We start from the raw sequence: 72,089 nt of genomic DNA, 5'->3' as shown, positions 1-72,089 counted from the left end.
AAAAATTTTAAAACAGTATTTATTCTGAAGATCTTTTAAAATAATAGTTCAAAAAGATGAAAACATCTATCATTTCATCAGAAAGCGAACTACGAAACTTTGTGACAAATCTGGAAGACGAGGAGAAAACTCTTTCTGCTTCCGAGAAAGTTGCTTGAATTCTGTGGATGGCTTGTTCAAATTTCAAAACTGCTTCTAATTTCACACCATTTATTTTGTATTCTTTTAACTGATCGGTGAAGGTCTTGACTTTTTTTGGCTTTTTAGCTGTTGATTGATTTTGATATAAAATTTCTTGAATTTCGGTGATGATTATGATGGTTCTTCTTGTTTGCTTTTAGCGCAATCATCTGATTTTGTTTGGAGACTATTTTCTTTTGCTGCAAATAGTTGATCAAATAATTTTGCAGCATAAACTTGAATATCTTTTTTAAAAGCGTAAAAAAATGTGTGGTTTTTATTTTAAAAAAAATCGGGATTGTGCAAATAACGACTCAATGATACCAACATACTGTTTTTACGATTTTCGTATCTGGAGATTAACGCCTCAGCAAAACTAGAACTGATATTTTTGATAGAATTGTTGAATTTTGTTTTTCCAAGCGAACTGCAGCGTCAGCAATGACTTCCAATAAGTCAAACAGCAATTTTAAGAGATCCAAGTCAATTTCATCTAACATGTATAAGCAGTTTAGTTCTTCGATTGTTTTTTTTACAGCTTCTAAGCAATCCAAAAATCTTTTAATCATTTGAAAAACACTGCTCCATCTAGTGCGGTTGTCGAGCAACAGTCCTTTGTCATGCGAAGATCCGTAAATTTTGTGTATTATTCTTTTAAGAACTTCATATCGAAACAACGAATATTTTAAAAACTTAATTTGTATTCGAAGTTTCTGTAGATTTTTTTCGATATTTTCTTCATATTCAATCTCATTCTCTAAATATTCAATAAAAAGCTCTCCTTCAGTCTCTCCATCAGTTTCCGTTTCTGTTTCAATATCCGATTCAGTTTCTTTGTTCACAGTTTCGCGACAATCTTTTTTACCGTATTTAAAATCACAAACACGCAAATGAATTGAATGATTCTGGTAGATTTGATGTGGAAACTTAAATATGGTACCCAATTTCACCATCCAGCTACAGCCAACCGTAGTTTTACCTGCAACATCTTCATCATCTATACAGAATTCTTTTAATTTTTGCATTATCAAAATGTTTAATGTTCCGGCAGAAGAAGGAGTTGGCAATCTTACCATTCCTAAACAATATGTTCGCTCGTGATGAACATTTAAACTGTAGTATCTTCTACCTCTATTGCTACACCATTCGTTACCTGTTAGTCCAAATTTTTCTCCTTTTGGTTTCAATGTAGCCAATTCAGCTACCATTAAACATTTGGCTTCAGCATGAAACATCTTAACTTTTTCTGAAATTGTGAACGCTGACTTGGCAAATTATGCCCATAATTTTCAAAAGGCATTCTAAGTGTTTCAGATTAAGTTATGAACCTAATCGAATATCCATCAAGAACTGTCAACTTGGGAAGAAGATAGTTTAACGACATCTTAGTCAAAACTGGTTTGGAACTGGATGGTTTTAAATCTATTTTCTCGCAACTTTTGACGTGACCAATTAGGCCGTTTGTGCTGCTTCCTGGACAAGCAGCTCTTTTATGACATTTTTTGCAATCATAGTATTTCCACGCTTCCGAAACCATTTTTCTCTATAAAAGAAAAATTATCAATTTGACTTTGATAGATATTTGTTCTTAGTTTTATTTTAATTGTGATAAGTTATCACATTTTAAGTTATTAATTAAGTTATTTATTCTAATAGGTAAGTATAATGAAACATTAATTATTATTATTTGTTATCAGTGATAACATTTTATTACATAGTTTCGCCACAATGCACAGTGGGCCGAATATTAGACTTATGGGGGACAAAGTTATTTTGATCATGCGATATACGACATTATTGTAAAAAAAAAATGTATTATATGTTTAAAACTTACCACGTTGTTACCTCGACCAGTTTTTGTATATATTATAAATAATGATCTTGAATTAAAATTTTCTTTTTGTTAAGGTAAACTATTAAATAGTTAAAATACATTAACTAATATCACACACGCATAATATTTTAAAAGTTACTGTTTACAATCTTTGCTTAAAAATTAAAAAATTCTTGCTTTTTTGATAAAAAAAGATATTTTATTATGCATTACATTTTATTATACCCAGAGTTGTTAGTGGGTTGGGTTAACCCATGGGTTGGGTTGGGTTGGGTTCGGTTGAGGAAGTATAACCCACTGATAACCCACGCCTTAGCTGCATTTTCATTGTATTTTCGCCGTTTCACCGTTATGTTTATTTCATTATTTGCGCTTAAGAGTCATTTTTTGTAAGAATCAGGCAGTCAATGGAAGTGACCTTCTCCAAGTTGCTTGAATTTTTTATATATTGATCAGAATATAGAAAAAACCTGTTGGGGAAAAAAAAAAATTTCGAAAATGTTTCGTTCACTCGGAATCTGGGCTTAAATTTTTGAGATTTTTTTAAAAATTTTTTGAAATTTAGTTTTTGCCACCTTTGAACCCATTTTTTTGGCAAGGCAAAAAGTTGCACATAGCTTTTGTAGTTAATATCAGACGTAACCCAAAAGCTCTCTCCAAAAAATATAAAAAAGTTGCGTGACACTGTGCGGTTGGCTAATTATCATAGTTCAAAAGTACAAAATCAATCACTTTTGTCAATTTTTAATCGGAGTTAATTCTAGCGGCGAAGTGTTGCACACAATTTTTCTTTTAGGATTTGAAATTATCAAAAGTATTGAGTCTAAAAATGCAAAGAAAGTTATGTGATACCTAAGGCCTATTAATATATTAAGGCTTGAAATTGGAAAAAAATGTTTTAGTATACTTACAAAATGAACCATTACGGCAGAGGCGCTTAGTTTTGTAAAAATGTAAACATATCCAACTGTCAATACAAAAAGGTCCTAACATAATAATAAAAAAAATTCGTGTGATCTTTAGATATTAAGTTAAAAATAAAGGTACAAATTGTTAAAAATGATTAAGTACGAAGAGATATTTTTTTGGACACACAGATGAGGTTTTCGCTCACAATAAAATTTCTATCATCCAAAATTAGCATTTAGCATTACACAAAACATTGCACGTAATGTTAAGAAAAAATTTAAGCGTTTCTGACTATGATATAGAAATCATAACAATTGAAATAAATAATAATAAAAAACAAGACATGATCAGAAGTGAATTATTTAAATTTACGTCATAACCAAATAACTTGTGGTGATCGAATGGAAGAAGAATCGCTGATATCACGATTGTGGAGAAACAAGTTAGTGGGCGGTTGTTTACTTTACCATAAAAATGTCTTAACTTTATTTTAACGATCTTTAAAATTTGCATAAATAGAGTAGATATTTTATCATTGCTATTGAGAAATAGGTACTGCATAAATAGAACTTGTTTTTAGTTGAGTATGAAACAAAACAAATATTTTTATGAAAACTGTTGTTGCTTTTCAAAAGGAAATTGTGGATCATTCAAAAAACATAAAATTATAAACAAAATGTTCTACATTCATCAGCTGGGAGATGTTGATGTTAAGAAACACCTCATCAACTTAAAGGTAATTATGTATTTTAAATTTACGCAGACTGTAATATAATTTTTATAATTACATACTTTATAACTTCTCTGCAATAAGATTTTGAGACAAAGTTCTTTAAACAAAAAAAAATAGCTCTTTTAATTAATTCCTCACTCTTTTAATAAATAATCACTAAATTAATCACACTCTTGCAATATTGTATTTTAATAATAACAACAATGTATTTCAAACTTGTAAACATTTTTCGTGAAGAGTCAGATTATAAACAATGCTTTAAATGACACACTTAATAATTGTTTAAAAAATTGTTTTTAGGTCATGCGATTAAACGATAATAATATTTGGGAAGAAAATGGACTTATTGCAAATAGACTTAAAAGAAATCTTGAAAAGGATGAACAAATATGTGCTTTTCACCGGTACACGTTTGGTATTGCATGGAGTCCTCCAAAAACATGCTTTCATCCTCACCATCTAAATATAAAAGGAAAAAAATCTCCCGCTTTAAGGGCGTCACCAATACATGTCGTCATATCAATGTCAAAGCGATACAATGAAGTATTTTCAGTTGGTGCAATGCTGTGTTTTACCCATTTAAAGCAAGAAACTGCTTTATCTAGAGTTAACGAAAACACCAATTTATGTACAGAAACACAAACACAACAAGAACAAACATATATGACACCTGCTACTCCAGATGAAGAATTTGATCCCGGTGAAATTAATGTTTCACAAGAGATTTTGGACGAATCTCTAAGAAGCCGTGAGAGTGTAACTGAGGTTCTTAATGCAAGTCCAATAAAATTCAGATTAAAAAGGAAGTTCGAATATCTGGAAGATACTACTAAAGATAAGTTAAAACGCAAGTATGTTCGCCTAGAAAACTTATTAAAGAAAAAATTTGCGGAAGCTGTTGCTCCTGGACAAGAGGAAATACTTATAGATTTTCTTAACAGTAAAAATGTTGATGAAATAAATAGCCCTCTCTCAATTGAAATTATTCGTGCTCAGAAAGTATATAAGCAAAGTGATTCCATGGGAAAGTTAGTTATCCTCTCATTATTAGACCATACCAAGTATACCAAAAAGTTTATAATGAACACATTTGAGTGTACCAAACATCGTATAGAAACAGCAAGAAAATGGCATGCATCTCATAAAGGGTTGGCATTTCCAGAGAAGAAAGTATTCGTCCGATCTAGTCTTGATCAAACAAAGTGTGAACATTTCTTAGACTTTATATTTACAAGCGGTATTTTGCATGATGTTGCTTATGGAATAACCAAATTAAAATACGACAGCGGTGAAGAACAAAAGATAGTGCATGCAATACTGACGACAAAATATAGCCACGCTATCATGTTCTATCGAAAAAGTTGTAGTGAAAACAATTATATACCATTATCTGATTCAAGTTTGTGGAAAGTATTGCATGCAATAAAACCTTCAAGTCGAAAAAGCTTAGCTGGATTAGATGATGTTACTGCTTCAGGCATGAATGGTTTTCAAACATTACAAAAATTGGCACAAAGATTTAGTTCTAAATCTCTCGAAGCTGCCTTTGAAAAAGGAAAAAGGTATTTGAAAACAAGTTATCAAACCAATTGTAGTGTCAATGACTCAAACATTTCTTCTCATAGCTCAAAACATGCCTTATCAGATCCATCTGAAAAAAATCTTCAATCCAACACAGAGATATCAGAAGTGGTATGTGCCGATTGCTATGATTTGTGCAAAGCTATCGAGATGATCAAAGAACTAACAATTCAAAATTCTGACGATGCTGATTCTATTTATGATTTGGAAATTGCTGTAAAGGATGTATTCAACTACATAAAACACCTGATGAGAGATTCTCAACAGAAAAAGGCAAAAATTTAATTGCTTTTAAGCAATTAAACGATGAAACTGCTTTCTGGCTTAAAGATTTTTGTCAAAAAATTCTTCCGGTTCGATACAGAGAGGGCCAAAGAGAGTATTTTGGCAAGAAAGGAATGAGTTTACATGTGGATATATTCTTCATAAAAATAGCAGGAAAGTTATTCAAACGTGTTTACTTTACTTCAATGTATAGGTGTGATCAGGGAATAGGTGATGTTGTTTCGTTAGCCACTGCAGTTTTAGACCAATTCAGAATTGATCAACCGCATATCAAGAAAATGTTTACCAAATCTGATAATGCCGGCTGCTATCAGGGAAATCTTTCAGCTGAAGCAATCTACAATGTATGCAAAGAGAGAGATATAAAGTTGCTGAGATATGATTATAATGAACCCTGTTGTGGAAAAGATCAATGTGACAGGGAGAGTGCAGTTGTAAAGACAATTTTAAGGAGTTACGTTGACTCTGGTAATAATCTTTTGACTGCTGAAGATATACACAAGGCTATGCATTATAGTTTTGGCGCTAAAGATGCAAAAGTAGCAGTTGCTCAAATTAGCAATGATAAAACTGTAGTTACTGGACCAAAGATTAAGAACATTAGCAACTATCACTCATTTGAGTTTGGTGAGAAAAGTATGAAGATGTGGCGTTATTTCAATATCGGTGAGGGAATTGAACAAGAGTATGGAAATCTTAAAATTCAACCCTCGATTAAGTTGTTGTTGCCATATAGCAAAACAGATAATTCAATTAAGCCTAACAAGTCACTTAAGGAAAAACAGAAAAGAAGTGACAGGCAATTATATTCATTAAGATTTTGCACTGAAATGAATTGTACTTTATCATTTGAAAGCGATGCTGAGTTAGAAGAACACATGCTATCCGGTCTTCATACAGTTCCGAAAGCATTAACATCATTGGATAAAGTTCGCAACTCGTTTGTTCATAAGATGAAAATTACTTCTCAACTAAATATGCCAATTTCTTCATCCTCTAACAGTGCTTCCGTAAAAGACAAACCACATTGCATGAACATTTTTCTATTGCAAGGTTGGGCATTACCAGTTCGAAGTTCTTTTAGATTTTCAAATCAGCAGAAAGAACTGTTGTATAAATACTTTATTCGTGGAGAAGAATCAGGTAATAAAATGAGCCCTGAGCAGGTTCACATGCAGCTGAGGAGAGAACTTCCGCCTGATCAATATGTAACTAGCCAACAGATGAGATCTTTATTTTCAAGGTAGGCATTGTTGCTATCAAAACTTTTGCAAATTAGATTATGTTTCTGACTGTTAAATAGTTCTTTTACAAATATGAAATTAAAATTTAGGTGAAAGTTATAATTTTGTGTGTTTGTTTACATATGTTTAAAAATATGTACAATTGATATTGTTATAGATTTAGTAACCTGAAAAGAAAAGGTAAGCTGGTAGAACCGACAACAGAAAATAATGAAAATAGTCAGGTTAACGATAACAAAGAAGTTTATGGCGAAAATGATGACTTTAATCTGGCAGGAGACAATGAAGATGATAATAAATATGAGGAAGATATCGCCAATCTTGCAAAAGAAATTTGTCTTGTATGGAAAGTGAATGATTGGGTTGCTGTTGCATATGAAAAACAATGGAATATTGGATATATTGTGGAGGTAATATTATTCAAAGTATATATTAGTTTCAAGTTTTTATTTTGTTTTACAAAACGGTGCTCTAAAATAAAAGGAATATAAATAAAATGTAAAAATAATTTCAGAATGACATTATATAAGACAAGTTTTATTGAATGTAAGCAAAATTAAACAAATCATAAACTCTTTATTATATTATTTTAAATGTTGCGCTAATACTTTTAGGTATCTATAACTGGGATCAGAGTTAATTGTATGATTAACGGGCAAGAGAAGAATACTTTTCGCTGGCCAGTTACTACCGAGGAGATAAATAACCAAACTGATAAAATTATCTGTTTAGTAAATGCTCCTTTTCTAATCAGTGGTTGTGGCGATTATTCATTATCCGAAGAAGACTATAATACAGTCATATCATTATTCTTAGAGAAACTTACTGCAGCAGAGTAGAAATTATGTGTGATGTGGTGGATAATGTGTGTAAATGACTCTATTAATAAATGAAAAACTAATTTTTAAATGGAAAAACATTTAAATGTTTGATTTATGTTTTATTTAATTAGCAATATAGTTATCTTGATGTTAGATTTTTGTTCAGTTTTTAATTCATGTTATATCATGCGTGTGACAAAATCACACGAATTTTTTTTATTATTATGTTAGGACCTTTTTGTATTGACAGTTGGATATGTTTACATTTTTACAAAACTAAGCGCCTCTGCCGTAATGGTTCATTTTGTAAGTATACTAAAACATTTTTTTCCAATTTCAAGCCTTAATATATTAATAGGCCTTAGGTATCACATAACTTTCTTTGCATTTTTAGACTCAATACTTTTGATAATTTCAAATCCTAAAAGAAAAATTGTGTGCAACACTTCGCCGCTAGAATTAACTCCGATTAAAAATTGACAAAAGTGATTGATTTTGTACTTTTGAACTATGATAATTAGCCAACCGCACAGTGTCACGCAACTTTTTTATATTTTTTGGAGAGAGCTTTTGGGTTACGTCTGATATTAACTACAAAAGCTATGTGCAACTTTTTGCCTTGCCAAAAAAATGGGTTCAAAGGTGGCAAAAACTAAATTTCTAAAAATTTTTAAAAAAATCTCAAAAATTTAAGCCCAGATTCCGAGTGAACGAAACATTTTTGAAAATTTTTTTTTTCCCCAACAGGTTTTCTCTATACTCTGATCAATATATAAAAAGTTCAAGCAATTTGGAGGAGGTCACTTCCACAGTATTGTTGACTTTTTCGCATTGTTCAATTTTCTTAACCCACTAACAACTCTGATTATACCACAACTGATTTTTGTGGATTTAAAAACTTCTATTATTAAAAAGACACTATTATACTCAAAAGAGTTTTGGAAATAGTACAATGGAAAAGTACGAGAATGTTTTATTATATGGTTTTGAAAAGAATAAGCTTTTTTTTTGAGGTTTTTTCAACCACCACCACTAGACCCACTGTGCATTACTAATTGCTTTGTGATGTAAACTAGTGTTGGTAGTGAACAAAGAGAACACTTATATTTTGAAAACAACATGAACTATTGTAAAAGCAGCATAGAAATAAAATAAGAACTTAATTATTTTACAAGTAAAAATTGATATTTTTTAAAAACCTCGTCGAAGTTCCGTCGAGGTTTCTCGATTTCTCTCGAACTCCGAAGCTCCGAAAAACTGAGAAAAATCCGACGAGACGGAGTTACGAATGGATCCTTTATGTACTTTATTGTAAACATACAATGTGTTCTTATGTACTAATTCTGTAAATTTTTTCTTGAATATTGTTATATATAGTTTAGTGAAATATACTTTGTAAAGTATATTGAGTGTGAGTGTGTATATTTATGTGTATATATGTATGTATGTATGTATGTATGTATGTAAGTATGTATGTATGTATGTATGTATGTATGTATGTATGTATGTATGTATGTATGTATGTATGTAAGTATGTATGTATGTATGTATGTATGTATGTATGTATGTATGTATGTATGTATGTATGTATGTATGTATGTATGTATGTATGTATCTATGTATGTATGTATGTATGTATGTATGTATGTATGTATGTATGTATGTATGGATGTATGTATGTATGTATGTCTGTATGTATGTATGTATGTATGTATGTATGTATGTATGTATGTATGTATGTATGTATGCACTTGTATGTGCGTATACGTGTATATGTATATATATATGTGTGTGTGTGTGTGTGTGTGTGTGTGTGTGTGTGTGTGTGTGTGTGTGTGTGTGTGTGTGTGTGTACGTGTGTATGTCTTTGTGTATACGTATGTGCGTATATGTATGTATGTATGTATGTATGTATGTATGTATGTATGTATGTATGTATGTATGTATGTATGTATGTATGTATGTATGTATGTATGTATGTATGTATGTATGTATGTATGTATGTATGTATGTATGTATGTATGTATGTATGTATGTATGTATGTATGTATGTATGTATGTATGTGTAAATATGAATGTGTGTATGTATGTGTGTGTGCATGTATTTATTTATGTATGTATTTATGTATGTATGTGTGTATATATGTAATATGTATCTATGTGTTTTATTTGTATATGTCTATGTGTTTACTTGTGTTTATACAAATGTTCTATATGCACATGATGTTATGTATGTACATATACGTAAGTGACTAGTATGACCTTCAAAACTAACCTATTTGCCTAAAACGGCTGAAATTGTTTAAAGTTGCTGCACGTAGGTCAAAGAACAACTTTTACAAATCACCAAGTGGAAAATATTCATCGTATGACAATAAAAATCTTGTAACTAAAAATTCAATCAGACAATCGTGGTATTCTAAATAAAACTCGACAAAGACAATCATGACATACTTAAAAAAAAAAAAAAGAAAAAAAAAGGTAGACTTAATCTATTCAATAATGTATTTGCAGAGGTGTTTTACAACGGTTGAAGAAAATAATAATTTTGAAGAAAAATGAAAATTCGTCAAGAAAATTGTGCTATACTGAAAAGAAGATGCAGAAAAAAATAAAATAAAAAAATAAAAATATCCGAAGAATAACGATCCGAGTAAAGCCTACCATATTTCAAGTTAATTTAAGGAAAACTTCTAATATTATATTTATTACCAATAAATTGTGATAGTCTCATTGTATGAGTTTACATCAACTTTTATTGACGCGTCAAACTTAAGCAGGTTCTCATGACAAGACCTCTAAGTCTTCTTTGAGTTCCCGCGTTCTTTATTTCTTTATTTAGTTTCTATCATTATTTTAACATAATCTTCAATTGTAAACTTTTTAACTTTATATATTTGTATAAAAATGTTCATGTTATAAAGAACACTCAAAAAAAAATTTAAATAATGCATTTAATTTCAAGATATTAAAAAGTAAAATAAATTTTACTTTTTAATATATTAAAATTAAATGTATTGTTTAAAATATTAAAAATATTTCATCAAGCAGTAATAACTCAATAATTTAACGTTCCAAAAAATAGTATTTTAAAAATATTAATGCATTTAATATATCAAAAATCATTTGGCTTCGAAGCTTAGTTGAAAAGCTACTTGCAACAAAGAAGTTTTTTGCATGGATGTTGACGTGGGCTGATTTGTATTGAGAGCAACATCAATCTTATTTAAATTCGATGTTCGAACTCCTTTTGCTTCAAACAGCTAAAACTCCCATAATATCTCTGAAAGTGAATCAGAACAAACGTTCTATTGGTTAGAACTGCCGCTATTGGTTACAATGTAAAATTCAAGTCGAACTTGACTCAAGTTCGCATCTTGCATTTGGCCCTAAATCTTTGTTGCGTCACTTATTGTATCTTTTTTTGAAGGAATCTTGCATCACTAAACTTAAATTAGACGTTCAGAAAGATTTTGGATCAAAATTATGTGAACACCTTTACTGCACAGTGGGCCAGAATTCACATTTACTGGACACAATTCAGAACTAATTTAATATTAGGGCTATATTGACTAAAATTAGGATGAGCAATAATATGATGTCTGCGCTTCTAATGAAGGTATTATGTTTTATTTGTGCTATGTTTACTATTTATCATTTGTTTTATCATAAAATCCTCGCTCGCGGAAAGCAAAACTTTTTTCAGTTTAATATGATTAGCTAGTGTTGTTACACGTACTATTACACGTTGCTAGATAAACTTTTTTCCTGAAAAAAAATTATATTCTAGCTTACTTAATTAGTTTTTATAATTAGCAGATTTTACAAGTGTCTACAGAATTTTTCAAATTTGTATGGGTTTTATTGTATTTATTTGTCTTTGTCTGCATCTGACCTTGGTTCCCATTTATTCACTTCAGCTTTGTAGCTGACTTTTAATAAACACTCCATGCTTCGAATCCATGCATGAAGTGTTGACAAGTCATACTTCAATTCGGTTGGAGTTAATGGCAATAGCAAACAATATTAAGTTGGTTCATTTAACTTAGTGTTAAACCACAAACTGAGCAGCACTGACTTGAATTATTAACTGTAAATAATGCAGTGGCTACTTTTCCATCTATCATAGTAACATCAACTATGTGAAGAACAGTTAAGTTTTCATACTTAGGCACAGCAGTTGTAGTCAAGTTTCCAATAGCATTTTCAAGAAATTAATGCTCTGCATTTGTTACATCAGTTGTCTCCTTTACAAACCTTAACCCAGTACAACTTGGCAGTACAATGTTGATGACGGATGTGGATTTCTCCAAACAATCTTCTCCACTCGACCAGAGAATCCTGTCAATTCAAGTGGTACAAAGCAGGTCAGTAACAAACTTACTTCTTGGACAAAGTTTTTTATTTTCTAGCTCATCAGTAACTTGTGTATAAATGTTTTGTTCAGTTGACCCATCAAAACCTTTAAGCGCAGAATTAGCTTATCAAAAATAAAAGAATTGATAACACCATGTTGTACTTCCAACAGCCGCAGCACAGTATGATCTACCAATGCTTGGAAATTAATGCCTGCAGAGTAATCTGTTGCTGTCCATAATTTACGACTAGGCAAACACCTCTTTTTTGCCTCATGTACATCATTGTATGGTGGATATAAATTACTTTTTTGCTTTTCGCATTGTTAACATCAATATCAGCGCTAAGCGCTGATATTGATGTTAACAATGCGAAAAAGCAAAAAAAGACAAATTTTTCTTTTCTTTGTTTTTGAAGACGAATCTTGAAATGGTAATGAAGGTCTGCCGAGTTGTTTATTTTACTCTCCTTCATAAATGTGGTATTAAAATCATTTTCAAGCCAAGCTGAATTATTCCTAATAAACTTTGCATCGGATTCATTACTTTGAGTCCGTCTTTTACCATAATCAGAAATAGATAAATGAAATTGACTCTCAAACTTTTCGCCTTGAAACTTCAAATCATGTTCTTTAATAAAGTTGTATAAAAGAATATTGTCTTCTTTTTTATGTATTGACAGACTGTTGAGTCTTATAAACTGGTGAATTTCGTTTCTTGTGATACTCATTAAGCCTAAATAAAAAAAGCAGTTCATTATCTAAAATGAATAACCCCAACCAAATCAATTAAAATAGCTTATTAAATCCATTTGGTTTGACAAGCGCTAAATTAATAAAAACAAAATTTGATTTAAGATATATATACAGTATATATATATATATATATATATATATATATATATATATATATATATATATATATATATATATATATATATATATATATATATATATACTGTATATATATCTAGATATATATATATCTATATATATATATGTATATATATATATATATATATATATATATATATATATATATATATATATATATATATATATATATATCTATATATATATATATCTATATATATATATATCTATATATATATATATATATATATATATATATATATATATATATATATATATATATATATATATATATATATATATATATATATATATATATATATATATATGTTGTTTATATATATATATATAAACAACAAAGGATTTGCCATAATCAAGTACTAGATGATTTGAAGAGAGGAATTCCATCTATATTAATAGATAAACGTATAATCTTAGTATTTTTGGTTTCAGGTGTTCCGTTGAATACTTTCAAAATACCACCAAGCAATCCAAAGTAAACATACTCACCACCACACTTTTTGTAGGTAGAGACTTTCCAAGGTGTTTTAATCAGTGTGCGGACGTCCTTCGGCACATTCAACCCTGACTTTTGTAAGATTGTTAATAATTCATTAACAGAAGAATGAGGCCATTGGTTTTTAACCGCACAAGACGCTAATTCTTTGCACAAATCAAACTCTTCAACAGTCTCTTCAATATCCTCTATATCTGAATAACTTTCTCTGGTATCATCAGAATTACAAGAAAAAGCTTCAACTTCAAAGTTATCGGTATCATTTAATACCGTATCAAATATTATTATTTCAATGTGTGGGTCTTCAAAGTTAGTATGATCTTCATTATTTTTAACTTCATCAAGTTGATTATTAATTAAACTTATTTACAAAAGAAACTAAACAGAATTTTTATTTCTATTAGATTATCAAATTAAATTAAAAACTCAACCTACTTTTAATGAAGGTATTAATCAATTTTTTTTACTTTAAAAAAAACGTTTTAAAAACGTTTAAATGCTTACTAGGAAGTTCGGTAAATAATAATAATTTAAAAAATGCTTAAAAAACGTCTAAAAAACGTTTGAAAAAAAAAAGTTTGTATTGGTTCTTTAAACGTCCGACCGAAAATTGAACGGAATTAAAACGTTTTAAAAACGTCCTGTGCTTACTGGGTTACACTTTGATGGCAAGCACATCAACAGAATCGATTATCAAGTGGTCGTCCTTAAAAATGAAAGAAGAGAAATCAAATCGAATGTTCTGGGCTTGGTAGATTGCAGGGGAAAAACTACTGCTCAAGGAATTTCTAAAGTCCTCAATGAATTTCACCTTTGAAATTCAACACAGATGATTGTTACAGATACCGCCAGCGTTAATACTGGAAAAAAGAATGATGTTGCTGTAATATTGGAATGAATGTTTACAGAGAAACGCATCAAAAAACCTTAGTTTAGCAGTTTTCAACATCATGTATTAGATAGAATCCTCCGTTTGGCGATGGATGAAGAACTTGGGAGTAAAGCACAATCGCCGAACATCGAATATCCTTTGTATCTCAACTGTTGAAGGAGTACGAACAATTGAAAACACCGGAATCGAAGTAATTCTCGAAACATCAGGCTGGTAAGATGATATGAAATTTTTATTTCATCTCAATTGAGTATTCCAATTTTTTTATTAAAAGGGACATTTTCTATTGATCAAATTTCAGAACTTATATAACATCAGCAATGCATTTTAACTTTCAACAAGGACAGTTCTGCAGAAAGTATGTTAATTTGTATCGTAGGGTTGGGCAGACAATTGGTTTATAGACCAACTGTACAAAAAAACGACTTTAATAATTTTACTGAAGTACTGAACCCATACAAAAAGGCTTTAAGCTCTTTGAAAAATCATTGAAAGCGAGAGCCATCAATACTACAGATCCCCAGAAGTAATCAATGCGCAGAGCGCGCAATCAAAGTAAAGAAGGAAATGTATCGTCATGCAAAAATAAAGACAAATTGCACCTTCTATTCCTTCTATTCAACAAGCAAGAGCAAGGTCAACGGTGTGAGTCATTGTTGGATGGAAAATATATTGTATTACATGACTATGACATTCTAAATACATTTGAATACATAGCACTACTTATGTCAAAATCGATTTTTCTATGGCGGGGTGAACTTTTTTGGTATGCAAATAAGGGGTCATCCATAAATGATGTCAATGTTTTTTCTCAATTTTTCAACTCCCCCTCCCCCCTTTGTTAAACTGTCAATTTTTGGCCAACCCCCCGTTATACATGATGTCAGTTTTTGTGTACTCCCCCCCCCTCCCTATAAAACATTAAAATACTTAAAAACGATGGATTTTTTTTCTGACTAAATTATACATTTATATAATAGTGGATCTCATCAAATTATATTATATAATAGTCGATATCTCATTAAATTATCAACTAAGAAAATAGTATTATATATCTTTAATATAACCTTCCCATAAGTTATTGAAGTGATCATAGATTGCAACAATAGGTAGTGAATGCTCTCCGCACTTTAAAAGGATATTGTATTTTTGAGTTACAATCAAATTCGTTGCGTCAACTTCATTTTTATCTAACCATTCAGCAGTTTCCGAACTCTTCTGCAAGGCGATGACTGCCAAAACTTCTGTCTGACGATTGGCAGCGATACGAACAGATTGGACCCGAAAAAATGCGAAGTTTAAATGCAAATGAATTGTTGAATGATTGTAAAAATTTAGAAATATCACTGAGAAATCCTAGTACAGATGAATCGGACGTGAACCATGAAGAGTTATACTCGGAAATAAATACATTTTTAAGAATGGAAGCTTCGGCGGAATCGAAAGATGCACTGGAAATTTTGAAGTATATTACGGAAAATTCTTTAATCGAAATTTTTCTAAATTTATTTATTGCCCTACGAATTTTACTAACTTCCCCTATTTCAGTGGCAAGCGCAGAGAGGTCATTTTCCAAATGAAAACTCATAAAAAACTATTTACGTTCCACTATCAAGACCGCTTATCTGCATTAGCTTTAATTTCCATTGAAAATAAAATAAGTCGGTCCTTGGACTGTTCTGATTTAATTAATGAGTTTGCGTCTTTGAAAGTCAGAAAGGTTAAGTTTTAGGTCAATGTAATCGATCCTCTTAAAATCTGCGAAAAAAATAAATGGTATCGCATTTTGAGTAGTCTTATTAGTGCATCTTCATCCAAAATAAAAAAAATACTTAATGTACATTAAAAACCTATGTGCGTTTTTTGCTTCGTTACGTTCTAATAAATATCCAAAACGCAATAGAACACAAGAATTAAAAACTCAACTAATATAATAGAAAACTTGCCTATGGCCTCGCATATGGTAAATCCGCCACTGGTCGTAATATAATATTTTAAAAAACCCAATATTTTATGTAAATGTTATTTATTTCAATCGATTTTTTAAACAACATTTTTCTCTTTATAATTTTTTTTTTCTAATTTAGATTCGCGTCTACTTCAACCGCATCATTAGTAGGGGAGATGGGGGCGCATTGATCGCCGTAACAGTGTTTTGAAAATTGCGCAGAACCTGAAAGAGATGTAAAAACTTATTAACTACGAAACACATGTAGAACTATCTGGCTTTTGGAATATATAAATATTTTGATTTAAAAAAATGATAAACATGAATAATTTTAACTTTTAAACAACCCTCTCAAAAGATCAATGTACCCCAAACTATGGGGTACTATGATCTCCGACTTGGGTCACATTGATCTTATATGCGTAATATTATCTAAACGTTTAACACTTCTATAACTAAATCTTGTAAATAATTTAGTCAAAGGGTAATATTGTATAACATATAATACATCTAAATTTTTCAATTATTTTTTAAATATAGCAGTTAAACCCACTAGTCTAATTTTTAATTAAAAAATGTATAAATCACAGCAGCTATAAGCTACCCGCTTTATATACGTTTAAAACTTTACAACAACTTGAAATTTATAAGAACTGAAATATAAAGACTGAAATAAGAATACAACTTTTAAGTTTACAAAACTTGTTAAAAGTACAATATTTTGATTAAGAATATTTCATCATTTGTGAAAGTCAAGTTGTGAAGCAGCTTTTGGTTTACATTGTTTTTTATTCCTAAGCAAGTAATTCTTAGTTTCTTTCTTATCTTTTGTGGAGACTTTTTGTTGATTTTTGGTTTGCTTCAAAATTTTCTTTTCTTTTGACAAACGAATTTCATTTCTGACAGGAGAATCAGTCAAGATCCTTGTTTTTAACTGCCTACTTTTAACATTTTTTTCTCTGGCAGATGCTTTTGGTTAAGGTTTTTAGATGCAGATGCTTAAGGTTTTAAAACCTCAGGTGAGATTATAGAAGCAACACTTGTTGACACTTTGTTTAAAATACTTGTTTCAATATTTACTATAGTTATTTCAGACTCTATGTGATTAACATGTGCTGGTATCATTTCAGATTCCATGTTGTTGACAGGAGTGATAGTAACTGTATCTGGAGCAGCTCTATCTGTAACTGATGATGGTAAATATTCGTCATCTTTGAAAATTTCAGAATTGAATGGCTCAATGCCAGCTACTCTAAATCCTGTCTGTATATCAGATGGTGAGAAAGCTTTTGTATACTGTTCTCGAATTATTGAAACAATATCATAAATGGTCATTGGTCTTGGGTTTGAAACCATCCAATTATCACATGCAGAATTGTAAAACCTTTTTAATGGTCCAAAAACAGTTCTATCTAATGGCTGCAATTTATGGCTGCAATGGGGAGGAAAACTTATCATTGTAATTCCGTGTTGAATTGCAAGCTCCAAGCCTTTAACAGAAATATGACTTTCATGACTGTCGAGAAGTAACAAAACTGGAGATTCCTGAGAACAGTTTGAATATTTAACAAAATGTTTAATCCATTCTATGAAAATTTCTGAGTTCATCCAACCAGAAGGACTTGCAAATCCCACACATCCAGGAGGTCCTTCCTTAATCATGTAATCATGAAACTTTACCCTAGGAAAAATAAATAATGGAGGAATGGAATTTCCAATAGCATTAGAGGCACAACATGCAGTTACCAATGTTCCTCGTTCTGCAGATGTGATTCTTCCAACTTGTTTGCTTCCTCTACCAGCTAAAACCTTTACCGGCTTTTGAACGGTTGTTAAACCAGTTTCATCAACATTATATATACAGTTAGGATTATATTTATATCGATTTCTTACCGTTTTAAGATTTTGAAAAAACTCTCTTACAGTGTGTTTGTTAAAAACTGTTGATCGAGCGAAGCTCGTTGCTTCAGGTGTTCGTAGAGACAACTCTGGTTGTCTTTTCATAAAACCTTGCAACCAATCAATGCCTGTAATTTTATTTTTGATCCATGATGATGGGCATATCTTATTGTTTTTTAAAGCAAATTCATATGCCAATAATCGCGTTAACCTAGTTGAAAGGCCATAGTTCATTTTTGATGCAATTAGTAAATAACTTGATAAACTTTTTTCATCTTCTGCTGTAAAAACTTGTCTATTGTTGTAGTTAGGCTTGAAAGCTTCATTTGGATTAAGCCTCTTTTTACAACAATATCTTTTTAAAGTCATTCTATCTATGTTAAACTGACGTGCTACAACATTCAGTTGTGTTCCTTCTAAAACTTTATTAACAGCTACTTTCATTGTTTCACTTGGTATAGCAACTTTATTTGTTTTTTTAATTCTATTTCTAACCATTTTAAGATCTGTAAAAAAATATATCAATAAAAACATATGTTTTTAATAAATGCTAATATTTAACATAATAATATTATGTTAAATATTTTTTAATTATTATGTTAAATATTATTCTTTTGATATTATAAAATAATAGTATTATTATTACTAGCTTATAACATAAGTAGATTTAAAAAATGAAATGCTAAAAGCTATTGTTTGTTTATATATAGTTTTTTTTTAAATTATAAATACAATTCCATTCGTTTAACTGTATTGCTTATAAACAAAAACATGGGGCACTTCGTCTTCTATGGGGCACTTTGATCCTCCGATCAATGGGCCCCGCATAGTCAAAGATCAATGTACCCCAATAGGTATAGGTAACATATTGATAGCAATATCTACTGTATAAATTGCAGCCAAATAAAAATTATATATTATATTATACACCTAACACTTACAAATTTAAAATAAAATTGTTGTTAACCCATACAGACATCTAAATAAAAATATATTTGAATTATAGTATGATTTTAAAAAATCACTTTTTATGACGAAAAACAATATTTTCTTTATTTTTTTTTGACGCTGATAACCTTATGAAAAAATATTACGAATAATCAATTAGGGAAGCATAATGGTTAATTAAATTGCAACCTCACTTCTAGTAAGGCAAAAATGAACGAGTAAAAGCCAAAAGATCATACTGCCCCGGCGATCAATGCGCCCCCATCTCCCCTATATTCATTAAAATTTCAAGTGCATAAAAACGGTTTTAAATTGTTTTATAATATCTGTATAATGGTTTAAAACCATTATGACATTAAAATTCTGACTTTGGTTTTATACTTTTTTTTCCAGTGACTGGCCCACAGTGCACTGGTCAGAATAGTTGAAATATTATTACTTAGCTCCTTAACAACCAATTCAATAGGTTTTAACACTTTTAGCATCACAGGAACCATCAGTTTCAACAAAACCCAATATATAAGCAACTTTATTGTGAGGAATATAATGGAGATATTAGTTCATTTATCAACTGTTATGCTGAACTTTTAAGCACATTTTTTCAAAGCAAAAATTTCATCACACAACACTTATTTTTTTATCTCGTAAAACGGCATTTTTAGTTTTGCGATTGTGGTTTGACTTGGCATTTGGAAACCACTTTTTTTTAATAAACTCACGTATTGCATCGGATTTCGTAATTGTTTTTAAAGACGTGCCATCCTTTGCGGCACATTTTGCGAGCAGTTTAGCCAAGGTTTCACGTTTAAAGAATCCGTCTACGTTTATTTATTTTTACGGAACTTCTGCAACAGATGTTTTATCTAACTTCTTGTTTTTTAATATTATACTATAGATAATTCTCATGTGGGTAATCAGACCAGATGTGCTCGAACCTTTGCATTCTATGAAAGAATTGCACAGGGTACATTTTCCTTTACTAGCTGAATCTATGATCTTGAGGAATACTTTCAGGCAGAGCTTTGTTTTGGCATGTTTTTGTCTTTGCACTTGTCTTTTATTGGTTATATATATAAAGTAAAGTAAAATAAATAAAATAAAATAAATAAAGTAAAATAAATATAACCCAAATAAAATTACTTTACTTATATGTATATTATTTATTAATATAAGTAGATATATTAAATTATGATAAAAAGTATAATTTTTATAATACTAAACAATTTATCATTTTTAATAAATTATTATTAATAAAAACTTAGGTTAGCGCTTCAGCTATTATATACTGTAATTCATGAACTTCTTTATGCGGAAATAATGTCCAATACATCATTAAAAAAAAAAAAAATGCAAGATAGAATTCCTGAGCAATACTGGCTTTTTTGACCTTTATTCCTATGCCCAAGAGAAAAAAATCACTACTCGACATTTGTTAATTCATCTCTTATAGATGGGTGGACCATTGGTTTGCTGAGGAAATGTACAATGCAGATGATTATCGGAAGCAACATAGCAACTTGAACGGTTACGAAAAAGCGTTAAACTTAGTTAAAAAGTTTTGGAATCAGTAACAAATCATTGTGCAGATCAAGCAATCAAATGAAGACCTCAGTGGAAAAACCGGCGTTGTCACATTTAAAAAGTATTGAGAAAGTATTTATTGATCATTAATAAAAGTCTTTATTTAAAGCAAATGAAACTAAGCAATTTAAAAAAATTTATATTATAATTATTTTATTTAAAATTTATTCAAAAACAAAACATTTTGTAATTTTTTATACAAAATTTTTTTTTCTTTGCTTTAAATAAAGACATTTATTAATGATCAACAAATACTTTCTTAATACTTTTTAAATGTGACAACGCCGGTTTTTCCACTGAGGTCTTCAAATGTTAATAAAATGAACAAAGAAGGTTTGGCGATCTTAGTTTGTTTAAAAAACATTGTTCAAATCTACTATAGAAACTCCAAAAGTTCAAGAAATTAACAATGGTGCATTATTGTTTGTAACTTCAGATGGTCTTTTTAGAACACTGCAGGCTAGCTAAAACCGTGTCTGAATTACTTTCTCTACGAGAGTAACTGACGAGCATAACCATAAAGATTACGTCAGAAAATCCTTTAATTGAGATCAAAGGAACAATAAAAATGTTTTTACTAAAAATATTGATGTTGTTGATGGAAAAAATTACGCACAACCTGCAATAGATGTTACAGTGAACGCCAACAGTACCAACACTTCAGTTCCAACTGATAACTCACTCACAGATACTTTTACTTTAGTGAAACCTGTTAATAATTTGCAAGTAAGCTACCCAACAGACCCTAAATTATTTTGTAATGAAAGCATAATATTACAATTATTAGAGACTTACTATAATCTGGACTCTGGTTCTATATTTGGGATGAAATTCTTGGCAATCTTATCCATGCCAGATGTGATAACTTTTTCAAAAGAGTTTATAATGGTATCAAACAAAAAGAAGAAAGATTCGATATCAATTTAATTTATGTGTTAAATATTAATCTAACTTTGAGAAAAGTATAATTTTTTCAAAATCAAAATAGTGCTCTAGTCTTGCGGACACAAAAACAATGAGACATTTGTAAATCCACCCAGCATTTCTCTTTTGTAAAGTCACCAGTGTTGAGTTTTGCAACACATCCGATATCTCAGCTTCGACATATGAGTAGAATTGTGGTTCAATAGATACTGATGCTGCATCACTTTCTGATTCCAGAATGACCTCTGATATAGGTTTTTAAGTATAAACAAAATGTTTATACTCAGAATTTTAGGATTAAAATTAACATACATTTTCAATATTGTATTATATTTCAAAAATGATTTTATATGCACTTGCCATCAGTGCACGAAGTGAGCGCCTTTTTGTTGACGCATTACACAACTTGTACTATTAGCAATACAGCATGACAGCAGCATGTTATCATATCAGTGCCGTGACTAGTGGGTTGAAACACCAACCCCCCTCCCACCATTTAAAAACCTTTTATTAGGGCCCCAAAATTTCAAAACATTTTCCGCAAGATATTACTAGAAAAAAAAGTCCTCAAATTTGTAAAAGGAAAATTTGAAAACCACTACACTTGCTAAACTAAAGCTTTATTCAAAAAATTTTTAATTTTTTTAAAATTAAAACAATTTATTGAAGTACTGAAGTATATATTAGAAGTTATTGTTTTTTTGTTCTTAAATGAAAATTGTCAAAATAAACTTTAGCATTTCTTTTGCTTCAATTGATCTAATATTAGTTTCTTTAGAATTATTAAATGAGTAGAATATGGTTTAATGCAACTTTAAGGCAGCTCTTATGTAATTTTAGATAGATCTTTGGTATGAACTTAGATACGCATTTTTAAAAGGGGAAGCACTTTTGTTTAAATTGTATATCATCGCTAGCCATTATGCAGCATTAATCTCAAAATATGCACGCAAATAATCAAAAAGCTCTAAAATATTTTAGTAAGAAACTCTTGATGCAGCTTAATTTACTGCTTCTGGAAAAGCATCTCTGCATAATTTTTGAATGTTGTTTTTGGTTCCGGTTGATGTTGCAATTTTGACCAGCGCACAATGGGTCAGGTTGTTTGCACAAAAGATTATTAAATTATTTGTGAAAAACGTGAAAAATCTGGAAACATTAAGAATAAAACTGTGACAATTGGCAATATTTTATCCTTTAGGAACTTAAAAATATTTCTTTATACTTAATTATATAAAATACTTATAATTATTAATTATACTATAATTTTATAATTATTTCAATGATTTTTTATTTTTTAGTACGTTTCTTACACATTTAAAAGATTTTTCGTGTAAAACTTTATGGCACTGGATTTAAGTGTTTGTAATACGAAGGAAGAGTGAAATTAAATTAAAAGTATAATATTTTAACTATCATCTAATAAAAAGATTGTCTGCCCCATATTTTTATTCATTTTTTATTTTTTATTTTTTTTATTTGCCGTATAATGTTATTTACACTAAGATTTATACTATTATATGGGCAGGACTTCAAGAAGATCGTAATGACCTTATCACGAAGCCCTTTACAAAACTCTATTTTCTTCTACAATAAAAACATTTATATAATATATAAGATAAATATATACCGAGAATATATAATCACTAAATATATCATAAATTTAATACTGTACATACTTCAGAAGTGAAACTCAAAATAAAACATATCAATATGCAGTATAGCAACTGAATATATTTTTTAAAAAATTAAAAAAAATCAAGAATAATTTTTGGTAAAAAAATAATTTTTTTAATAGATTGTTTTAAAAAGGAATAGGTCAATTTAGATAAAAAAAACAAAATTAGGCCATACTATTTCACTCCAGAGAAAAGTTCCACTTAAGATATGCAAAACTGTGCTTGTTTATTATTGCAAAAAGGTTTTTCTAAAATGCTATAATTACGTAGGTTATATTTGTTTTGGGGTTTAATTTTGTAAAGGTTTTCAAAAACATCGGGGGACATAAATTCTTTATGTTTGTACATAAAACACAAAACATTAAATACATTTAGTTGATAAACATTTAAGGCGTCCATTCCTTTAAAAAGCGGTTTAGAGTTCGAAAAACGATTTTTAAAATTTATTATGCGAGCTAAGTATTTCTGATGCCGATAAAGAGATTTAAGTTTAGTTTTATGTGTACTTCCCCATATAATATTTGCATAATTAATATGACAGTGAATAAAAGAGTAACATAATTGTGTTAAGTGCTTTTTGTTTAAAATACCTCTGGATTTGTATAGAATTCCAATGTTTTTAGCAACTTTATTTAAAAAATTATTGATGTGTGATTTCCAAGACAGATTTTCTTCAATAAAAACTCGTAAAAATTTTGTCACTTTTTCTCTTTTTAGGATGACATTGTCTATAAAAAGATCAGGCATATATACAGGCAGTATCTGTTTTATATAGTTTGGATGAAAAAGTATCCATTTTGTTTTTTCAATATTTAAAGATAGCCTATTTTTTTTGAACCATAATGAAATTTTTTTAAATTCTCTGTTCATATTATTAAAAAGTTTATATTTTCATATGACTGAAACAAGTTTGTGTCATCTGCAAAAATTGTAGTCTTTAAATTGGATGCTTTATAAAGATCATTTATATATATAATGACTTTTGGTCCATGTATGGATCCTTGTGGGATCCATACATGGACCAAAAGTTATGTTATTATGTTCATTAATGTTTGAGGTTAGGAATCTTTGTTAGAAACAAATTGTTTTCGGTTGGAGAGAAAACTTTTGAACCAACTTAGAGTTTTTCCTGCTATGCCATAACATTCAAGTTTTTAAGCAAAATTTATGACCGACCGTGTCAAAAGCTTTTGACAAGTCAATGAAAACACCAAGTGTAAATTTTCGATTTTTAAAAGATTTGTTAATATAACGTGTTAATTGAAGAATAGCGCTTTCAGTTAAGCTTTTTTTTTTAAACCGAACTGATTTTCATTAAGGAGTTTATTGGTTATTAGGTATGTGTACACTCTGTTATTCATTATACTTTCTAATATTTTTGAAAAAACTTGAAGAACAGAAATAGGTCGATAATTTGTTATATTGGTCGGGTCTCCTGTCTTAATAATAGGAATTACTTTTGCTATTTTTAGAGAGTCTAGGAAAGAATCTTATTTAATGGATGATTTAAAGATTTTGTAAAGAATATCTTTCATGACGTCATAAGAGTCTATCACAATATGCCTCCTCCACACTCAAAGGTTGACCATAATTACAAAATTTACAAAAAATTTAACAAAAAATTGATTTTATAAAACTATATATGTGCTTAGTCAAATATTTCACATTCCATACTTTTTGGGCAAAAAAGTTAAATCTTCAACAAGTTAAAAAGTGTTCAAACCATTGATTTTTTTACAAGTTGTAAAGAGTTCAAACCATTGCGGGTACTTTTGTTTCCTGGCAACATCCGCCGCAATTTTTTGTTGTCTAGAAACAAAAATACCCTCAAAAGTTAGCAACCTTACCTCTAACGTGAGGGAAATAAATTATTTTACTATAAAAAAAATCAAATCGTCAACTCTTTTTCCTCACCTTTGGGGTGAGGGGGCAAACATTTGGTTCTTAACCCCATTTTCAGTATGTTTGTTTCCTGGCCTAAATTACAGTAATTTTTTTGCAAAACGATATCATTTGACACAAACATAAAAATACTTAAGTTTAGAAATTGCGCAACGTCTGAAAGTGTCAAATCTGTAACACCAAAAAATGCGGTTGTTGCCATTGTAATAGCGTTTGTTCGTGGCGCGCTATGCAAAGGCGAACTATGGACTTTATAGTGTTGCAAGTTTTACACATTCAGGTATTGTGCCAATATGAAACTTTATTACATTTTTGTATATGTCAAATGATAACGTTTTGCGAAAAAATATTGGAACAAAATACCCCCAAAATTTGTCAAAGGTTAAACAATCAGTGAATAAATTTACTTTTTACTCTTTTATACTAAGTTAAACATCATTGATCATTAAGTTAAACATCATTGATCATTAAGTTAAACATCAATGATCATTAAGTTAAACATCATTGGTCATTAAGTTAAACATCATTGATCATTAAGTTAAACATCATTGATCATTAAGCTAAACATCATTGATCATTAAGTTAAACATCATTGATCATTAAGTTAAACATCATTGATCATTAAGTTAAACATCATTGATCATTAAGTTAAACATCAATGATCATTAAGTTAAACATCATTGGTCATTAAGTTAAACATCATTGATCATTAAGTTAAACATCATTGATCATTAAGCTAAACATCATTGATCATTAAGTTAAACATCATTGATCATTAAGTTAAACATCATTGATCATTAAGTTAAACATCATTGATCATTAAGTTAAACATCATTGATCATTAAGTTAAACATCATTGATCATTAAGTTAAACATCATTGAGGCGTTTTAAATTTTATGGAATAATCTTTTTAGAGAGTGAAAACTTCATCTCGGAATCTAAAAGATATTAGATGAAATTTAAAATTTCTCCATAATCTTAAATTTAGAGTGAGATAGTAAAATTCATTTCAGTTCTGATTGCCCTCACATTTGGGGTATGGGAACTTTTTAGGGTATTTTTGTTTCCAGGCTCTAATTGCTACATTTATTTTGCCAAATATTATCATTTGAAACAACCGTAAAGTTTAGAGTTTACACAACGCCTAAAAGTTTCAAAATTAGAAATCCCTGTCCTTAAAAACATGAAATTAGATGTATAATATCTATGTGTTTTCTATTTTAGCAAACTTTTGGTTCTTACTATTTTACTTCAGCATTTTGTTTCTAATTTAGAAGACTTTCTCTTCACCCAGCGTTAAAACTGGTAATTTTCCGTAATTTTTTACTTTAGAATTTTTAGATCTGTTTAAGATTGGGGTTCTCGTAATTTTATAATAGTTTTGCAACTTTGCGTGGATACAATAACTTATTTTTAACATCAGTGACAGCATCAAGAAAGTTTTTTTCGCTGTATTTTGCAGCTTTATGTGCACTCAATAACAACAAAATTTTAACATAAGTGACTACTTTGAGTAAGTTTTTCTCGCTGTATTTTTCAGCGAGAAAAACTTACAGTCTTACAGTCCATGTCCAACTAAACTACAGTCTTACAGTCCATGTCCAGCCTGGAGAGGCAAGTCTGGAGAGGCCAGCCTGGAGAGGCCAGCCTGGAGAGGGCAGCCTGGAAAGGCCAGCCTGCAAGAAATATTCTTTTTTTTAAATTAGTTAAAAAAAAACTATTCAATTTTTAAACCTTTAATCTATTTAAAAAAAAACAAGTAATTTTCTTCAACAAAGGTTGGAGAAAGAAAATTTGTCAGCTGCATAATTTACACCAGACGAAACTTTAACAATAAGTATGTAAATTTTGTTGCATTGCGTATAAAAATGTTTGCTTAAAAGGTTACTGTCAGCATTAAAATAAATATAAGCTTTTCTTGATAATTTTTTTTTAAAGAAAAGTGATTCAAATAATTATTCAACCAAATTGGTGAAAATATTAGTGAAAAATCATTCAAACGTTCAGAATACAAAAAATAAGTTAGAAGTGATCAAGTAGAAATTTAAAGTGATCAATTTACAACATGGATGAGCCTGGCAAGAGAAAGTCTGGTGACAAAATAAAGAAAGAGGCAAATTTAAAATAAATTGCACACTTAAATGTTGTTGCGCCCTTGCCAAAGTTGATAAAATTTTTTGCAAAAAACAAACTGATGCATTATCACAAGAGGCGGTGGATTCTTGCACATGTAGCAGCAATCCTCTGGATTCGTAGATTTGTAATGAAGGTCTTAATAAAGAGAAAACTACCTTGAACTCCATTAGTGTGCGCAGTAAAAAAATAGTCTATAACGTCGAAGTATTTTCAACCGACCCTGGTGACTGGGTACGTCAAAGTAATAGCCTGATTGAGTCCATTGCAACAAATCAGCAAAATAGAGACGTCAACGCTGCTGATTTTTCAAGGTCTGAAACCCGTTACAACGCTGGAACTTAGCAAAGCGCCTCAAAAGAGTTACTTTTTTAAAAACTTGTAAATGGAGAAAAAAAAAGAACGCAATTGGCTGGTATATTCTGCTAGGAGTGGTAGTGCTTATTGCAAACCTTGCTTCTTTTTCGGGAAAACTAGGAGTTCTTTAGCGAGCAAAGGTGAATTTTGCAACTGGAAAGTTGCTCATAAGGCAATCAGTGAGCATGAGCAATCTGCTGAACATAATAATTTAATCCCTTTAATTGTAAATCAAAATGAACAAAGTTTCATGATTAGTTGTTAAACAGTTTCAGAGGGAATAGGATTATTTGAGAAACGTGTTGCGTTGGGTCGTGTCTGTCATCAAATTTCTTTCTTCGGTGGGAAGGGGGGGGGTGATGGGGGTTGGAGAGGCCACAACCGGTGTTTTGCAGGGGGGCCAGGATGACCTAAAGACGGGCCTGTATTTTACCATATTTGAAACTTTTTTTGATTTAAAGATGAAGAAAGTTATAGGAAACTTCGGATGAAATTAAGTGTGTTTATAGACAAAATAAAGCGATACGCTTATATCTTTTTGAACTAATCACGTAAAAAATTTAATTTAAATTTTTATTATAGTACATTTAAAAATTTATAGCCTTTCTCACACGCGTTAACACATTATTGTTAGAATAATTATAATTGGTAAAAATGATTTCTTTTAGCTTGTATTTTTTACGATAAATCCGTAATAAAAGTTATAATTTTGAAAACATTTTATAAGTTATGCGCAAATATTTAATAATAAAACCAATTAAAAAAGTACATAATCTATTTTTTAAATGTCAATTATAACATTTTTAACGAGATATTAAATTATATATAGAGTCATTACTTTGCAAAAAAAACAAAAGTGTTGTACAAAATAAAGTTGCCTTACATTAATGCTTTTTAGAATAATGCTAACAATAAGAAACTGTGAGTAATAACGCACAAAATATCTATTAATCATTCCAATTGGAAAATCTGAATATATTATTTGATTATATTGATTTCCGAAGAAATCTGTTTGGATGGATGTAAGTTTTCTTTTAATTATTAAAGAACTTTTTATTTATCGTTTTCAGAATCATGCAAGCTTTGTTACTTCAAAGTATAATCAATTAAATGACATGGATTGCAGTTTTTGTTCAAGTTACTCCGGTAAGTATTCTTTAATCATTTATTACATTAAGTCTGCATTTTTAAAAGCTAAAATTGCGTCAAAGTTAGGATTGCAATGAAAAATTTCTGGTAGTAAATATTTTTGAATCACGTTTAAACTCGTAGAAAAAGTTCTGGGTGTACCCAGATATAACGGCATGTGTGCATAGATGTCATGGATTTTTACATATATCTGACCAGACATTTCATTATAATATTGCTTTAAAAAAAATTCTAAAAAAGATGTAAATCCTACACTGTGGAGCTAAACTAACTTTAGGTTGAAAACAATGGTACAGAAAAACTGTTAACATATATTTTTTGCTTTATTTTTGGCAATTTCAAAAATTTGTCCCAAAAAGTTTATAAATTCCGTACTGATAAAATATGGTACAAATAAATTCTTTCTTTATTGTGTGACAACATCTATAATTTTTACTTATACAAGTCAAGATAACAGTCTTTGGGTAACCATTTCCTTGAAACCCCTGAAAGTTTTGAATAACTCACCAGTGATTCGTAATGCATCACTTTTCTCCATGCTATGGCGGATTAAAACTCGAATTTAACAACCTATTTATTATACAACTATATATCTGACTTCTAAATATGATATACAAGAATTTTTTCATGTTGTAAACAAAAAATATATTAGCTGCGAAAATTGAAGACTTTCAATATTTACTATAGCGTAAGACGTCCGATGAACGTCCCCCAGACGACGCATGCCCACTAGGAAAGAGATTTGGTCTTTTTATAAAAAAGAAAATATATGATAGCGCGCTTTTTCTTTCTTTTTTTTGGAATTTATTTAAACTTTTTTATTTTCAATAACCTAAACATGTTTCATACTGATGTAAAACTGCATCAAGCATATATCTGCATAACACATATTTTGTTGACCGATTGAAATAACGAACTATTTCGTTTTGTTATGTATATTTACTATGTTAATTCTCAGGAGCGTATGAAATTTTTATCAGTCAAATAAACTGTTTCCAGACACAGAACAGCAACTACAACTTACAAAGTTTTAATAGCAATGTCAAATTGGTCTTAAAAATTTTTTTTTGATTTTTAGGGATAACCTGCTTTCGACACATTAATTGTTCCTACTTAATAAACATTTGAGCGCAATAAATTTGAAATTCCGTAATTTAATTGGAAAACATCATTTGAAAAATGTATATGCTAAAGTAACAACCATTTAGTAGCAATCTATAATAAGCTAAGAACGACTAATTCTTATACTAAGACAAAGTATTTAAATCATTACCAATAATAAGTAGATTTTAACAACATTTTTATTGTTAGTATTCAAAATGATAAAAGTTACATGACTGTTTCTATATTAGTAGGCAAGTTAAAAGTTTTTCTATCATGAGCTGTTTTTGTAAAATGTGACGCTGATTTCTAATCTAAAATATTTGTCTGAAATAAAGATTTCGGTGTTTCTAGTCACGTGGACGTAATTTAAAAAAATTACGTCCACGTGAACAGAAACACGTTCAGTTTGTTAATAAAAACCCATTGTTTTAGCGCTGATTTTTGATTTGAGATGTTAACGTACAAATGAAAAATCGTACAAATGAAAATAGTGAGACAAACACAAACCATTCCATAATGGTAATTGCATGCGCATTTTATTTGGTAATTTGTAAATTGACAGTTTTGTGGAAAAGGTACAATCATGTGAAGAGAAAAGAGGAAAAACTGGTAAATTAAATAAAACCAAAAAGATATGGAAGAATGGAGTAAGCACAAAACTAGCATGCAGAAATCTATAGTAAATAGAGCCTCTAAAAACATACGTACAATTTTTATAAAACTGACTCAGAACATTGAGAGCAAAGCTTCGTAGCCGCATTTCTAATCACACAAGAAAGGTTTTCTCCAAGTTAAAGGAACAACCCTACCAGTCGGACTGGATCCTGGAGATTTCAAGGATGTTGTTTGGAACTAAAACTTCCGCATAAAGACGCTAGTTATGTTGTAACACCTAGTTCGGATGGTACAACAAAGGCTTCCGCATTAAAATCGGTGGCCCAGTCAGAGGGTGAAAAATAATCATGTACTGGGAATGGATTGTGCAATCGATAAAGTGTTTGGGAAAGTTTTATATCATCGGTAAAAAAAGAGGCTTGAACTTACTTTCAAATGCTCTTGATATGACCGCAATAACTTCTTGGGGTACCTAAAATTAAAAAAATAAAAATAAAAGAAACTAACTTTTGTGCGGGTGTTTTTCTAAAGAAAACATTTTACAAATAAAAGAAAATAAAAAGCCAGAAACAATACTGAATTGAACTGTTACATAGAAATGAGGTAAGCAAAAAACATTAGAGTTTCTTAAAAAGTGCAAAGAACACAAACAGTCCTATAACTCTGGAAATTGTTGGTATTTTCTAGCATAACGAAAAACAACATTTCATACTTGCGTCTGACATTTGCAACTGAAATAAAACAGCGGCGACGAGTTAAACTTGATTCTGAAAAACTCAGTGGTTTACAATTGATGAACTAAAATGTTCTATTTGTAGTACAATAAAACCATAAAATAAATTCTCTCGAACAGGTAATACTTAATTTATATCACTTGCCATTTTTCTCAGCTTTCGATTTTAAAAACCTATTGATATGTTAACTTAATCCAAAAAGTTTATGCTTTTACTTTTTAACGCAATAAAGCTGAAAAATACTCAGGTTTTGTTGTTGAGTTGACATAATTGGAACAATTGCGTTTATTTTTGAAAAAAAATGAGATATAGATATATTTTGCATTTTTTTAGTAAAACGTTTTATTTTCCACGTTTTGAGACATTTTGAAAGTTATTCCTTAAAAAATGCATGTGTACCATTGATTTAAAGTTTTTTTGCGTCGATTTTTTTCATCTAATTTTGTGTTCACACTATATTGATTGCGCTGGGTAAACTATACTGCTATAGGTTATACGGTTTTTTGCGTTTAATTTGATGGGATTTAAAATGCATAATAATATTATAAACTTATCTTATAAACTGCTGCAAGCATGATGTTGCAGTGATATAACAGAATAGTCCAAAGTTTCCTCGATTGGAACTATGAAGTTTTCCTTACTAAATCAGTAATAAAATAAAAGGGTTGTAGAAATAGTTCAGGCGCAATTTAAAATTACTTAGTAACAACCATAAACCCTAAAAATAATACTTTGTTTATTTATTTTTAATCAATAAATGAAGAGAATGTCATAACAGTTAAAGGTTTTATACAATTTTTTGTTTAAATAATTTCAGATTGCCGGGGTAATATTAATCCTATTATAAGTTTTGAATGAACAATTTAAATTTTTACTGTAAAGATAAAAATCATTTTAAATCAAATTCTTTAAATTTTACTGGGTGATTGACCTGTTCTGATTAAGGAATCAAAAATGCCTTGATTTGAAACAAAATGGTATCTTTGCAAAAACAAGCTTATTTCCATTAACAGTGCAATCAATTGAGTCAATAAGGTCATCTCTCTCTCTCAAAAAAAAAAAAAGAGCCCTAGTTTATCATCTGCCCAAACCTTGATTAAGTACTAAAAATTTTTTTTTTAAATTTTGAAAATCCTAAGGGTCCCTTCAGGCGGTAAAAGGGGCAATTTTCAGGGTGTTTTGTACCATTTTTAAAACTGTTTGTAGGAAGTCTTACCATAAATATTTTTGATTTTTTTAAATATTTATGTTTGTTAAGACTTATTTAATCTAAAAAATATAGTCTCTACTCTCAAAAAAATTAAAGACTTAAAAAATTTGTTTGAAAAAACCCTAAAGTCTGTAAATATTTAACAAATAAAAATATTTTTACACTGTACATTTTTTAAATATTTTTTTAAATAAAGTTTTAAGTTTTATCAGAAAATAATATGTTTTCTTGAAATATATTTTATATTAACTTTTTTATTAATATATACTTAAATAATTAATAAAATGCCACCGAAAAAAAAAGTTGGAAGTATTAGATTAGATAAAATATTTTTAGATTAAAAGTTAAGCGAAAAACTTTCAGCTAAAAAATTTGCAACTGCTAAAGAACTAATTCAATATTATTTCTTCCTACGAAAACCAAAGTGTGAAGAAAAAGTTTTTAGTAGTTTCTCCAAAAGTTTCTCTTTTATACCTAGTTTTCCAGTTGATCAGTCCGACTGCTGCATACTGTCTAAACTAATGGTTCCTTGGATGCTTGGTGGATTTAGAGTGATACTTGATGGATTTAGAATAATCCATGTTAATTCCATAATTATGCTGCTAAACAATATTTTTACAAGATTATAATTGAGAAATTGTTAAGGAGTGGATAAAATTAAAAGATCAAAGACACAGAACGAATCCTGCTGAAATAAAAAAAAGACATTAGTTTGAGAAGCAAATGAATAAAGTATTTTGGAATGGAGAACATCCTTATGTTATGTTTAAAGAAATATTAAAAGATAAAATGAGAGAAGCGAAAGATAAAGATGAATATTGCTTTCCTAAAAGACCAGCTTAGTGAAAGAAAAAGATGTTTTGGAGATAGAGATAAAACAAGAGGGATTTAGATTATCAAAGTTCTACTAGTTACACCAGCGACGGATTAGGCGAGGAAACAGATGTTGACTTTGATTTTAATGTGCATCCTAATGTTCAAAATTCTGTTCTTCTTCCTAAAAATATTCTTTAGTCAACCGCTCATACAGCAGTGGGAGAAGGTAAAACACCCCACCAACAAACAGCATTGATTACTAGTGTTATTTTCATGGCTGGTGGTTATGCAGCCAACTTTAATTGTTCCAAACCCTTATCTTATAGAGCTGCAGAAAACATAATATCGGTCAGGGCTAAAGTAATAAAAGATTACATAAATAAACTGTTCTACCATCAGATTTACTAATGACTATATATTTTGATGGAAAAATGGTTAATGAATTAACAGAGGAAAAGCAATTTAAAAAAGATAGAACTGCAGTTTTGGTAAGGATTGATGCGTAAACAGAAGTACTTGGCATTCCTTTAATAGATTCTAGTTCAGGTGTTAATCAAAAGCAAGCTATTGTAGAATTGATGGAGTTTTTTGGATTAAAAGATAAGGTTAAATGTCTCTGTTTTGACGCAACTTCAGCAAATACAGAAAGATGTCAAGGTACTTGCATGAGATTAATTCAACAAGTTCTACGTCCATTGTTGTTGATTGTAATTGAGCAACACAAAGCCCATTTCCCGAAGATTTACCTAAGCAGTCGAACTTCTGGTCCAGACAACAAACTATTTGAAGTTATAAAACAAAACTGGAATTGTATAAATGCTGAAACTTAGGAACTGAAAAGAATAATATTCACACCTGGAACATTGATATACAACTAAAAACTAATATCTGCTGTTCAGTTTTTCCGTAATGTGATCAGTTTAAAGATCTTCAAAAAGGTGATATTTTTATTTTTATTCATTTTATTTCTATTAATTCTAATTTATAAAAAGTAACATTTATTACAAATTTATACTATATCGAAAACCTTTTAGGACAGAAATATAAGAAAAGAATACCATGAATAGTTCTATCATCAAATAGGTTTAAACTTAACTTACCGGGACTAGTTCACCATTTAAAATTTATAGGAAAAGGTTTACAATACTTAAAAATGTATCTTTTAATGAATGAAATCCAAGGCCTGACTGACAAACATAAAGAAGAAATAACTTGTAAGGCTTTATTCATTAGTCTTTTATATACAGAGTGGTTTCTAAAAGCAGAGTTAGGTTCTTTGACACCTACGCAGGTATCAGTCTTTTAGTATTTTTTTAATAAGTTAGAAAGCTCATTATTGATTTAAGTAATTCAAAATGTTAATCAATATTATTTATTAGGATATGAAAGCTTACTGGCAAATAAAAAGATTTGAGAAATGGAACCTACTTGGCTCTCAAGCTGTTGCAAGCTCTATTCTCAGACATACTTGGTACCTAGATCCCACTTAAGTAGTTTTCCCCTAGCAGATAAAGAATGTAGCAGATAAAGAATGTAGCAGATAAAGAATGTAGGGAATGTGGTGATATGGCCGAAAAATGTATAGTTTACAAAGATTTCCAAGTAAGAGTTTCCTTTTGGAGCGCCAGGTAATGGATCTAGCTATATTGAATAGCCTCAACTTCAGTAAAGACGAGCCTCCTAGTTTGACTACATTAATAACAGAAAAGTCGTGGCTAATTTTTGACATATTTAAGCATGGAAAAGCAGAAACTCAATGGGTGAAGACTCCACTAGAATTTTGTAAGTTTAACGATTTTTATCTAGAATTTCGAGCAACTGTCAAGGGACATGATGTTGTTAACGACAGTTCTGAGATGGCAGTTAAGTTCGTTCAAGACCTAATAAATAGAGCATATTTTGAGGAAAAAAGGCTGGACAACTTTCTCTTTACAAATAGTTACAAGAAAAACAGAAAAGGGAAGAATAAAATAGATTACGAAAAAGCCGCTAGTACAAACACAAATAAAGTCTAGTTTCTTATATACATTTTTTTGTTAGTATCACTTCTTCAAGAAAGAATAAAAAAACTCATACATTTACTGGGATTGCTGTAAGGGGTCTTCCATAAACTACACCACGTTTTAGGGGGGGGGAGGGGATTAGTGGTTTTGTGACGACTCATACGGAAATAGTTACAAAGTGTTACGGTGTTGTGACGAGGAAGGAGGGGAGGGGAAAAGGGGTCTATAATAGTCAAAAATTGCGTGACGTAATTTGTGGACGACCCCTAATTTAATTTAAAAGAAACTTTACTATTGATTTGAAATTTTTTTGAAAAAAAATTTTATAAATTTTAAATTTTTTCTTAGAATAGAGCCCATTTTATTTAGATTAAATAAATCTTTACAAACTTAATTTAAAAAAGAAAAATCAAAAACTTTAATGTCAAGACTTCCTACAAGCAGTTTTAAAAACGGTACAAAACGCCTTTAAAATTGCCCCTTATACCCCCTGAAAGAACCCTTGGGATTTTCAAAAATTAAAAAAAATTTTTAGTACAAAACTATGGTTTGGGCCGATGATAAGCTAGGGCTCTTTTTTGTATATATATATATATATATATATATATATATATATATACAAAAATGTATATATATATATATATATATATATATATATATATATATATATATATATATATATATATATATATATATATATATATATGTATATATATATATATATATATATATATATATATATATACATATATATATATATATATATATATATATATACATATATATATATATATATATATATATATATATATATATATATATATATATATATATATATACATATATATATATATATATATATATATATATATATATATATATATATATATATATATATATATATATATATATATATATATATATGTATACATATATATATATATATATATATATATATATATATATATATACATATATATATATATATATATATATATTTATATATATATACATATATATATATATATATTTATATATATATATATATATATATATATATATACATATATATATATATATATATATATATATATATATATATATATATATATATATATATATATATATATATTTATATATATATATACATATATATATATATATATATATATATATATATATTTATATATATATATATATATATATATATATATATATATACGTGCGGCCGTGGCGCAGTGGTTAGAGCGCTTGCTATATAAGCAGGATATACAGGTTCAAAACGAGCTCTGGACAAATTTTCGCGTCACGGTAAGGAAGGAGGCGTGAACTTCCTGGTTAGATGCACTTCCGCGGTGCTCTGTGACAAGACCGTTAGGACTTCTTGGGGCACCTAAAATATAAATTTAAATAAATAAAAAAAATAATAAAAAATAAAAAAAGTATATATATATATATATATATATATATATATATATATATATATATATATATATATATATCAGATGAGGTTGATTGTGAACTTCAACTAACAGTTTAAACAAATGCTTGTGTACATTATTGCTTGATGATAGAAATAAAAATATTTAGTTTGTTTTGATAATTTGTTGGTTGGTTGTTTTTAATAACTCTTAATTTTTTTTTGTTTCTATTTCCTCAGAATTTGTTCTATTTAAATAAAGTGTACATTTTACATAATAGCCATTTGGAAGAACGAGTGGTTTTCTAAAGTAAATTACTTCATTATCAAACCGTTTAACGGATATCATTATTATTAGACCTAACATATTAAACCTATTCATACTGACAATTAAATAAGTTTTATTTTAAACTCTTATTGTATTTTTATTGCTTACAAATTCTCCATTTCGTTTTTTTTTTTAAAGTTTATAAAAAAAAATTATCATCATGCATAAAATAAAGCTCTTCATCAAAAAAACTTGCTTAAAAAGTATATATTATTCTTTCATTTACAGTTACATTATCTATTGCAGTATTGTTTGGGAAAGCTCATGCTCCTCAGCGCTATAAAAAAATACGTAAAACAAAAGCAAGTGTGTCGAATACTATCCAGTATTAACAGATATGCCCACGTCAAACCATTATTCAAAGAAATTGGAACTCCTTATATTTGTAAATTGAAACCTCTATATTTATGTTTCAATCGCAAAATGCTCTAAAACGTTCTGAAAAAGTTCAATTTTCTATCTTTGATCACAAATATCCAACAAAGTGCTCTATTCAGGGCTTTAAAATTCTAAAGATTTCAATTAAAAAACTAACTTTTTCTTTTTATCTCGAATTCAACGACTATGAATTTTAATCTTTAAAGAGGAAATGAGAAACATGACATCACTAAATACTTTTAAAGCAGCAGTCGTTTGACAGTAATAATTTGACTGACGCCTAAGCATGTTCTCCTATTTTTTAAGATTAAATTAATAATAATCTAAAAATAATTTATCCAATTTAAATAAATTATTTTGGCACCATAAATCAGTTATTACATTATAATACAAATAATACTATTCTTTACATTTATAAGATCATACGTAAAAGGTTTGTTTTTATTTATGCACTTAAATATTGATAGTAATTTTTTTTTATCTCACATGAAAAATGATGGTAAAATCGCGTATCAAAGCAGCTTGGTGATATGAATGTAGTCTTCTACTTGCTACTGTCATTATTTTAAATTTATTTTATATTTATAAATGTATGCGTACTTTATATTTATAAGTGTATGGAAGTTATATATTTATAAGTGTATGGAAGTTATATATAAGATATATATGTCTGCGTACATATATTTGTAAGTGTACTAAAGTTTTATATAAAATATATATGTATAATCTTTATGTAGTAAAGAAATAAATTATTTAAAAAAACATATTTCGACAAGGAAATTTTAAAAAGATTTTTGCAATGAAAAGACCACCTCAGATAATGGTTAATGATAATGCAAAAAAAAAATATATATGTAGCAACAAAAAAAGCGTTACTTACATTTGGGGAGGACGAAAATCTCGCAAACTATTTTACAATACAAATCATGAAGTAGAGGTTTTATCTATTAAAAGCGTCTTGGTGGCGAGGTTTACTTGAAAGATTAATCTTAATAATGTAGAATAGCTAATTATTAGCGTATAAACAAAATAAGACCACTTTAATACAAAGGTAACCAGTTCGAGAACTAAATGACGACTCAAAGTGTGTTCATTAAAGGAAAACCTGCAATCTTGCTTAAAGCAGATATCGATTTAATAATAAAGGTAACGGTGCAATACGGAGATTCAACTGTATGAAAAAAGTGTAAGAACAACCTGGGAAAAGTATTAAACAATGAGTATGTATAAGGAATGGAAACAGCTACTAGCAAGTTGAATAAAAAGTGAAAAAAAAGAAGGACATTACACGTGGCTTTAAGTCCGACTGGGAAGCCTTTATATTATTAAACAACCTCCGTTTATGTTATTGAACCAACCTGTTCAATTAGTGAGTGACTTGGAAATTGATTGTGAGGCAGAAGGGGTAATTAAATTTTAAGAGAAAGTGAAAATTTGAGTAAAATTGGATAAGTTAAAATCTGATACAAGATTTTGCCCATACCGTTGCTTTAAAAAATGACGTATGAAAGCAAAGTGCAAATAGACCAAATCGGATCAATTGTCTCACGGAAGACCTGAAAGTTAGTTTTAAAGCTTAGGTTTGTGGTTTAGGGTTTGTGGTTGTCCAAAAGTTTTTATTTGGGGAATAAGTTTTGAATGTCGTCCTACATGTTGCTAGTAAACCTACTACAACACCTAGTCGCACCGGCCTTTATTACAATAAGTTAGGAAAATAACCAAATTAATATTTCTATACAATTTACTTGTCGCACAGATTTTAAAAAACATGTACTATGATTTTATTTTTATGTTTTTGAAAAAAGAAAAAGTCACATGGTTATTGCTTCACTTAAGTTATTGATACTATATCCAATAATCAGAATAAATAAGCAATCATTTTATAAACCGGAATGTCGTTTATAACAATATTACAATACCTATAATCAAATTAATCGAGGAACAACTTTTCTATATTTACTCAGTTTTCTTTGTTTACTAAACACAACTATTGTTATTTAAAAAAGAAATCCTTTTTTTGCCTTTTAAGTTTCAATCATTATTCAGCTATTGAAGTCCGTTTTAAATGTCAACAATACCCAAATAAAGTATCTGGTATACCGAAAGGGGATTCTGTATAATGCATGAAATAGAAAGTTGTTTGTTTAGAAGCATGAACTACGCGCCTTCTTTGAGATCTATAATATTTCAACAGGGGTGAAAGTACCTCCTGCAGTTTTATCATTAGCTATTTAACTTAAATAGAAATTTACAATACATTTTTTTTTTATTCTGCCAAAAAATATTTTGTAACACTAGTTAGAAATCAATAAGGTAAGTCTTTCCGAAGAAAAAACTTAATACTTCAGTATTAAGTTTTTTCCTCGGAAATAGATTACTATTTCCGAGGAAAAATAGAGGTACTATTTTATAAAAAGTTTATTTTTTAAAATAAACGGAGCAAAAAGAAAAAACACTTTTTTATATATAAAATAGGCTTGTATTATATTAATCAATCATAAAATCAGGGTGTGGTAATTCAGAAACCTGCACATTAAATATATTTAAAGACATGATTTTAAACTATGGTAGGAAGTAAGGAAAATTAAGATTAATTTGTTTTGTTTAATGGTTTATTTTGTGTGCTCTTCAGGTCCTCTTAAAAATTTAAACTAGATTTTCTCAATTTAGAAAAACAAGCTGTTGAAGATCAAAATACTCTTAAATTTTGGACGTGTAGAATGTATAATATGTAAAAAGGCACTTAAGCAAGTTAAAGTAACAGTTAAGTATCAAACGTAATTACTTTGTACAAGATGGTTTAAACAAGTATTCAAGCTATTATATTAGTAGAAAAAAAAATAATTTAGAATTAAAAACACAAACAATATTTATAAAAATTCCTGTATAAAGATGCGTTTACAATTTTACAATTAAAGTGTTAATTACAAGAAATAAATTGTTAAATTTAAAAAAAGTTAAAAGAAATCAAATACTAAGGCTCTAGCCCAATAAGCCTCATTGGTAGGAAGGAGGCGTCAACTTCCTTGTTAAATGCATTTTCGCAGTGCTCTGTGATAAGATTGTAACAACATCTTGGAGCACCTAAATAACTACAAATAGTCTATATAATCTAATTTTTAAAAAAATGACTTTTTTAGGTCTTTTCTTGAAAGCGAGAGAAGTTAAACTTTTGAGAAAAGTTGAAGCTTTACAAAACTATTTTATTCCAAAAAAACACTCCTTGAAATAAAATATAACATTTTCCAAAATTAGTTTCATAAGCTGATCTGCGAATGTTCGACAAATGTCAATTATTAACTCTTAACTGATATACATATTTATTTTATAAAAAAAAATTTTTTTTAATTTCAAGCAAGGTTTCAATCTAGTTATTGTTATTCATGACTCAATTTCAAATCTCAAAAATAAAAAATAGCAGGGTTAAAATCAGCATATTTATTTAAAATTGTAATTAATAATTAAAACTGAATATATATATAATATATATATATATATATATATATATATATATATATATATATATATATATATATATATATATATATATATATATATATACATATATATATATATATATATATATATATATATATATCAGAATATATCAGAATATATATGTATATATATACAAATATATCAGAATATACGTGTATGAAAAAATTATTTTTTCCTATTGCAATCTATAATACATAAAGCAATAAGAATCTACAAAATTATTTCCCAATAAAATATGTCCTTTTCAAAGTTAACATTTGTTTTGTAGTTGTTATTTTTTTTTCGTTATTTTTTGCAATTTTTACAACTGTGTGACTTAAACCATTTAAAAACATTACAGTTATTTACTGTTTATGAATGACAAAGGTTTACACAAATATAAAGTCTATAAAAAACGTAATTTTAATTTTCAACAATTTTTTAGATATTTTTATAAAACATCTGTAATCATTTTTACTTTTGTGAGAAAATAAATATATTAGTAATTTATTTCATTTAAGCAATTTTTTTTTGTATATTTGCTCCAATTTTGACTTGCGTTTAGAATAGGGTTGACACATCGGAAAAGGAGAAGGAAGGCGGGGTGGCCAGGAGCCTCCCACTTTTTTTCTTAAGGGACTTTTTTTTTTTAGAAATTTCTAGATATAGAGAACTTTTTTTAGAAACAGACAATTGAACCCCTCCACTTCAAAACCCGTGTCATTGGCCCTGTAGAAGTAACTATGCTTCGAAACCCGTGTAGTTGGCCCTGTTGAAGTAACTATGCTGTAGAAGTAACTATTTTTGCAAGCTATCTAACTCATAATAAACCTATTTTTATCTACTCGCCGTAAACTATAAATATATATATTATTATGCTCCAAATATTATCTTTATATAATGCCACATAAAAATACTTCACATAGTAAATTAAATAAAATCTAAAAAAGGATTTGGGTTAATTGTTTTCTGACTCAAAAAATTAAAATAACTTTGCTTAATTGACATGTATGCGAAATATGTTTTAACTTAATATATTGTTACATATTATATAAGTTAAAACATTTCCAACTTATATAATATATAACAAACAAGATAATTTTCATATTATGAAAGGAACAATATTTTTGACTAGCATGACAGAAAAGGTACTTTGACTCGTATAAAAAATAGATAATTTTAACTTCTATGACAGAGTGGTATTTTTTGACTAGAATGAAAGGGAAAAACCTATGGCCTGTATGGCAGAGAAAGTTTGAATTGTCTTGTGTGACAAAAATTGAAAATTATGGCTTTATACTCATTAAAACCATTTATCTGCTGTGGCGCCACAGCAATATATGGTTTTAACTATTTATGGTTTAATTATGGCAAAATTATGGTTTTATTTTTAAACACATAGCTTCGTTTACTTTTTACAAATAATTATTTGTTAAATTTTATTAAAAAATTCATAAAGTTAAATGAGCTTGCACCACAAAAAAGCACTAGTATTAATGCTGGGGTCATCTCAAACACCTTTTATACTCCATATGTCAAAACAGCGTATTAGCATAATCATATTTAATTATTTCTTTCTAACATTACTTTTTTATATAATATCTTTTCACACAAAAAAAAACCATTAAATTTCTTTCAAATAATAGTTTGTATCTGTTTGTATATATTTGTTTGTTAATATTTATGCGTTTTATATATGTATATTTGTTCTATACGTATTTATTTATTTTTAATTTATTTATAGTTGACACATATGGTTGTTACATAGCTGTTGATAGCTTGTTGTTGATAGCTCTATAATTGGCTAATTTAAATCAACTGACACTTATTCTTCAAAAATAAATATCGTTATAAATATAAATTGTAAGACAACCAATAAATACATTAACAATAATAATAATAACAATAAAAAAAGCCAAATAGAGTGGTAAAAACTAACAAAAATATAAAGATTTCATTTTACTTTAGTTTATTAATGTATCCGACATCTTTAATAAAAACCTTGCATAATTTACATGAGCATTGCTTGGGAAAGTATTTTTATTTAAAGTTTATTAATTCAAATTCCTTCAAAGATGTTTTACAATCATTCGGGATTAGTTTCCAAATTTTTGGTCCTAGGTAAGATAGAGATTCCAATCCATATTTTGTTGTACGAATATTTGTGGAGTTTTTCTTTTCTTATCTCAGATTTGATTTGAGAAACTTTAAAACTTCATTCATAGATATAGGCGCAATTTGTAATTTTACTTTGAAAATCTTAGTGACTAAACAAAGCAGGTTTTTTGGTGTATAGTATACAAACATATATACAAACAGATGTAATAAAAACGGATAAATACAAAATGGTATACAAGCAAATAAATAAATTCATTTGCCTAATAGAGCAATCCCATGTATAAATTTTTGATTTACAACCATCAAAATGACAAAAAATGTATTTGGGTTGATTAACTACCAAATACACATAAAATGGTGTTCTTACTTTTTAATGGGGTGGTGCGCATAACATGCCGTTCTTTCCGTTTAGTAGGGTAGTACGCATAACATGCTGTTCTTTTTGTTTAGTAGGGTGGTACGCATAACATGCAATTCTTTCTTTTATAAAAAATATATTCTGTTTATCTATTACTTTTTTTTCACAAAAGATTTATCATCATTTCAAATTATATTTGATACGTAACAAAATTTAATCATTTATGAACGTAAAACTTCATTTATAATGGGAAATGGATGTTGTATTAAATATGTACATTAACTTTAACTAAGGAGTTATAATAGAATATTATAAGTTATAATAGTCTATTATACCTCTTTTATACCTCATTATACCTCTTTGCTTTAACGGAACATAAAGCATAGTTATAATAAATAAATTATAATAAATTTTATAATAATAAATAAATTATAATAAATTTTAAGTTTAAAGTAAGTTCCAGCTTAATTTTTAGTTGCTGGCATTAAATCATTGACCATTATTTCATAAAATATATTGGACAAGGTACTTGTAACTAAAAACTAACTTGAGGAGAAATTCAGATATATTATAAACAAATTGAAAACACTCATACATTATAAAACCTTTGAAAACGGCTTTGGATAAGCATTTTTCATTGGTAATATTTGTATAATTGAAAATAGTAATGTAATAATTAAAAATTTATATTTAAATAAGCTGTATTGATTAATCAATTTATTGGAGCAAGTGTGATCTGGACTAGTGGAGCTATGGTAGTTCGGTTATACATAGGAATGTCTAATACATTTATTTATTCTAACTTTAACTATCAAGTTATAGAAACAAATAATCATATCAATACACTGATAACAGTGTAATACGAGAGTATCACTGTTTGAAAAATTTCTAACAACGTCGTCACCCTATGAATAACAACTTAATTAAGATATTTGTTTTATCTTAGTTTTTATAATAGCAAATGTCAACAATATGTTGTTGTTTTTTTCTTACTAATCTGCAAAAACGGCTCAAAAATAATCTATAATTAACAGTTCAATTGATTTAAACTGTCACCAACTATTATGTAAATAATGTTTATACTTGAATTGTTAACAAATGTTAACACATTAAATTATTGACAAAGCTTGGTGCACTGTTTTTTAACCAAAAAAAAAAAAAAAAAAAAAAATGGAGGCTGAATCAAGTAAGTTTTTTTGATCTACGGTTACTGTTTTTAAAAGCCGTTTTGCTACTATCATTTTATTTGCAGATATTTTTTTTTTCTCTTTTCATATTTTTTTAGTATCTTTATACTATTCTGAAAATTTAGTATCTTAAAGAGGTTTAGTATTTTTTAATTATTCTAAACTATTATTTATTAAACTGATGCGCTTGAAAGACCTTTAGTTAAATACAAACTTTCATATTTACAAAACAACTTATTTTATTTATTTTTTATACATTTAATTATAAACTCTTTTTTTTCACCAAACTATTTTCTTATAAAAATTGTATTTAGATGAGAACAATCGATTTGAAATTTCGGAAAATGTTGATAACTTTAGCGTAAATTTTCAAAATTCTTACGATTATTACAAACCAAAAAGTGTCAGTTTTTGTGTGAACAGTCAAGTAAACGAAAAATCTGTACTGCTCTCCGGCAGAAGAGACCAAAAAGCAAAATTTGACGCAAACGCATCTTTTTTTCAATCTAGCCATGTTTTAACACAAAGCGGCATACTTGGCTTTGATAGTGCAACAGTAGCGAGAATTGGTCAAAAAGATTTCGGAGCATCAAAAACTGTATCATTAGTTCACATTCCTTCTGATGACAGACGCATTTCAAATATTATATTTTTCTTTTCTAGTCAAAGTATGATTACAAGTTTATCGGTGTATGCTTTGCCATTTCTAACGGCACACTACGGAGTTACTGCTCTTGTAATGATTGCGGTAATTGGTGCGCTCATGTGTTACACGTGCATGTTAATAAACGAATGTCAGTATCAAGTTTCTAAAGATGGTGTTAAAAAACGAGTGTACCAAAGCTATGTTGATATGGGTAGCGATTGTATTTCGTGGCATGGAGAAACCATAATGAAATTTTTTGTTGCAAGCAATGTGATGACAGATATTTATATATTAATTTTTTGTTCTCAAATAACAGTTGATTTACTACGAAACGTTGTACACTTTGATAAACGAATCTGGGCAGTTTTATGGATTTGCGCTGCATTTCCCCTCTTTTTTATTCCACGCATGTCAATTTTAGCATGGTTTGGTTTTTTCTCTTTAGGATTTTTTGTTATTGGCACTATTTTAGCATTTGTGCTTATGGTAACAAAATGGCAAGAATGGACATATCAACACATGAACCCAACATTTTCAATTAATCATTTTTTTATTGGGTATGGAATCATAATAAACTCTTACAATCTCCATCTTGCAATTCCGGTTATGGAAGCAACAATGATTCATCCAGAAAAATATAAAGTATTAACATGCGCATCTTACGGAGTTTGTACTATTATAAAGGTTATATTTTCTAGTGTCGGTGCCTTAAGTTTTGGGATTTTAACGCAAGGATCCGTATTGAGCAATTTTGAAGGATCGGCGTTTGCTCTGACTATCCCTACGTTAATTGCTATAAGTATGTACTTAATGTATCCAACTTCTGTTTTTGTTGTTTTTGATATGGCAGACAACTTTCTACTTCCAAAATTACCATACTTTAACAAAAGTACCAATAAAAGGAAACTTTGGATTTTCATATCAAGATTTTTGACAACAGGGTTTGTACTTTTGATCACTGTTTGTGTTCCTAACTTTGAAATGGTAACTAGTTTTGTTGGAAATGTTCGCGGTACATTTATAACTATTATATTGCCTGTATATTTTTACCTAAAGATACGCAGAAGACACCTTTCACTTTTTAGTAAAATATTTCATTGGATGTTAATAATAGTTTCTTTTGTTTTTGGTTTTGCAGGAGCTTCATTTGCCATATACGGTATTGTTAAAGGTTAAAAAATAAAGAATGACACGTTAAGAATACTGCTGTTGCATTTAAATAACTCTTGCCAATCTCCTTACAACTGCATCACAATTTAATGACGGTATAGTCAATATTAGCCTAATATGCTAGTAAATTAAAATTTTTATTTATTAGATAAAATAAAAATTTTTGTCAAACTTTTGTTGATTTATCAATATATTACTTTGATATTTCGTTAATTTTTTAAAATTTAAAAATATAAGTTAAGTTTCCTCACGTAAACAGCTAACTTAAAAAGTTACCATTATGTAAACAGCTAACTTAAAAAGTTACCATTATGTAAACAGCTAACTTAAAAAGTTACCAATGGTAACTTTTTAAGCTTATAAAATTATTATTATTACTTTCGTTCAAATTTTGGACAAAATATTTGATTGTTTTATGTGCTTTTTAGTTTTTAACACATTTTAATTATTAGAATTGTTTAAAAATTATTTAAATATTATTAAAAATAGTTTGATTATTAGGATTAAGTCAAAACTATAAAGGTAACTTTTTAATTTAGCTGTAATAATAATGGTAAGTTACCATTATGTAAACATCTAACTTAAAAAGTTACCATTATGTAAACAGCTAGCTCAAAAATTAACCATTGTAAATAGCTAACTTAAAAAGTTACCATTATAGTTTTGACTTGATCCTAATAATCAAATTATTTTTAATAATAATTTAATAATTTTTAAACAATTCTAATAATTAAAATGTGTTAAAAACTAAAAAGGGTATAAAACAATCAAACATTTTGTCTAAACATTGAACGAAAAGTAATAATAATAAATTTTATACCTAAAATAATGATTAAATTATGTTAAAAACTAGAAGAGCATAAAAGAATTTAGTAATGAAATGTATTCGTTATAAGGCTTGAAAGAGTTTATGCAAATCATTTGAAATGTTTTAAAGAACAATCTTATTTACTTTTAATTATAACAAGCGACACATTTAGGTGTGTGTTTTTTTTATAAATTTGCATCTTTCATGTTGACTGATAGATTTGTGTAGGGGAGACCGGGGCTAATTGCAAAAAAGTTTTAAAAACTTTTATCTCCTATAACTTTTTCTCATTACTTTTATTCTCCTAAACATTTTTTTTTTAAATATATCAGAGTTATAAAATAGGTTTTAGAGACGTAAACCAACATTGATAAATATAATATAAAACTTAGTTGTTCCGCAGTAGTGAAACGAAAATGAAAAAAAAAATGCTGCAACTTACCAAATATTTTATAGTTAAAATAGTATTTTTATTGAACTGCTTTTATTATGCGAGACTTCACATATATTTGACTTGTTTAGTAAACTGATAATTATATTCAAAGACCTCAAAGACTGAGGAAATTAAACAAGAAGGATTATTATTAAACAAATTTTTTTCAGAAACACAAAGTGTTTCTGAAAAAAATTATTTTTATAGTAAATAAACAATAAACTAGTTTAGAAAATTGTAAAATAAGTTTTTAGGATATTTTGATTCTATTTAAAATAAAAAAGCACAATAACATTTTATTAAAAAAAAAAAATTAAAATATAAAATTGCTAAATTAAATTTTATAAAGACAAACAAAAATAAAATGTAACAACAAAAAAAGAATTTCCTAGCAACAACCTTTCATTAAAAGAATTTCCTAGCAACAACGTTTCATTAAAAAACAAACAAATTGTATTAAAGAAACTAAAAAATTAATTACATTTCAACAATTCAAGAATTAGGTTCTTAAATGTTTTTTTGTTTTTTTTTTTGATAAAGAAATAATAGCAGATTTTTGTTTTCTAGAACTAGTTTTTTTGTTAAAATTTTTGACCTCTTTTTTCCCTTTGTCACCGGTTGTCCTTATTTCCTATACCTGGTCCTAAAATTGCCCTCCTCCTCCATTTATTTTTTAAAACAAAATCCGTTCTTAATTTAAGTTTTTTTAATGAAATTTTTCACATGAATTACATTTTTTTGTGTTTGAACATCATTCAGTAACGCATCGGGTATTTCCAAGTTTGTTTCAGTTGTTTGTTCTTGTAGGCCTCAAGAGCAAACTTTTTCTAGTTTTATAGTTGTTCTACAAAATGGATGATCCACATGACTTGAATGAAGATCGTTTTGGGCTCGCGTCAACTTGACTGGAACTGTGTGGACGTGTCTCTTCCCTTTAAACAACTTGTACCGTTTTGGTATAAACCGAGTACATAAAGCACTTCTGTCAAGATGGTAGCCTCTCTTTTCAAGCTTGGCACCAAGCTCATCTAACAACTTGAGGCTTCTTATAAAGTAGTTAAAAATTACAAGTGAATAAGTTTAGAGGCTAAAAAAGTCATATTTAGGCCTAATATATTTATTTTCTGATTTATTTGCAGGTAAAAAATAAGAAATACAAATATATAATACAATAGTGTGCAATAGTGATGAACATTGTACTTTTTTTAATTTGATTTGAACAAAGACAAAGTGGACGAGTAAACAATATAATCAGGTAGAAAATTCTCTATCTTATTAACTCTTTCAAGAATTAGAAGAATTTTTGTGTATCATTTTTACATCTATTACGTGAACAAAGTTTTTGTGCATGATATCTTGTAGGATAGTAAGAAGGAGCAATGTAAAAAACTCAGAAAAAGGTAGATCGACAAGGTTGTGTGTAATTTTATTCGTCATTACAAGATCAAATTTTATTCAATGGCATTCAAGGGATTTTAGATTGAAGATATTGAGTCTTGTAAAATAATCTTTACAGGGAATACGACATCTTTTACCGACACTTCAAGTAAAGAATTTCTGAAACTTTTTCAACCGACGTATATCTTTTAAAAGATGGGGATTCCACACAGAGGTAAAAAATTCTATGATCGGTCGAACATAAACTTTATAGGCTTTGATCAAAAGCTTGAAATTGTTATTGATGAATGATTCTAAAAGTAAGTAGGAACAAGAATATGCCTTGCTTGCAATGAAAGAACAGTGATTAGAAAACTTCATATACGAAGATACGACTATACCGAAAACATTTTTTGGTTACTATATTAAGTTGCCAAACTTTAGACATTTCTGAAATTTTTTTGAGGTATTGATGAGGTGTGTGTTGTTTCCATAATTGCTTGCTTAATATAACTTGCTGTCATCCGCAAACAACTTAATGCTGCAATCACCATCAATACGTGAAGTTACATCGTTTATAAAAACTCAAAATAAGATGGGTGCCAAAACAGTCTCTTGAGGCATTCCGCTCTTTACGAGAATTTTTTTTTAAATACGTGTTACCAATGCAGACACATTGAGAACAATTAGTTAAAAAATTGATAATCCAGTTTAGCAATTCATACTGGATACTGGATACAGTCTAATAAAAAATTTTATTAGCTAAAGCTGTACTCTTACCCTATTCACTTCATATTGCCTCTTATCGTGGGCAGCAAATCCATTTTCAGCAAGTTGAATGATGACGGGTAATAGCTCAGATTGTTCTACTTCAATAATAGGGCAACCAATTCCGTAAATTACACGTACATTAATTGTGATATATTCAATACATATATATATACATATATATATATATATATATATATATATATATATATATATATATATATATATATATATATATATATATATATATATATATATATATATATATATATATATATATATATATATATTGAATATATCACAATTAATGTACGTGTACATGACGGAATTAGTCACCCTCTTATTGAAGTTACTATTTGCAAACATTGGCATAAGTACGAACTGGCATAAATGCGAACTAGCATAAGTGCAAAGTAGTTGGAAAAACTGGCTTTAGTGCGAATTAGCATAAATACGCCGAAAGAATTTGCATAAGATTGGCATAAGTGCGGATCTCTATGCCACTGTTTTCCAATTTTTTTTGCGCACTTATGCTATTTTTTGCAAATTTTTTTGAGGTACATATGCAAGTTCACACGTATGCTAATTTATGCTTTGCACTAACACCAATGTTTGCAAGTTCTTTTAACGCACTTATGCCAGTTTGGATTTAAGCCAGTTCACATTTGAGCCAGTTTTTGCAACTGATTCGTATATATGACAGACACATTAATACCAATTTGCACTTATGCAAATGTTTGTAAATTTATTCGGCACACTTATGCCAGTTTGCACATATGCAAGTTCGCACTTATGCCAGTATTTGCATCTGCTTTGCATTTATGCAACTTCACATTTACGCCAGTTCCCACTAATGCCATTCACACTTATGCCATTTCGCACTTATGTAATTTGTACTTATGTAATTCGCACTTATTTAATCGCTCCAAAAAAAAGCGTCTTGTTTGATGATGATAGTACGGTTTGACTATTTGTTATAATCAGGTCGAGTGTGTTAGAAGGCTTGACGAATCAAGTACTACGGTAGGTTAGGAATAAGCTAATTGATATTTATGAAAGCACTTTTGAAATCTGAGATTACTCTGACACTTGTCTTTCACGCGAGAAACAGTTCCAATGCCGCCATTAACGTCAATAGACTCATAAGATGTACGACTAAAGTTGAAACCGCCATAAAGTAGCATGGCCGAGCAGTTCACACTAGTCAGTATCTGCTTTGCGGCCGTAATCAATGTGATACACTGAGAAAGAACCTGATCATTAAGTCCGTGTTCAGATTTGCTCAATTAATGTTGAGTTGAGCTGAATAGTATTAACTTCGCCGACTATGATACCATCTCGTGTAAGTTGCAACTCTGCCCCCATCTATGGGTTTTTGCTGTGTGGTTGGTAGCCACACAGCGTCTAATAAATCCATGAAACAAGTTTCCTCAAAAAATATGTTGTGTGGTCAGTAGGGCATAGGCGGATACAAGATCCGAAACCAAATATTTGGGTACCCGTACCATTTTTTTGAGACCGGATCCGGATCTGTTTGGTTCAGATATTCGGTTCTCAGCTTTTTATATAAAATTAATTTTTATAATTTTGATATTGGATACTGGTAAGCAGAAGATAGTATGATTCAAGATGAGGTTTTAAGTTTTTGAAAAAACACAGACCAGATAGTTGGTGCCCCCTCAAAACCCCGCCCCCCTCCTCCTTCTCCTCTCCTGATGTTTTCGACTCTGCTTAAATCAGTCTATGTAGCAGCGCTCCCTTACATGTTCTCATTATATCAATATAATCTCTGGTCTGCCTTTTTTGAAAGCTAAAAGACTCCATTTTAAGCCATACTATTTTCTGCTTACCGTTGGATACCGTTATAGCCTTCACATAGTTTTAAACTGTTGCACTTTGAAGCTCCTGTTTAGGAGCATTTTTTTAAGTGCAAAATAAAGAAAACTACTCGATACAAAACCTGTAACGTCCTTGTAACAATTAAAGGAGGCTGCATAAGTGTTATGCAAAAGCATTTAAAGATCATCCAAAAAAAATATCAGAAATTTTGTACAAGAAAAAATACGATTGTCAATATACTAACAGATCTTATTGCAATTGATGGACTTTCATTTAACACTGTTGAAAAAAGTAAGAAGGTTAGGAGAACTTGCTTTAGCCAAAGGACAAAAATTACCTTCTAATTCAATTTCCATTAAAAATATTTTACTGGATCATGCTAAAAATATTAAGCCCCAATTAACGGCTGAATTAAAAGACATGAAAGCTAACAATTTCAGGTTTAGCTTAACTGTTATATTTACGCGTTGTTATATAAGTATTAATGTGCACACAAATATAAGCCTTTATAAATTTGGACTTGTACGTGTCGTTGGGAGTTTGTCATTCGAAAAAATAATAAATTTAAAAAAGATACTGTTAAGACAACTACAGATGGTGCATCTGTTATAGTTAAATTTTGCCGTTTAATTAACCAACTACATCACATTTGCTATGCCTATGTAATCCATTTAGCAGTAGGAGATGTACTTTATGTGAAACCAACTGAAGTTTTAGACCAAAACGATAATTATGAAATTAAAGATAGTAAGGATGACAGTAAGGATAACAGTGAAGAGCAAAATCAAGATGAAGAGCTGGGTATATCATGCTGGGTATATAATAGATTATTTTTCAATTCTAAAAAATTTTTGCACAATAATAAAATTTTGAAAATATATCACCTGTTAAACTGACAATATATTACAGAAACATGTATTATGTATAACAATATATTACAGAAACATGTATTATGTATGACAATATATTACAGAAACATGTATTATGTATGACAATATATTACAGAAACATGTATTATGTATGACAATATATTACAGAAACATGTAAAATTAGAATTTAAACATGAAATTAAACCTACTTTAGACTGTATATTTATCATGATGTATACTTTAAGACTGTATATTTATCATGATGTATACTTCAAGACTCGTTGGGACTCATTATTTGATTGATAATTAAACTCTTTGTCAAGTTAAGCAAATGTATTAAAATGGCACTTATCCAAGTGCATCTCAAATAACAATATCAGCTAGTTCTTAATGATTTAGTTAAAGCTTTAAAGCCTGTAAAGTTAGGAGTCAAAGCCATCGAGACTCAAATTTTCCATCGAGACTCAGATTTGTTTACAGCAGAAAAAGTTTTTTGTTTTGTTTTAAATCAACTACAATCGAACGAATTTGATATAGTAAAATAGCTTTTTTATTTGTTCTTAAGTTAAAGAAAGATCCGGATCCAAATCACAATCCGAGATCCATTATGCCTAAGTGGCCAGCTGGACTTATGTTGGGACGAAAGTCTGATAGGCTATGAAAATATGAATTATGTGAAAATATGAAAAAAAATAAAATATGAAACTGACTATTAAAATACACTGATGAAAATATCCCGGAATTTTTCATTTTCAATTTCCGGAAATTTTGGATGTTTTGGAAATTTTCAAAAAAAGATTAATTTATAATTAATTATCAAACTTTTATGTCTTATTTAGGCAGTTGTTATGGACATTTTTATAGTAAAGTATTGTGAAGCAGAATATTATTTTAGAAAGCTTTCTTTGAAAAACACTTTTTTTGGTATTTTGTTGAGTTTTTTTAATGTAACTTTAAGTTGTAACTATGATGCTTTTTTTTTTAAATTTTCTAAAATTGTTTTATCCTTTTGTTTACTAAGCATATTGACTTTCAGCGTCGTATTTCTTAATCTTTATTAAATTGGCCTTCATTTTACTGAAAACTGTTAAATTGCATATAAAATGACTTGATTATTTACAGTATTTTAAAATTTTTTCCTGATTTTAAACAATTATATGATTAATGGCGGACAAAAATTTTTGCTAATTTTGAATTATTTTAAAATATATATAAATATATTTTATATTATATAACAATATAAATAACAACTAAGCAATAAAAAAAAAGAACTAATGATTTCAAAGTCATAAATTCCTCCGCTAAGTTTAAATAAGCGCTTTTCAAGACTTGAGTCTCACTCGCCACAACCTTGCTAGGGCACTTTTGACTTTATAAATCAATAAATTAAAAAAATTATTCTATTCTTTAAATTTTTTAAAACTTATACCGTATTTTTCAACCAATACTACCCGGTGGGCGGTTTGTGTGCATGTTTATGTGTGTGTTTTTTTATAAGTATCATACCAAGCAAATTATTTTATTGTTATTTTACTGAATATTCCGATCAAATGTGTTTTTGAATGTTATTTTTAGATAAGTTTTTATAATCTAACACAGTAAGTGCTTTTATAACATGTATCTTTTACAAAAATGTTTTAAAATGCTATCTTTAAACATAAAAATCTTCCTATCTTTTGTATTTTTTTTTAATTTCTGGAAGTTTTCTGGGAAATTTTGCTCAAAATTTCCAGAAATTTTCAAAAGTTTTTTACAATAAACTTGTAGTTATATAATTTTATAAACTTTACCGTGAAATTCACGGTACTATACCGTGAATAACACGGTATTTCACCGTGAAAGCATTTTGCGGTACAATACCGTAATTATTACGGTATTTTGGCCGCGAACACGGCTCTTAACTACTTCACGGTAAAATTTTTAGACAAATTAAGTATATTGGGTTGCCATGTTTTTTTTATATTTAGTCTTAGCATTGATTTTTGAATAATTTCTATTTGAAATATTTGTATATGTCTAAATAATTCATCCTATAATTTACAAAATAATATTATTTTTTTCAATGTCATTTCTTATTGCAATTGGTTTTATGATATAACTTATATGATATCAACGTGTTTGATATCAAACAGTGTTTGAAACACCTGAAGATATCATTAACTTCAGCTATATCTTACTAAGACAAAGCTGGAGTCCATGGTATCTTTAGGCTGAAGACTTCAGCCTAAAGATCATAGCTAGGTTATCTAGTTGTGTTTTATATCATACCTTATATCCTTTTAATCCTATAAATATTTTAAATCCTAATAATTATTATATTATATGTATATACATTTTGTATATATAATTATGTATATATATATATATATATATATATATATATATATATATATATATATATATATATATATATATATATATATATATATACATATATACATACATTCTTCCTGATGAACCTACTGATGGTGAAACACAGTAATGAAGAAATCAAAAATTAGATAAGTGTTTTTACTAATTTATTATTGCTCTGTTCTTTTATACATTGAGCACTCTGTTTGTAGAATACACTAACATAATTTATATATACATATATATATATATATATATATATATATATATATATATATATATAATATATATATATATATATATATATATACTTTATTAAAAAGATAATGTCTAAATTGGATTTAAAAGCATGCAACCATTGTGGCAAAAAAATTAAAACTTTGCTGAGTTATATGACTCATTATCAAAGCCATCGCAATTTAGCTAATATTCAATTTCCTTGTTGCATTCAAATTGCAGAATTATTTCAAAGCGTAATCAACTTTCAAATTGCATATAAGAAAAGAACATAATAAAAGTATTATCGAAAATAAACTAACAACAGAAATAAATAACATTTTCCAAAGTTTTAAATGTGATATTGCACTATGTAAAAAAATATGTGCTGGACTATCTCAGTTTATCTTACATCTTAAATTGCATCTTGATTCACTTGACCGCGTTCATTGTCCTTACATGAATTGCAAAAGTTCTTACACTAATCGAAATTCTTTTGCATCTCATATAACAAGACGACACAAGCAATGGGATTCAAGTTTTATCATGCCACTGTATGTTGTACATAGCTTAAATTCTTCTAATTTAATCAACAATAAAGATGTTAACACCATTGAACAAGAAAGCATTTCATGTGGATCTTTAGAACACTATGAAAATGAAGAGTTTCATGATTGTATTGATGATATTTCTTCTGAAAAATATTTGAAGGATCAAGCTCTCTTTTTTTTTAAATTGCAAGTAAAAAATATATTTCCAGCTTCTTGTGTTCAATCTATTTTTGATGAACTTATGGTAGTTAATAATTCAAGTACTTAATTCTCTGTTCAAAGTCTGACTTCTGCAATCTCGAATCAAAGCAGCAATATCTGTGAAAATATTAAATAAAAATAAGTCAGAACAAATAAAGATAAACAGTTTGTACTCTTTAAGTACTAATAAAAAAATGAAAGCTTATTTTCATAAACACATGAGTTACATATCTCCAATAGAATTTACTTTAGGTTTTGATGCCAATAAAAAATTTAGAACTGTTCATCATATTCCAATAAAGGACTTGTTAAAAATGATGTACAATAAACGCAGCAATGAACCTGGGTTTTGGGTAAAACATGAGGAAAATTTTGAGACTTACTGAGTGGATCCCTAATTCAAGATATTGCAAAGTCTGATGATAAAATTTTATATCTTATTCTATATCAAGATTCTTTTGAAATTGTCAACCCAATTGGATCAGGAAGAAAAAAACATAAAATACTTGCAGTTTACTTAACATTAACTAATATTCCATCACACAAAAGATATGCATCGGAGCAGCTACAGCTGGTACTTATGTGTAAAGATGCAGATTTAAAGTACTTTGGCCTCAGCAAAGTGCAGAGTTTGATTTTAACCCTCAATTCTGTGGACTAGATCGAACAGAATCAAGCCACAATAATAGCCTGCTTCAATTAGCTCAGAGTAATGGTAACAATTTTGAAGGAATAAAATTTAATTCACCATTTAATGGTTTATGTGGATTTCATGTGTCTACAGGTTTGCCACCATGCTTAGCTCATGATATCTTCGAAGGCGTTGCTTCACGAGATATGTATCTATTTGTTAAATATTTTGTTAGTAAGCGATGGTTTTCATTTAACAACATCAGCAGAAGAATTAACATGCAAAAGTATTTTGAAGGAGATGCCTTTGATAAACCTTGTGAGATGAATAAAACTTCGAGTACTGAAAAGTTAAGTGGTCATGCAGTTCAAAACTGGGTGTTTTTGCATTTGTTTCCCCTTTATATAGGAATTTACATTCTAGATTTTGAAGATCCTGTGTGGTTATTGTATTTAAGACTGAAAGAAATTGTTGAGATTATATGTTCACCTAAAATTGACATTCAACATATTGCTTATCTGCAGGTTTTAATAAATGGTTATTTGTCTTCTCGTAGAAAATTATTATCTTCTTCTTAACTATTATCAAAACATCATTATTTGTCCCACTATCCACAGCTAATTTTACGTTACGGGCCTCTAATGCAAGTTTTCACTTTAAGGTTTGAACAAAAGCATTCTTACTTTAAAAAATGTGCCAGAAATTTTAACAATTACAAGCATGTATGTAAAACCTTAACAGAGACACACCAGTTGTTGCAATCATACAATAATTCAAGCATACCAAGTTCAAAAATTTACGCGGTCAATTCATTTTCATTCAATGTCAAAAATTTTTGTTCTACCATTTCTGAGGCAATTATAACTACATGTGGACAACTGCCGGATAAAGGATCACGAACTTCCTTTTTTTGCAAGAATTTTGTTTCTTTTTTTTGATACACATGGAATTGTGTATGCTCTTATTAATGAGCAGAACACACAATTTGTGCATGAGCTTGGTATGTATGAGGTCTGTGGAGAAAATAATGAGATTCGATGTATAATGATTGCTTCTTTAATAGACTACCTTCCACTACCATCTTACAAGCACTGCAATCGCTCTTTTATTTCCTTAAAGCACTCTGTGTCATGCTCATCGAATAACTACAGGTTTACATAAATAATTTTTAAAAGTTATATATTTTATTTGGCAATATCATGATAAAAGATTTTATTTGTAAACTATTTTATTTATAGTATTTATGCAGTAAATGTGAGCAGTTTTTTTCAGAAATATTATTTAAAGAACCAGTCATAAGAACCAATCAAAAACAATAGTAGAGAGTATTATAAAAACGTTTTAAGAAAACTTTCTTTTTTAAGAATTTTGCTACATAATTATATGTATAATGTAATAATATTTTGTTTTTTTGCTTAGTATAATTTAAAATGGAAGCAAGTAAAATTTTTAATATTTTATATATATATTTTTAATTTAATTTTTTTTTTTTGAATACTACATTTTGTGAATACTATATATATGTTTTTTAAATTTAATTAGTTGTAATCTTTTAAATTGAATAACCACATCAAACTCTGTAAAATATACTTACAATATAATATGACTTTTATTATGATACTCTTGATATATACACATGTTATATATGATCTATTTTTTTAGATAATGCAGGTTATTAAAAGTAATATTTTAAGAACACTGCCAAATATTGGCGGATGCGTTTTAAACCAGGTTGTGAAAAATTTATGGGAAATAGGTGTTGAAAATGAAACAGATCTCTACCTGGTTGATGATTTGGTTTTGCTAAAACCCATTCAACAACGCAAACTCCTTGAATCTTGGGCAAAGGAAAGCTCTGGTAAAAAAGATTTATGATACTCAAAATAAATATGATTTTTATTATCATATACATTTATATATTTTTATTTATAATATTAATAAAATTTTATGCAGAACAATCCCAAAACTCTGTAGATTTTATTGTGGCCACACAATCCAGCATACAAATGGTGCCCACAGTTGAAATGAAAAATAACTTAACTATTTCGAGTAAGTTATTAAAAAAAGTTATTAATAAAACATAGTAATTAAAAAAATATTTAGTTAGTGTTCTTTATATATTTAATTGCTCTATTTAAAATATTGTGTCAATATTTTAAATAGTAATGAAGATTAAACATGTAAGTGCTGCTGATTGGTATTTGACATTTGTTTTACCTTGGGCCAAAATGTCTAAAGAGGTACAAGATATATTAGCAGCTGAAGAAAGACCTTTAACAGCACTTCGGTGTGCAATTATAAGGATTATTATGAATGATGTCCTTGCTGTTTGCCCATAGCCATTAAAAAAACATTTAGATGAAATTGCATCTTCTATGGTTGCCAAATATCCTAAATCGTTTAAAGATGAGTATGGTACTACAGTGATTAGTAGCGGTCATGACAGTTTAACGTTACAACTAGTAAACCGTTATGACTATCTGCAGCGGCCAAACCGTGTTCCACCATTAATGAGTGTTTTAAATATGGAATCCCAAAAGGAACAATTATTAGCAGATGTTATAAAAAGAAAAACTGATAGTTATGGTTGCTTGAACCGAGAACCAGTTCTCAGTGTTTCAAACAGTCCTGAAGAACTCAAATACTATTTGCAGCGAACTGAAATAAATGAAAAGATGTTATTGAATGATTTGTTGATAAAATTCCCCAATTTATTTACAGTAAATTAAATTAATTTTATTTAAAAATAATATAACTTATATTATTAACCAGTATGTATTAATCTATATTACTACTAAATAGAGGTATTTTATAGTATTTAATTAGATTTTTGTAGAAGTTTATTTTATTTAGTTTTGGTATATATATATATATATATATATATATATATATATATATATATAAATATATATATATATATATATATATATATATATATTTAAATTGGTTTTTTCTATTTAGATTGGTGGTTTGCTACATCACTTTGATATTTTGATGGGTGGAGTGAATGCTGGTGAACTTTTGATGAAAGCATTATATGATGAAAAGTTATATTTTTGCATAGTTGTGGAATAGCAGACCTTAAAGTAAAGAAGGTGATAATAAATTTAGATAAAGCAAAGCATGAAACTTTGTCAAATTTACCTGTGGCTCCCGGTCTTCTAATGGCTTTGATTAGTTTGTTTAATGAAAAACTTGACGCACTCTTTATGTTTGTGGGTGTATGTTAAAAATAGTAATCATTAATTTAAAATATATCCAATACATATTTTCAAGCAATTAATTGTGTTTCACTCATTTTATAATAACATGCAATGTAGTTACTAAAAGATATTTAGCAGTAAAAAAAATATGTTTAGGAGACAATGGATCAAACAGAATTGGTGCCAAGATCAAATTCTCCTCATCTATGTGTTTATGGTATGTTGAATTACAAGTTCTAATATGTTTAAAGATTTTGAAAATAATTAAAAAAAAAAAAGGTATGAGCTTGATCATTTTTATTTATATATATTTAAAATGGATTTTTGTTAGGTCAATTTGCATTTTTTTTTTAGGGAATTCGCTATTTACAGCAAATCGATTCATGCTGGTAATTGATTGCATTGTTGCAGTTAATGGAATGAACAATTTCATCAAGTCATTTTGTTGTTTATTTGCGAGTTTCTATATTTTCAATATACTATATCCAAAAGAAGCTTTATCATTATTAGAATTTTGTCAACGGTATATAATGCTTATATTATGTTTAATTAAATGTGTTTAATTTGTCTAAGGTTTACATAGTATTTGATGTTAATGATATTTATTGATGAGAATGTTTTTAAACGTCAACTGCTTATACATATATTATTGACCGTTCTAGTGCATTTTTCGGCATCAATCCTGAAAAAGGGAGAAAAGCAAGGCGAACGAAGAAGACTTCAGCAATAAGCAAAATTGTGCTGTCAATACTGCAGAAGTTTGCGAAATTTAATAATATTTAAATTTACCACGTTGCTAAACTTTGAAACAGCAATTTATTATGTAGTTATTTATATTTATTTGTAAATTTCAAAAGTTTTACAATGATGTCTTTCGTTTTATTTTTGAATTTAATACATTCTTAAACTCCTACTTACCGAATAACTATTTATATAACGTCATATTGATATGTAAGAGATTTTAAATTTTCGTTTTATTTGAATTTATTTATATTCACTTAATTTATCTGAGTAACTATTTCTATTTAATAACATGTAGTAATGTAAAACTGAAAAGATTTTTAAAAATATGACGTGTTTTTGTTGCCATTAGCATATAAACAAACATATATGTTAATAGATATTTATAATTGAAGATACAATTAAAAAAAATGTAATTGAAATACAATTGACTTACATTACTTTTGTAAAACAACAATAAGTAGGTGTATTCTGAGTAAGCTTGTTTTTTGAGCTTGTGTATAACATATTTCTAGCTTTTACTTCTCTCAACTCCTATGTAAAATACTCACAAAATACAAATAATAAAATCTTTCTTAGATTAACAATTTGAGCAGCCGTGGCGCAGTGGTTAGAGTTCTGGCTCAGAACCCAGAGGTCCAAGGTTCGACGCCAGCTCTAGCCCAACAAGCGACAGTGGTACGGAAAGAGGCATGAATTTCCTGTTAAATGCTCTCCTGCGGTGCTCTGTAATAAGACCGTAAGGACTTCTGGGAGCACCTAAAATAACTACAAAAAAAAAAAAAGTTTTTTTTTTTTTGTAGAGTATTTTATGGGGAGGGTGTGTGGGGAAAAGTGATATTCTACCCCCACAAAGAAGGTGACTTTCAAGTTTTAGTCGGTTTTTGACGAATTTAGTCGGCTAATCGGGTATTTGACAAAATACAGTCGAGTGAGTATTAGTTTTTAAGGACCTTTTTTTTTATTATTTTTAAGAAACCAGTTGGTACTTTATAAAGATTGACCCCTCCCCTTATTTTATTTGTAAAATCGTGGTTGCATATAAAAAATATTAAAATATTGGAAGATTTTATAAAGATTACATTTTGCATCATCTTTAAAAGGTACATATTACAAATGCACTAGTTGTGTTAGATAATTATAATCTATCTAAAAATTACATAAGTATACACATTTGATTTGAATGTTAATTAAAACAATAATATATTAACTTGCTTGGTACGATACTTTTAAAACACACGCACACACTTGGCAGTATTGGTTCAAAAATACGGTATGCATTTAAACCATTTTAAAGTCAAAAGTGCTCCAGCAAGGTTGTGTCAAGTGAGACTCAAGTCTTAAAAGCGCTTATTTAAACATAGAAGTGGAATTTATGACCTCGAAATCATAAGTTCAAATTTAGCAAAAAAATCAAAGTTTAAACTTAGCAAAAAAAATTTCTGCTTTTTGCCTTTCATTAATCAATAATTTCTTTAAGTCAAGAAAAAATTGTAAAATATTGTAAATATTCAATCAAGTCTTTTTATATATAAATTTACAGTGTTTAGTAACTTTTAGGCCAATCTAATAGATTTTTTTTTTTTTTTTATACTGTTATTTAGGTGCCCCAAGAAGACCTAACGGTCTTGTCACAGAGCACCGCGGACGTGCATTTAACCAGAAAGTTCACGCCTCCTTCCTTACCGTGACGCGAAAATATCAAGGCTCGTTTAGAACCTGGATCTCTTGCTTATAAAGCAAGCTCTCTAACCACTGCGCCACGGCCGCACATATTAAAAAATGCCCTTTCCCTTTTAGGGGTGGGGGTGCTAATTATGTTAAGCCTTAAACAAAGCTTGCTTCGGCAATGGGCATCAATATGCTAAGCAAATAACAGGATAAAATAGTTTAAAAAATTTTTGAAAACAAATAATCAATTGCTACTTATAGTTATGATAAAAACTTAACAAAATGCCGAGAAAAGTGTTTTTCAAAGAGGGCTTTCTAAAAATGTTATAATCTGCTTCAAAATACTTCACCATGAAATAACAACTGTCTAAATAAGATTTTACTCAAAATTTTACTCATTAATTATAAAATAACTTATCTTTTTTTGAAAATTTCCAAACTTTCCAGAAATTTTTCGGAAAATTTAGCGAGTTGAAAACTCCCAGAAAATTAATCTTTTTTAAATATTTATATGCAATCTTTACACATAAAACATCTTTGCTTCTTTAAAACACTCCACAAAAGAAATACACAATAAAGTTGGTAAATCTGAAAAAGATTTTATTTTTTGTCTTTAGTAAATATTTTCATTTTAGATAAGAGGAGTAAAAGTTAGAAATATGTTAAACACAAGCTTAAAGTGTTAATTTTCATTAGTAAAAAGCTAATGTTTTGTAAATGATGAAATTTTCTTTCTCATTTCTTATATATCAGAGGCAATTTTTTAAGGCGATTTTTTTAATGTGTTGAGAACCAAAGCTAAATTATTATATATTATATTTTTGTCACGCGGGTAAAAAAGAGGTAAAATCATGGTTAAACTATGTGTCCGGGGCTACTCTTCAATTTTGAAATACGCCTTTTTCCTAACATTTTATGTTTTTTTTTATGTTTTGTATATTATTAAGATACTCAATAATTATTTTTTGTTTTTAGTTCAATAGATAAATTTTCAAAAAAGTCTTTTGACAGTTTGTTTTCTGTTAGGACATATGTACAATAATCTATTTTTTCCTTAAGTACCCTACACAAGTTTATTGCATTAAAAATTTTTCGGATATATTTTCCGAAAAATTTCCCGAAATTTTTAACCCTAGTTGAAGTTAAAGGTTTTATATTACTATTAAGAAACAACTGCCACAATTGTGGCCCTCGGCAAGTCATTACAAAATTAGATTATGTTACAATAACTAATAATATGTAAATAATATGTGAATAAATAAAAATATTAATATTTTTGAATAGATTTGTGTTCAAAAGATACTTTGTTTAATAACCAAATGCTAATAGGTTTGGATTTTATTTTTTATTATTTTGATGGGATTACTTCTGCTAATATGTTCATTAAGAATTATGTCCAAGAACTTTAATATTTTGTTTACTTTATTTAATATTTATTTTAAGTTTAGTTATATAAATCAGCCAATAAAGAAGTTTGAAGGGAAAGTGTATGATTTAGAAAATTTTATAAAACGAATAAATTTGAATTTTGCAACATTTAGGGAGATATTGTTAGCCTTAAACAATTTGTTTAATTTCTTACGTAATCGTATTTAACATTAGGTTGAGGTTTGTTCAGCTAAAGAAAAAATATGTATCATTGGCGAGAAAAACAAAGTTGAGTATATTGGAAAATTAGTATTTATCATTTATATAAACAAAAAGTAACAATAGTCCGAAGATTTATCTTTGTGGGACCCCGCAAGTTATATTTTCGTCTAACAGTAATGTTTTAAGATAATGCTTGTTCCCAATTATTAACTATTGTGCATTATGCGTTCTAATAATTTTGAAAAACATGGAAAAATATAAATTGGTTGTAGTTAGAAGCAATAGAATCATCTCCACTTTTAAATATAGGAATAAACTTTGATAACTTTTAGTTGATCAAAAAACATTATAAAATTTTTACATATTACCGACTAAGTATTATTACAGATTAAGAAATATTACAGATTTTCAAGAAGAAATAGTTGAGAATATCGCAGACATTTTTAAAGCCAACCTCGCAAATGTCATCAAGTTTATTTGGTTGTATTTAAAGCAGAGTTTGTATTAAGCTCATCCATTATTGTTTTACTTGACTTTTACTGTTATTACTGTTTTACTTTTTTTACTCTAGTAAGTGAGTTATTATAAAAAACTGAAAAAAAAAAACTTTACGTGACCATTATAAAATCTTTTTTTTTCTAAATATGATTTAAAAAATATTTTTTCATAATTTTCTTTATTAACTCAGTCCCAATTTAACCAACTTTTATCAAACAATTGACAAGTTTCTCTGTAATATGTAAAACTCAGATGGTTTAAGGCCAGTCTCCATAAATTTCGGGTTTTTTTCGATGATGTTCGGGTGACGTGTTTTTTTATTGCTCGTATCTCGCAAGAGAATTTTAAAACGCTATTTTAAAATATGACAATAACTTTTTGACTTCTAAAATCCGACAAAAAAATTTCTGTGCTGTCATAACATTATGAACATTATGAATTCGTGTTAGGATTAGGGTCAGCATATGATGCAACGAATTCATAACATAGTTCATTTCTTAATTTATTACTTTATCTATAAAAAATTGAGTGATCGATTTTATTTTATTTGGTCATACTAATCAGTGTTATACTAACGTTTTAGATAACCTTAATACAATATTGTATTGTGGAATAGAAGGATAAATGAAAAAAGCGTAAAATTATAAGAATTATTTGTAAATTCAACAAATAATTGAGTCCTAGTTGTTGTTGATTTACAACATACATTCTTTACACTTAAAGCAATGAATTTTTTGAATAATATATGTTTAACTAAAAAAAGTCTTTCAAGTTTATTAAATCTCTACCTTTTACTTGCAGAAGAATTGGTTGGTCAAAAATATAAAAACTTTTTTACGAAACTTTATTTGAATTTTGCTAACTAATTTTTCATATCTTCCGTTGATTTATTCTTCTTTTAAATTATTTTCTTCAATCTAAATCATTTTCTGTCTCCCAATACTTTAATTCTTGTTACAATCTAATTTTTGTCTTCAACAACTTCCTTATCCATCAGCTTCTTGATGATCAACCATTAATAGGTTCATCATCAAGAAGCTTTCTGATGAACCTATTAATGGAGAAACCTCTGTTCCTTAAGAACATTGAGTAGAATACACTAGTATAGTTTTGCAAACAAACAAAAATATTTTTAGTTTTATATATTTATTTATATGTTTATTTAAGTCCAGTTTAAGTTAATATGGCAGTTGCAAATAAAAATATAATATCACGTTTCATTTTGTTTATTACAAATATTATTCCACTCGACATAAACATTACTGTTTTTAAGGCCATCAAAATGCCTTCAAAAACAAAATCGCTAAGTAAAAATCGCAAAGGTTACCGAATTCTTGACAATTAGATGTTCGTCGTTATAAGAAATGACAAATTAAAAAGGCTTTCGTTTGGGATTAGATTTTATAAATCTAAAATCTTCGATTATGATTTTAGATTTATCTTTAAATCTAAGTAGCTTCATTACAATTGTTCTAGTTGGCCCTTCTGTTTTTATTCCCAAACGAAGTGTTCTTTCGATCTCTATATCTTTTACTGATAACCTTTCAGATAAGAATTTTTTCCGTTTTGTTCCATTTTTTTGTTGTTTTCTGGAATACCTTTAATTCTTCGGTTATGTTTTTTTCTGATCTGGCTACAGAAATTCTGGATTTTTTTGTAGATTGTGTTTATAGCGTTTTTATTATTTTTCTTCTCAGTACCTTTAGCACATTTTACTCCTTTCTCTATTCTTTTTTCTTGAAAATTTAGCGTTTCTTTTAAGTCTTGGATACTATTTATGTTATTTCTTTTAGCGTAACTGCCATATTAACTTAAACTGGACTTAAATAAATATATAAATAAATATATAACACTAAAAAACAAACTCTATATAGTAATATATACTTCAGTATATAGTAATAATATATATATATATATATATATATATATATATATATATATATATATATATATATATATATATATATATATATTGTTCTTAACTAATAGCCATATATAACGCGTCTGCTCGCATGTAGCGCTTAACACAATCTGGTTATCGATCAGTCGCACAATTGGTATAGTATTTTAAAACAAGTTATAATGCCGCTACTTACAGTATTTATAATTACATAGTAATGTTGGATACATAATAATGTTGGATACATAATAACGTTGGATACATAATAATGTTGGATACATAAAAATGTTGGATACATAATAATGGATTGCTCAAATTTTTTAAATGCTGTTTTTTAAATATTACGGACATTTATAAACGTTACTATTGGGGCTCAGTGATTCCGATAAAAACCCGTTTCATCAGTGGCGTAGCAGTAGCAGGTTAGGCAGGCTTAATGAACCTGGGCCCCCGACCGTTTAAAAGAATGGAGAGGGGAAGTTTCATCAGAAATTTTTCAAAAATTGCTATTGATCCCAACGTCAATGAAGTATATTTAGTAGCAGATCAAACGGTAACGTAATTTAAATTATGTGCAAAGATTAAAATTTTCTTTAGTATTATTAAACAAATAAATGTTTACTTTGGAGGATGTGCACAATAAGATGAGAATGTAGACATTCATTATAAATTGGTATCCTAACCTGATTAAGCCCTTCACATATCTGACATGTAATTGACCAGCAATACGTGACAAGGCTGGGCAAGTCCTAGAAAACATGGCAAAATGAATATCATATTGTCTATTGTTCTTTTTGAGAAAGTTTTTCTATCTCTGCGTGCTGTATCAAAATTATTGCAGAGAAATTTTTTTCAAGTTGCTGCAACAAGTTGTCATCTCAATTCATTTTCAAAAGTATTTTAGAGACAAAGATCACTCTAAATTTGTTGCTTTTTAAATTTTAAAAGACAATATTTCTGATAACCTTCTTAGCCAAGTTATATTTTTTTGTTCGTTTGCCTAAAGGTTTCATTAGAAAAACCAGAAACATGAAACACTTGGAAGGTTTATAGATAACATAATGCAGCTCAAAATTGTGTTTAGTTTTCTAAAGCTAGTTACTGCATTGGTAACTTTTTAACTTTGCCCGTCTCCTTGATATCAAATAAACAACGCTTCTCAAATCTTAAATTAATAAACATATACTTACGATCTTGAATGACGCAATGAACGTTTGAGTTACCTGACTATTTTGAGCATTGAAAAAAGGCGCATAAAGAACATTAGTAAAGGTCCAATTTTTATAGACTTTACCAATGCAATGCAAATATAAAATTAAATCAAACCCCATTTTACGAAATCGAATTTACAGCAGCTCATAAATGTTGTCAATCAAATATCAATAAAAATATGATTTTACTAAACAAGCTTAAAAATTAATTATAAAGTTTTAATTATAAAATGTCCACTTAAATCAAAGATTAAAAAACTGTAATAAAAGTCATAATAAACAACTTTAATTGGAATATTTAAAACTTGTTTAAATGAATTTTTTTTTTTTTTAATTTAAAACCTAACCTTCACACATTAATGGTCAAAAAGAAAGTATTTGTCTTCTTCATATCGTTTTTTTCAAAAAGTCGGCTAATTAAATCTTGGTTGATTTAGTAAAAATATAATATTAAACATTATTTGGATAATTCATAAAATTAAAGTTTTTTATTAAATAAAAGCTTACCTTTTCTACGACTCTGATTCAGTTAAAAGAAGTATTTAACTTTCATATAAATTTTTAGTCATTTGTAAAAAGTATAGGAAAACATTTTATACAGTTTTCAAAATTCACAATCTTATAATTTTACATGTGTTAAATATATTTGTGTTCTGTTTTAAAATTAATGTTTCAAGAAATTCACTATAATAATAAGTTAATAGAGTTAAAATCTGAAATTTAAAAATGCAAAAGCTAAAACTAGGTAGTTAAAATTTGCAAAAAGGTTTTATGAGTAAAAATTTGTAAAAGGTTTTCTGAAGAGAAACGTTTTAAGCAATTTTCTGAATGAATTTAAAACTTGTTAGGTTTCTTTTTCTTAAAACGCTTTTTAGTTGTAGAATAACTTTTCTGGAATTTTATAATTAAAAGCCACAAAATCAGCTTCATACATTTTATATAGTTTTTGTATTGTGTCTCCTGAAATTGTTGAAAACAAGTCATACATAAGTTTTTTTGATGAGATTTTGTAGCCGTCAGTAAGATTTGCTGGAAAATGTATATTTTTTGCTCCTATCAATGATAAAATCTCTTCAGAATCCTCTACTAGGGTTTCCATTTTTCCTATAAAATTGAAAGGTATTATGCAAGGAGAACATAGTGAATATACTGGCGCCCAGTGAGCATCAAACACGTTTCTTTCAATGAGCCAATGAACAAATTCATTAAAAGTGACACCTTTCCCACTTTCATATTCTGTGTTTGTTAAATTTGCTCTGTGCATTCGAAGAATAGGCACGCCAAACAAACGTTCGAAATATGTGTTATTATCAGCAAACTTATTACGATAAGCTGATACTAATCTTTCAAACGGGTGTCTTGTGATGAAAAATTTAAGGTAGTTTTTTAACACGTGATTAACCTCTCCTTTACTAATCAATGAAAACAGTCTGGTTTGAGGAATTGTGTGAATAGTGTCTTTCGCATTCTCCGTTAAACTTTTAACTTTTCCTTCGAGCAGCAAAACTACTCTCTTCCAGTTGGTGCTGGCAATTTTTGGTACTGAGCAATATAAAAGCTTTTTTTCATGACTCACGTAAAAATGTCCTTTGTTTTCTCTCGATCTTATGAATTTTAAAAAGTCTATTTTTGGTTTTGACAAACAAAACAGTTGCAATTGGTTGATTCGTTTTTCTTGATTTTTGCTCACATGAAACTCTTTTAACTTTAGAGTCTATAAAAAATTTACAGTAAAGCACACTTAAAATAAGCTTAATTATTAAAATATGGTGAAAAGTATAATTATAAATAAAAAACAGTTAAATAAAGATTTTTGGTCGTCAGAAAGAAAAAAAAACCCGACAAGCCTACCTGGCTATTCTCTATCCATAGTATTTTATTTATATTTCCGTTGTATTTTATATATGCGACAAAAGTCATAAATGTAAAAAATAAAATGAAAAAGATGCTAACGAAATAAAAGTTGCAAAATGGCATCGTGCTCTTTGCGTAGCTTTCTTTGTACAAACTTTGTTAACTGTGTCTACTTTTAATTGTTCATAATATTTTTAAAAAACGCCATTTTAGATATTATCTTTTTATTTTCTTGAGTTAAATCTGTGAGCATTTAGTTTACTTTATACCATTAAATTGAAAGAGTAATATAAATATAGCAAACATAGATATATAAAAGTGATATGTCCTAAAGCAACCATGTTTTAAATTTTAAAAACTCATACAAAAATAAATTTCCTGAATAATTTATTTTTTGCATTTGAAACGCTACAAACCTCAATTGATTTTAAAGCGTTCAATTTTAAGAAAGTTGTTAGATTAGAAAACAATTTTTTTTTATTCCGTAGATTTCGGACCTAAAATATTAATAGATTAAAGGAAAAAAAAATTTGGTTGAACTAAAGTATTTCTTATTTTATTTGGAAAGGTCTTAAAGATTTCTTTTAAATAAGAATTAAAAAAGTTCAGGAACAAACAACTACGTCATTATGACTATCAAAAGCGAAGAATTATCGAGAGCATTCAAACCATATTCAACTTTCAATCAAAATTCAAAATTCAATCAAAAAGAAATGTTTCAGCTCAAATGAAGGTTGAGTACCTTTTCAAACTTTTCAAACTTTTTAAAACAAAACTTTTATTCTCAAGAAAGATTTAGTTTAAAATTTCTTTTTATTTGCAAATTGTTTTTTTTATCTGGTGTTTAAATTGTGTTTTAAAGTCTAGTATATTTTTAAACCATATTTTTTCATTATTAGATCCTATAAAGGGTATTCGCAGTTAGATCCTATGAAGGATCAACTTTTAATTCATTTAGTAAGTTTCCAATCAAAGTCAAATCTATAATTTAAACTATTCCACCTACATTAATAGAAGAGATGTTTCCAGTCTTGGACTGAAATAAAAATTATTTGTTATACATTTGATCACATTATATGCATTGAATTTCTTAAAGAATTTTTAGCGATGTAATGGATTTTTGTTCTTAGTAATGTATAAAATTAAACAAACCCACCTGTACCCCCAACTGTAATGTAGACATGGCAACAGTAAAAAATAAATAAAAAAGTTATAGAGAATTTTTTTATTATAAAACTTACCTTTGAACTTATAGTAACTATATAACAAAATAACCTTGAAGTTTATTAATAACAAATATTTATTAATAACATTTATTTATTAATAACATTTATTTATTAATGACATTTATTTATTATTAACATTTATTTAATAATAACATTTATTTATTAATAACATTTATTCATTAATAACATTTATTTATTAACAACATTTATTTATTAATAACATTTATTATTACCATTTATTCAACTCTACTTTGGTTATTAGTTTTATAAAAAAAAATTCGGTTTTTCTGTAAAAAAAAGAATATTTAAAGGCTGTCCTCATCTCTTGTGGCATTAATAAAGTCTCAATAACTTTATGTTACGCTCCACAACATCGTTGACCACTGCAAAGTTTATAAGTGTTTGATAAAATTTTGAAAATTTGATCTTTCAATATATATAAAATTTCAATAGCCAAGAGTTCATTTGATGAAATATTTACACTAACAGAGCTTTTCAGGAACCAACAGAGCTTTTCAGGAACTAAGGATCATAACAATAGCAAAAAAAGACTGTCTTCTTTTGTTTAAAGCTTTTCTTGTTTAGTCATGATATCTTGAAAGAAGTCTTGGGTCATGAAAGAAGTTAGAATATGTATTGTATCTGCAATTTTTACTTAATAATCTCCTAACAGATATCCGTTGTTTGATAATCTCCTAACAGATATTCGTTGTTTGATAATCTCCTAACAGATATTCGTTGTTTGATAATCTTTTAACAGATAACCGTTGTTTGATAATCTTTTAACAGATAACCGTTGTTTGATAATCTTCTAACAGATAACCGTTGTTTGATAATCTTCTAACAGATAACCGTTGTTTGATAATCTTCTAACAGATATCCGTTGTTTGATAATCTTCTAACAGATAACCGTTGTTTGATAATCTTCTAACAGATATCCGTTGTTTGATAATCTTCTAACAGATAACCGTTGTTTGATAATCTTCTAACAGATATCCGTTGTTTGATAATCTTCTAACAGATATCCGTTGTTTGATAATCTTCTAACAGATAACCGTTGTTTGATAATCTTCTAACAGATATCCGTTGTTTGATAATCTTCTAACAGATAACCGTTATTTGATAATCTTCTAACAGATATCCGTTGTTTGATAATCTTCTAACAGATATCCGTTGTTTGATAATCTTCTAACAGATATCCGTTGTTTGATAATCTTCTCACAGATAACCGTTGTTTGATAATCTTCTAACAGATATCCGTTGTTTGATAATCTTCTAACAGATATCCGTTGTTTGATAATCTTCTAACAGAGGCCATTGTTTCTTCAATCTGACAAAAATCTGTAATCTTCGTTCTTTAGTTTTCTCGCCCAATAATGCTATCATTTAGTAGTAAACATGGTTTTTATACATAAATCTTTGACAGATAATCCAAAACCTCATATCTAATAACACCATTGCCAGTGTTGCTAATTCGTTGTATTAGAACAGATGGCAATCATCTGATCTTACAATTACAATACCACAATAAATTGCTAACTTGTTTTGCTTAATTAACTCATTTTGAAACTTTTTTTGTTGCTCTTACTAGATTTCACCATAGTTCTATTAAAATTGATCCGTAATATCTTACCAGGTTTCACCATATTTCTTTTAAAATTACAATTTCACCTTCATAGAGCAAATTTTTTCTCAAATTTTTAATTCGAACCAAAGAAAAAAAAATATCTTTAACTTACGATGTTTAAGCACTTAAGTTCTGTCATAAGAAACGTGAAGTGCTAACAAGTTTTACACATTTTGGGTCAAATCTAAAATGTATTTTTTTTCGACATCATTTTT

General features: G+C 28.4%; 4 protein-coding genes across 9 annotated transcripts; 2 read left to right on the top strand and 2 right to left on the bottom strand.

Annotated features, from left to right (window-relative positions):
- Positions 1-17,170: 17,170 nt before the first annotated feature.
- Positions 17,171-18,568, bottom strand: LOC136088112 (uncharacterized). Its single transcript, XM_065811775.1, has one exon. The coding sequence runs from the start codon at positions 18,566-18,568 to the stop codon at positions 17,171-17,173; it is 1,398 nt and encodes a 465-aa protein (XP_065667847.1).
- Positions 18,569-28,425: 9,857 nt separating this feature from the next.
- LOC100198183 (vesicular GABA transporter) lies at positions 28,426-46,479 on the top strand. 2 transcript variants are annotated; one of them, XM_065813255.1, is made up of 3 exons: positions 28,426-28,516; positions 28,666-28,741; positions 44,807-46,479. In XM_065813255.1, the coding sequence occupies exons 2-3, from the start codon at positions 28,711-28,713 to the stop codon at positions 46,312-46,314; spliced, it is 1,539 nt and encodes a 512-aa protein (XP_065669327.1). In that variant the 5' UTR covers positions 28,426-28,516; positions 28,666-28,710; the 3' UTR covers positions 46,315-46,479. The 2 variants fall into 2 exon arrangements, with proteins under 2 accessions (XP_065669327.1, XP_065669328.1); XM_065813256.1 differs by lacking the exons at positions 28,426-28,516; positions 28,666-28,741 and adding an exon at positions 44,122-44,491.
- An 11,444-nt stretch (positions 46,480-57,923) lies between these two features.
- LOC136088733 (uncharacterized) lies at positions 57,924-60,626 on the top strand. 4 transcript variants are annotated; one of them, XM_065813251.1, is made up of 7 exons: positions 57,924-58,211; positions 58,307-58,402; positions 58,517-59,073; positions 59,315-59,448; positions 59,713-59,773; positions 59,911-60,079; positions 60,219-60,626. In XM_065813251.1, exons 1-3 carry the CDS (start codon positions 58,019-58,021, stop codon positions 58,690-58,692), a joined length of 465 nt encoding a protein of 154 aa, XP_065669323.1. In that variant the 5' UTR covers positions 57,924-58,018; the 3' UTR covers positions 58,693-59,073; positions 59,315-59,448; positions 59,713-59,773; positions 59,911-60,079; positions 60,219-60,626. The 4 variants fall into 4 exon arrangements, with proteins under 4 accessions (XP_065669323.1, XP_065669325.1, XP_065669324.1 ...); XM_065813253.1 differs by having other exon boundaries at positions 59,315-59,574; XM_065813252.1 differs by having other exon boundaries at positions 59,315-59,588.
- A 7,082-nt stretch (positions 60,627-67,708) lies between these two features.
- Positions 67,709-69,386, bottom strand: LOC105843663 (carbohydrate sulfotransferase 11). 2 transcript variants are annotated; one of them, XM_065813249.1, is made up of 2 exons: positions 69,019-69,386; positions 67,709-68,881 (listed from the first exon to the last, which is right to left on the bottom strand). In XM_065813249.1, exons 1-2 carry the CDS (start codon positions 69,142-69,144, stop codon positions 68,039-68,041), a joined length of 969 nt encoding a protein of 322 aa, XP_065669321.1. In that variant the 5' UTR covers positions 69,145-69,386; the 3' UTR covers positions 67,709-68,038. The 2 variants fall into 2 exon arrangements, with proteins under 2 accessions (XP_065669321.1, XP_065669322.1); XM_065813250.1 differs by having other exon boundaries at positions 69,121-69,368.
- Positions 69,387-72,089: the final 2,703 nt, after the last annotated feature.

This window comes from Hydra vulgaris, chromosome 12 (assembly GCF_038396675.1).
Source record: "Hydra vulgaris chromosome 12, alternate assembly HydraT2T_AEP".
In the NCBI taxonomy this organism is placed as follows: Eukaryota; Metazoa; Cnidaria; class Hydrozoa; order Anthoathecata; family Hydridae; genus Hydra; species Hydra vulgaris.
The sequence above is the reverse complement of the archived record's forward strand: the minus strand, read 5'-3'. Positions and strand labels throughout refer to the sequence as shown.

Bases quoted from the DNA above. Each gene is read 5' to 3' on its own strand.
- LOC136088112 (XM_065811775.1), bottom strand. From the start codon at position 18,568: ATGGTTAGAAATAGAATTAAAAAAACAAATAAAGTTGCTATACCAAGT.
- LOC100198183 (XM_065813255.1), top strand. From the start codon at position 28,711: ATGGATTGCAGTTTTTGTTCAAGTTACTCCG. The intron at 28,742-44,806 runs GTAAGTATTCTT...AATTGTATTTAG, and splicing joins TTTTTGTTCAAGTTACTCCG to ATGAGAACAATCGATTTGAA.
- LOC136088733 (XM_065813251.1), top strand. From the start codon at position 58,019: ATGCAGGTTATTAAAAGTAATATTTTAAGAACACTGCCAAATATTGGC. The intron at 58,212-58,306 runs GTAAAAAAGATT...AATTTTATGCAG, and splicing joins TTGGGCAAAGGAAAGCTCTG to AACAATCCCAAAACTCTGTA. The intron at 58,403-58,516 runs GTAAGTTATTAA...TATTTTAAATAG, and splicing joins AAATAACTTAACTATTTCGA to TAATGAAGATTAAACATGTA.
- LOC105843663 (XM_065813249.1), bottom strand. From the start codon at position 69,144: ATGCCATTTTGCAACTTTTATTTCGTTAGCATCTTTTTCATTTTATTT. The intron at 68,882-69,018 runs GTAGGCTTGTCG...AATTTTTTATAG, and splicing joins TATGGATAGAGAATAGCCAG to ACTCTAAAGTTAAAAGAGTT.